Consider the following 72,089-nt stretch of genomic DNA (forward strand, 5'->3'; position numbering starts at 1 on the left):
GAAAACACAAACTTTGATGCCATTTGTTTTTTCAAGGCAGTAAGAAATATTGTTCATTATGAATGAATAAGCATAAGAAAAAAATGCAGCTCAAAAATTTTGTAGGAGACCAAAATAATAATAGTGTTTGCAGGGGAAGGTGGTACATTTATTCCAACTTTTTGGTGTTTCCAGGAACTCTGAGTATAACAGCAGCTCAATAGGGCAAATAGTCCACTCATAAGCTTGGCTGTTACACATTATGAGTCTACAAAACCTACCCCTCCCAAAAGATTTACTCACTGCTCAAGCTGCTCTGCTCAAGGGTCCCCCACAAAAATTGCTTCCAAAGAAGAAAATCAATAGAGTTCTTCATCAGACAGAAATATGCTATAATCAGATTCAGAAAGTGATTAGCATTGAAAAGATTGCTGATTTAGGAACATTGGTGACAAGTCCTCTAGCACTTGATTTTGTTCATAATCTCCACCACAAAGGCTCCTACTCTTCCCAGATCCTCACTATTGAGTTAAAGCAAGGAAAGGACTAAAACCAGCTTATGATATTTGCCAATTCCCACTGCTGGTTTTGTCTTCTGTTTAAATGCTATTCATTTCTCCCTTATCACATTTTCAGCAGAGAACATTCAACTCTATGAAACTTAGATTTGGGACCAATTCTATATTTAGAAATATTTCAAAGCTGAGAGCTTTTAGATAAGGAATTTTCATTTAATGAAGGATTAGAAAGTAACAAAATGGTCATATACCTATATACCTATCCAGCAACGAACCAAGCTAAGCTGGAAGATGAATACCAAAATGCCTAACTTTAATTGGTGAATTAAAATGCTTAACAGTCAAAATCCAATTGCATGATATATAGCACTATGGAGCAAAGTTAATATCCTTGGGACGGATCTCATAATTATGTATTTTCATAGCCTAAAATATTTCATTTTAGTACTTAGTAAATTTCCTGTGTTACATACTTATATAAAGTAGGGTTAATTTCAATCATGTACAATATATGCTATGCTTATATTACTAGAACATACTGTCAATTTTAACTGAAATTTAACATTTTTTTTCTACTTCAGAGTACAAATCAGTCATTGCTTTCTCTCAGTCTCTCCAGTCAGCTGCATAATAAAACACCCTTAAGACCCCACATTTTGTTGCCTCATAAGGCAAGTGCTATAATATTTTGGCTTATATGTACTGATGACATACCTGAGTTTTCATATTTAAGAACTACATTAGCAATTAACTGAATTTTGGACAATTTATGTGCTGAACTGTCAGGGACTCTCTGGGGAGGCAAAGCTCAGCAACGATGCTGTGGCATGACACAAGATCCAAAGGATGTTTGTGAAACAGCTTTCATTGAGCCAGAGAGATTTTATGAGGCTCCAGCACAGGAAAGCATTATTGTGGCAGGACTATTAGGGCAGCTCACTGTTTACCCAGCACAGTCCTATTTCTGGTGTATGCAAAAGGAAGTGTGAAAATAAAGACTACTTAGGCTACAAATACAAATTCTATTATCCCCAGAAATGCAGGGACTTTTTACTGTTTCCTATAACAACCTTGTCACACTTTTTAAGAATTGTCATAATAAGGAAACAGTTACAGCACCGATTTACTTAAAACTTTGCTACTGAGAACAGTCCACTTTACAAATTGCCAATTAGTCATGTTCAAGTAGTTGCTACTACAAATTTGCTGGAACAAATAAGTAAAATAGCAACTGCTTTGATTTTTTCTTTTTTCTATTTTTTTCATTTTTAATCTACTGGAACTTGACCTTTGGGAAATTGAGATTTTAAAAATGCTCTACATGCTGATTTAAAATATGGAACCTGGAATTTGCCCAAAATGATGATATCCTCATAAAAAGCATGCTGGTCAAATTTGTTAGTATAAAGCATAGACATCCAGACTTTAAAGACCCATGTGCTGAGAGAGTCTCACATTGACATGGCTTTAAAGGTCACATACATACTCTGCCTCAATTGAACCCCAAGGGATGCTGTGGCTAAGCACACAAGATGTTCAGACACTACAATCAGGTTTAAATGGGCATATGGCAGAAGAAATGTGTTCCCACAGGAGGAAGAAAAGGAGAAGTAATATCACAAGTGAAATTAAGAAAAATCAGGATGACAGCATATTACTAAACTAATAGAAAGGGTGATACAAAAGGGAGGAGGTTGAGTAGCAGAGAGACACTAGAAATTAAGAAGGTAATTCTGGGAGCATGGCAATGCACTCAGTGTTCTTGCTGACCTTCAGCTGGAGAAAAATGTCATTCCTTTTGATTCACTTGGGTTTTGGTATATTTCATATTTATCTAATGTTTTCAGTACAAAGCAATCTAGTCTCAATTAAAAAATTAGCTTGGTTTGAAAGCTTAATAAATGAGGGAATTCACACAGAACAAAGAAATAAATGAGGGATTATGGTTTTTCCACCTGTTTAAAGAAAAACTGCTTTCATACACTGTCATCTAGACCTCAGAATCTTTCAGACACTACTGCCTCTGTCTGGCAGGCCTCACTTACAGAGCAGAGGTCAACCTTGGTGAAAAGTTTGGAACCAAATCTCTCTATGATACTTTCTCCTTGGGTTTCCTTTCCTTGGGCTAATAAGACAAAAATCAGCCTCAGAAAGTATGAACATTTTGTGAAGTAGTTTTTCGTCCTCCATGTCTGAGCTGAGTTCTAAACATGAAGCAGCAAATGCAGAAAGACTCCTTTGCCTTCCAAAATACATTTTTTGATAGCACTTAGCTGCAGTATCAATAAAAGTATAAGGGGCAGGTCTGTGAACACCTCTGTGCTATGGGGACAGGAGTGCAATGCATCACACTCATTTTTCACATAAGAAATTATACAGAGGAACACAGATTTTTAAATAAAAACTTGCATCATACCTTTACTATGCGTATTTATAAAAATCTATAAAGCATGAAGAAATCATAAGACCTTCAATTTAAAAAACTCCTCAGGTTTACAAAGTCCTTTCTCCACCTGCCTGGAACAACATTATTTTGGGGAAGACTTTTCCACATGGACATATGACAAATGATGCAAAAATCCTCTCCTGACACTTTTTCTATTGTATCCGAACAAGGCAGGGAGCCTTTGGTAGCTCCCATCAGTCTGGGAGCTGGCTGCTGCTGGAGCTGAATACAGAAAGGAAGGAAGGCAGTCCAAAAGAGGCACCACCAGGAGACTGAGCAAGAGAGGAAAATACCTCCTGGACCTGGCCCCCAGTTCAAGCTCTCACTCGGATGTGGACTCTTCCCCAACACAGTGCAGATGGCAAGTGCCTTTGCAGTGACTGGAAGGACTGGATAGGGTCCTTTTTTCCATGTTTCAATTTTTTGTGCCTCATTTGTTTCCTTTGTTTTCCTTAACAGTACATTCTAACAATATTTTAATTAAAGTCGTATCTATATACAACTTTGACTGCATCTTAATGAAGGTTTTTTTGTTGATAGTTTGGGGTTGGGTTTTGTTGTTTTGCTTTGGATTTTTTTGGTCTGGTATTTTTCATTTATAGTTAAAATATCTAATTACCAAGGAAACTATAATGAAATCCACTAAATGTAAAACAACAAACAGAAATTCCAATTAGCAGGGGAACTGATAAAAGAATTTACATTTCCAAAGCTGTAGCCAGATACTTTTTCTTATTACATTACCTGTTATTCATTTCATGCTATCAAAGCTCCTTTGCACAAGAGAAGCATTTATAAATTCCAGCCATGATTCTTTACCCAGATAAGCAGCATGTGAGGGATGGAAGGAGTCAGCGGCAACAAAAGAAACCTAGGAAGTTTCAGTGAGACTTTGTGGTGAGAAAATTACAAGATTTTTGTCCCTTTCTATTTTTCCCACCTGTCTAAACTGTTTCACCTACAGGAGGGCACTTAAATCCTTCAGATATTTTTGCAAATTTTGACTTTAGAGCCAGCAGAAAATAACAACAGGTCCTAAGACTATTGTAAAATACTTCACCGACACACAGGAAAAATTATGTCAGAAGACATCTGACTAACTGCTGATTGATTTTGCTCCCAAGAAGACTAATCATCTACAGCAATGTCACTACACATCACTCTGCTGAGAAACTGCGCCTCAGCTTTTGTTTATAGACTTTTTTCATTACCAAGCATGTCTCCCACAAATGAAGGAGCTATTATGCACAGAGTAACAGCACTGTCACCCTCACTGCATTCAGGCAGACTCTGGAAATTATTAGCCCAACATACTGTTTTACAAGAATGAATTGCAAGCTATCCATTAAAAACATGAACAAACAAAAAAAACCACCACTACACTAAACCTCTTCAACACAACATTTAACAAAATTTAGGAGGGAAACAGCAGTTGTAATGACAATATTTCAGTGTTATTAGTAGAAACCCCCTATCTCAAAACTCAGATGTATGGCAAATTGTAGCATTGTCAAACAAAATTTCAGCTGACAAAAAATCAGACAGATGTAGGAACTTTTCATGTTTCACCTCTCAGTGCTAATAGACTGAGGAAAAGAAAATTTATTCTTTTCTAAATTTTTACAAAAAATCCAAAACATTTTTTTAAAGAAATAGAAAAATATAGGATTCTGAAGGACTGTTAATTTTCATTGAGCTGTTTTTGTAGGAAGCTCACTTCTTTTTCTCTCTCCATCCTTTTTTTCAGTCCTTCCTCCTCTGGAGGGACTCTGGCTGGAGCAGTGGCAGCCAGGAGATTGCCCCTGCTTAAAGGCAGCAGTGAAGTTTGAGCCAGGCTCCAACCCCACGAGTCAATCCCATTGCTTGACACTGGGGTGGTTGGGAGTAGAGTAGGTGGCACAAGGAGCCAAACTCACCCCTTGTTTCAGGAAAACCGAGAACATTCTCTGAAATAATCACATCTGGCCACATTATAGATAGCCCAGCACTCTTGCACTAGGATGCCTCTTTGTGGAACCTCAGACACACAGGTAGAAGGGCTGCAGAGAGAAATGGTCTATGAGTCAGAAAAAAGAAGCAGTGCCCAGATACCCTTGATCAGGTCCTGGGAACCAGGATCTTGACAGATATTGTGAAAGTCAGCTATAGTTATCATTAACAATATGCATCACAAGCTCTGAAGAGAGCATCAAAGAAAAACATGGAGCTGATTTTATCCTTTTTCTCAGTCCTCTTTGAATTTTAATATCAATATCTCCTTCATCTTTTTTTTATTTTGTTGTTTTGTTGCCTTTGTGTTTTCTACTTACCACTACAAAATATTGAGTAATGCCTTTGTGTACTGGTAGGAAGATGTTCTGCTCCCCAGAGCTGCCTGTAATTCAGTGGTGTGGGAATTGATTCATGTGGCCACATGTAATTTGTAAGCACTTTGGGACCCTTTTGGAAGAAAGACACTATAGAACAGTCAGATAATTTGCATTATAAAGGTCCTGGTGCCTGTTTCTTGGATAAGACACTTTACGTTTGTATAATGTTTCTATATCAGAAGAAACAGGAGCCAAATTTTGGGAAAAAGCCTTTTCCCCAAAGTCAGATATACATTCCATATATTAAGTAGTTCTATATTCATTATTCATTAGTATTCTGATTTTCATTTTGACTGCCAAAACACACTTCTTTTCCAGATTCTCTTTCATTGTTTAAAAAAACCCCTTTGGAACATTCAAATTAAGGTGTTGCTGTTTGAGTTTAACATAAACATTGCTCTTTCCCAGCAGTAAACCCAACTGCAGAGGCAATTCCAAGCACCCAGCTTCCCAGACCATTAGATGAAAAAGCAAGGTCACTCTGATGGGAGAGTCCTCCTCTCACAGCAGGGAACATCAGTGCTTCCTACAAACCAGTATCCAGGAAGAGCCGATAAGATTGTTTTGAGGCAAAATCTTGTATTGCCTCCTCCTACAGAAAAAGCACCTGGAGAAAAAGGGGGCTCAGCTAAATGGGAATATCTGAATGAAGGAAACGTCATAAGTAAAAGAGGTGCTCATATAGAAATAACTGTAAAAAAAAAAAAAAAATCTGAATCCTCTGCCCTAGGTATATTACTGATAGAAAATAAGACTACCTTCATTAACTTCAAACCCCATCTTATGCCAGATAAGAGTCTGTCTGACTTCATTTTACCCCTTACCTTTTTAAACAAGGAAATAACAGTCTCTAGAGCCTTACCTTCAGCAACAGGTGAGCAGAACAGATTCTGTACCAAAATAAGAATCCATACTTTTTATATCATTTTTAGCTTCTATCAATACTTTTAAAATTCCCCACAGAGTGTTTTTTACCCATATTCTAACACCAACTACTTCCCTGTACAATAGGCTTACTCCAGACTTTGTTGGAATTACTCCAGATACATTCAAATGAATGTACAATCACTCAGTATCCCTCTGATCAAATTTATATATATTTGCCTTATGGTCCTGCGCCAGCACAACACTAAACTGTCACATTTTCATATCATTTAATATAAACAGGCCCTTTTCCTTTTTTTAACTAATATTTTATAGTGAAAAAGCTGTTCAACTTGATACTTCTGAGTGGGGGACACAGTCAGAGATTACACTTTAACATGTACATAAAGAGCATCCTATTTTAAGCTGTTCTGAAGAACTCCTGCATTTTATATAATTGCAGTGTTAGGACTGATTGGATCTATTTCTTTATTGCATGACAATCTAATTATTCTGCACTTTCTCCCACTTGGAGTTGGACCAAAAGTCCATTGCAGTTACCACAAGTCTAGCTTTGGGTCAGGACCTTATTTCATAAGAAATAGTCTGTCTGCAATAGAACTTACTGCTGGTGCAAGCAGCTATTCAGTGTGGGTATGAATGTCACAGTCTGGTCCTGAGAATTTCTTAAAGAATTCTTCCATAACTCATGGTACATGTTCTAAAAGTTTGAGCAAAACCTTTACAAAAGATGATGCAAACTACCCTAAGGAAGCTACCCCAGTAGCGAGTGTGACAATGTTATCAAATAAAACAAGATAGACATCTGTTTTTTAAGTTATTACAAAGCATTTGGTGTCATATTCAATAAATAATATTCCAGGAAGTTTAAATGTAATCCTGAAGGACATTTAGCAAAAATAATTTTAAAATGAATAGCATATGTGGAGCATATCTGATGGTTTTCCACTCTAAAAAACGAAAGCTATTTGTGCCAGAAATTGACACTCTTCCAGCTATCACTGTGCTCCAATACAGTACACTGTGTGCATAAAATATCCTCCAGTTTAATGTGCACCAGAAGTGTAGAGGGGGGAGTGAAAAGGAAGAAAAAAAAAACAGCCACCACTGTCATAGTTAGAAATTCCAGGCTGCTGGTTATTAAAGTGCCCTTCATTCACCTGCTACATCCAGATCAACAGCGTGGTGATTGGCGCTTGCTCTCGTAAGCGGGTATTGTGTGAGCAGTGGGCAGCTGGAACCCTCCGAGAATCTTCACTTGTCAGAGATGAATCAATCATCTCAAAAGATGTCAGCATCTGCCCAAACCATTTTATATTAGAATAAATGGCAGATGGTGGTGTTTTTATATTTAATCAGTTCCACCAAATGCAGTTTCATCTCTTATAAAACTAAACCATCTGCAGTGTGTAGGTGTACAAATCTAGCTAAATGCCCACTGCAGAGCCTTTCCTCTTAAAGGTAAACTGTACATATTTAATATTTGTGGATGCTAAGTTCGCTAAATTTCAAAAGCTTTAACGAACCACCCTGGTTTTCTAAACACTTTTATTTTATTTTTATATTTAAAATATTTAATAGGAATGGTGCATGCCTAACTCTTGCTTTCATATCTTATTATGTAAACTAATCATACTTGACAGTATTAAAATACTTTCTATGCAAGATCATTCCTTCCTTCTTTCTGTATAACTTCAGGCCCAGCTTCGTAAATCATGGCACAGAAAGAGGCTTAGTACCTTGTCCAGGACAGAAGACCTCAACCGTGGTATAAAAAAGGAAAAAAAAAAAAAGGTCTCGCCCAACAGAATCAGACCTGAAAATCTTGACCATAGTGAGGCTCTCTCTTGATTTTAGCCTGGCTTTTAATACCCTTGTAACAGCCTCACAAACAAACTAATCAAGCAACAGACTAGATTGGACAGTGAGGTGAACTGAGAACTGGCAGAACTGTTGAGATCAAAGGGCTCTGATCAGCAGCACAAAGTCCAGCTGGAGACCAGCCCTTAGTGGAATATTATGGCTTTGATATCTGGACCTGTACCGTTTAATTTCTTCACTAAGGACCTGGATAATGGGGTCACAGTGCACCCACAGGAAGTTTGCCAATGGGAGTGGTTGATGAATCAGATATTTGTTATGCCATCCAGAGGGATCTCAACAGGCTTGAGAAATGGGCCAACAAGAAAGTCATGATGTTCAAACAAAGGGAAATGTTGAGTCCTGCAGCTGAGGAAGAACAACCTCATGTGCCAAGATATGCTGGAGGCTGACCAGATTGAAGGTTGATTGGCAGAAAAACATCTTGCTGAGGACACAAAATTGAACACACACCTGCAATGCGCCTTTGCATCGAGGAAGGTGAACAACTTCTTGGGCTCCATCAGGAAGAATTTTGCCAGCAGATCAAGAGAGATGATCCTTCTCTGCTCAGCACTGGTGAAAAATATCTGATGTGCTGCATCTAGTTCTGGGCTCTCCCCGGTTCAAGAGAAACAGACATACTGGTGAACAGAGTCAGAAAGATGGTGAAATGACTGGGGTCCAGTTGTGCAGAAACTAGCGTTCTTAGACTTTTCTTTTTCTTTTTTTTTTTCTTTTTTTCTTTTTCTTTTTTTTTTTTGTTTTTTTTTTTTGTTTTTTTTTGTTTTTTTTTGTTTTTTTTTTTTGTTTTTTTTTTTTTTGGTCAGTTTTTCCCTTTGTGGCTTTTCTGACACTTAACATGGAAACACACAAATTTCAAACAATTTCTCCAACAGAACCTGGGTAAAGCCTGACCAACAAGAAGCTGGATAGATGATTTTAAGTACATTTAACGGGATTTGATGGGGCAAGAGGGGCAGCACTAAAGCAGTCACATATCATAGCACTCTCTTCAGTCTATGAGCTTTTTTCCATTTTACTCAGTCAGCACTGATGCTGGTGTGCAACAACCAGCACAAATGAGAACAACTGACATATACTGGACTCTGCTCAGACAAAAATCACAGTGAAATCACTTGGAGATCTAGAAGTTCCCCCACTTTCATGAGGAAAAAAAAGCTAAATTCTCAATCAGAAAAAATTACAATCCAACAATGGAAAATATTAAAGATATATCTAGTTGTCTAGTAACTTTACAACTTTGGAGAGTGATGTAAAAACCAAAACTTGCCATAAGTTTATAAAAAAGATTTTTTTTTGCTATGCTGTATACTTGCAGCACCAGATACAATTTTCCTCAGGACCATGGCAATAAACATGGTGTGATGTTTTTGCGCATTATTAAACTACCCTTACTTTGCAATCCAAGAGTAGCCATGTACTGAGGAACAGCTACAGAGTACGAGAAATCAGCTGATCTGGGAAGCACTCTGTAACTTTTCTAATTTTTCTAAAAAAATGAAGATGTGAAAAAATGAAATGAGACTGAAATATCCTTGAGAAGGTACTTCCCAGAGAGCCCCTAGAAATGTAGGCAAAGAAGATACAAGTGAGGTCAAGCCAATGGCTTGAATGGAAATTTGCTGCCCACACAGGATGCACAACCCAAATCACATCAGCAGGATGAGGACACCATATCCCAAGTATAACTTGCAGAGGAAAGAACGATCCCATCTCAGAACACTTTGTACTTCCCCTATCTTCCATCCCACAGGGGAGAGAAGCAAAATGTGGTTTGTGTTTGAAGGACAGTCCCTCCCCAGTGTTTTATCTGAGGCAGAGCCCTTTACTCAAGGTCATCTCCTATCCTGCTAGTCCACAGGGAGTAAGCAGACAGGTGCCCCAGCTGGGAAGTAGGGCACCCATCTAGGTCAACACAGTGGTTTCCACTTATAGCAATTCATGGAAAGCTCTTCTTCAGTTTCAGCCTAAGTGCATTCACAAACAGTCCACTCTGGTTTCAGTTTGAGTTATTCTGTCAAATACAGCTCATTTGAAACCAAGCGACTCCTGAAACTGCTGTTTACTGCATGAAAATGAAAACTATCCCTATGCTGTATTGTTTAAGACTTCGGGGATTTTAGTAACTTGAGAGCTCAATACTCAAAACTCAGAGGTTTTTTCTGAGTTATTAATTTAGTTTGGGCCTTTAGTCCCCCTAGGTCAGTCTTTTTTCCAAAAGCTTCATATCTGTCTCTAAGGAGTCATTCAGGACATGTCTACACACTGTACAAAAGCCTAGCTTCAGTGTAGGCATCACTTGTACTATTATGTCCATCTGTCTTCACCATACCTTGGTTCATTACAGTTTGTATTAATAAGCAGGGAAGTGAGGCCAAAAAAATCTATCATTGAAAAAGTCTCTTGTAAGGGTTATTGTCTGGGCACAAGGGCAGGGCACTGAGAAGTCTCAAATCTAGGAAAAGGCAGAATGTCTGTACTGGCTGCCAGAGCTAGAGCCTGGGAATTTTCCTACAGGCAGAAGAATGAAATAAAGCATTGATACAGTCCTACAGAAGCACATACTTTGCCTTGATAAAATCTCACAGATTAAGAAGCTGGGAAGGGCAAGCTGAGTAAGAAAGAAATCAAGACAAAAAAAATGGAGAGGGCAGTGGGCCAAGTAAGGAAGTAGGAACCAAATGACACCAAGTCCATGAAGAGCTGTGCACCATAGGAAAGCTTGGACATAGCTACTGAAAGCAATAGGGAAACAGAGGAAAGAAAAAGTAAGGAGCATATATATTCTTCATTTTAGGAATATACACATACACAGTTTTGTGCATAAATGCACATTTTTGTGTCCACAAACATGCATGTACACTTACATATCCTTACATCTACATGAGTGCATGTGTTACTCCTTCTGCTATTTCATAAAAAAAGTTACTGGTGTGCAGAGTGCAAAAAGTGTTTGTCTGTTTGCTATCAGCTGTCACATGCCCAAATAATAAATTGTAAGCTGACTTTTCCAGTAGGACCAACATTCTCATCAAAGATGAGCTGACACTAGTCAGGAGCTTGGTGGGGAGGCCAAAGGGGCTAATACAGCTGTGAAAGCATAACAGGCTGCCAGACTGTTTATTGGAAAACTGCCAGGGAAGCCAAAAGAAGAGCCCATGTTTCAAACCATCCAGTCAAAATGGAGCTTGGGAATGCATCCTAAGTCTGAAAGCTGAGTTAACACTAGCTCAGAGGTGCCCTACCAATGCTGTGACACATTTTAAGTAACAGTTTTGTGTTTGTATGAAATTCATACTTGATTCGTTCTAAGCCACTGAAAAATCATCATTCCAAAGGGAAAGTCTCTGCAACACTAATTTAATCAAAACTGTTATTCAAAATTTCCAAACAGATATTTCTCCCAGAATCACACAAATGTATAAACACTTTATCTACAATATCTACATGTTTAGCTGCAAAGGACTGCTGTAATTAGTCTAGCTACAGCTCATGCCCCAAAGTACTGGTCTCAGGCCCTGTCCTCACATCATTGATATTAAGATAAATTCAGAGGGGTTTTTTTATTATGGTCTACAGGTATCCTGTACACAGCTTTCAAAAGCACAATGCTACAAGAATAGTATTAATCTTAGCCCACCCAACATGTATAAATATATTGCACCCATAACAAACTAAAATAAATTATTTCATTACTCAAAGTCCTAATGATATAGATAAGGAAGGTACAAAATATATGGCAGATGAGCAAAGAATTACTGACACACAAGAGCAGGAGGGTTTTCTGGGGAAAAATTGTACCAGGGATAAAAGATGCATGGGAGAAAGCATAAAGATGTAGGTAGGGAACAGATATGAAGCTGCTAAACTAGTACAGGAAGGTGACCTGGCAGAGAAGACAACACCTGTAAGGCTCTAGAGAAGGGGCTGGGAATACTTCATGTGAGGCAGCTAAACAGGAAGACAATGAATCACATAGAAAGGAAACAAAACTACTACTGGATCACTTAATCTAATGTCATGTCAAGACTCAATGCAATTCACAGATTACAGATTTACCAGCGAACACACTCTTCACTGCAAAATCATAACTGAGCCAATGGTACAGAAGTTTTCAATTTGGTTGCACCAAGAATGCCGTTTTGTTCTCAGCACGGAGCAATGCACGAGGAGAGGGCACTCATCTTCTGTCGCTGTCATTCTACAATGCTGGGCACACTGATGGTGGCATCCTGAAATGCTCCTGCCTTGTGCAACCTCATGAGGCACCCAGATGGAGAAACAACGACATGGTCACGCTCTCCAGATAGCAGAGACCGATTGTGTTGTGGTCATCAACAGTTTGCCATTGGGGAGAGGAAAAGGGACTGTGCCAATTGCTTTCTTCCAACAACATTTCTTCCCAGCTTATTTATAATGCAATTTTAACAGCCATGGAGGACACATCATTTGACTGCCCAACTTGGGGAACACAATTAGCAATGGAGGAGGAGGAGGAGGAACTCCAGAAGAAACAGAAATCATAATATATATGCTGCATCATCTTAAGCAGTCTCTTGCAACTCAGAGTAGCAAATAGGTGTAGAAAGGGTGAATTTTGGGTCTCAGAGTATTAAACTGGAGTTAGTCTCACCCACAAAATGCAAATAAATTTCTCTTGAAGAAGTGGAGCTGTTCTGCATTTATACCAAAAATAAATGTGTGCAGAGCCTCATCCAACATGATAACTACTTCTTCTGCTGATTTCTTTTGGCTTGTTTCTTTCTCACCCCACAAAACAATGTGTAATGGGCAAATGGACATGGAGTTCTCCTGCAATAGATTAGATGAGTGAACAGAGGGAAATCAATTTTGTTATGATGGGTCCTAGTATGAGCAAAACCAGAATGCCTAATGAGTGCTAGGATGATGAAGTTTGAGGACAGTCTATTATTAAATTACGTTAAAATAAAACAGCTTTGTTGACTTCAATACATTTATTCCAAATTTTGCACAGATAGAAACTGTGACTGGAATATACAGAGTCTACAAAGTTGTGGAGCAGGCTCTGGAAATTAGAGGGATTTCTGCCTCCTCTGATAATTAGAACTAAACTAGATCAATCTCCAATTACACAATACATAAGGAAAAAGGTCTAGTATTACTAACATGGTGTATGACAGAGGAATTAGTAGGAAGTTTCTCTAATTTATGAGTTTTAAAAAAGAGATTACTACCAGGGTTGGAACTAAGGACAGAGAAATTAAATTTTACAAGGACTTTTTAAACAAATCATATAAAAATAGCAAAACATGCTCTTTCCCATAGTATGAGGGTGACCAGCAGAACAGATATGAGGAAGATATTCTCTAGCTGAGAGTTTAATTAGAAATTAAAATGTCACAATAATTATACAGGTGTTCTCGAACTTTTTCTAAACACTTCCCTTGGAAGCAATAGTTTGCTTACCTTGCCTTATACTCTTCACACCTATTAAACTAAAATGTATATATATAATTATGAACAAATTCAGAGTCCTACTCTGAAATCCTATTTCCAGGAACTTACAAGACTTGAGATGGGCTGTCCAGTGAGATTCTCCGCACCTCTTACAGTCCCCACCAGAGAGCCTACTTTAAACCTTATAAATCACTGGACTATGATAATAATTTATCAGTGGTACACTGAAGACAGAATTAGAAAGAATCACCCTGTTAGAATTAGAAAGAATCACACAGTGATGTTCTCTAGCAAATCTGAAGACACACACCAGGCCAGAAAGTGCTTTTACCTGGAGCACCAGTTACTACAATGCTGTAAAAGAGCATTGTTCAACTAATGAATTTCTTTTGTAAGAGAACCGCTTACATACCAATGGTAAAGAAAAGTGGACAAATACTTAAAAATTCAGGAGCCATCTGCAGATGTCAGGATGGAGCACTTGATTCACTTCAGCAAGTCACCAATTCTGTGACATTCTTCACAGTGCCCATTTTTGAGAGCAGATAAGGATGACCAGGTTCTACAGTTTGCTCCTGGCTAGGAGTTAGTGATGACTCTGGTCTGCAGGTGTCAGGGCTGGTAGCAAGATACTGCCTCTGCCAATGCACATTGAAGCAAAATGAGGACCTGTGTTCAGCCCGCAAACAATTTTCTGGAGCAGACTTTGCAGAACTCCACCAGCAGCAGAGCTGAGGATGGCATTTCTAACTTGCATTAGGGTCCAATAACAGGGCACCCTTCGAAGCGCTGATTCAGGTCTATATTTCCAACAAGGAATAAAAGAAAGACTTTATCTCTGATACTTCTGATCCCTTTAGTCTGATTCCATGTCTTTATTGCATCCTACAGGGTAATATCAGAAAAAGAGAGAAGCATATGAAAACACGTGTGCCTTTAATTGTTCATTTATTTTATATTTTTACAAACCCAGGATCTTGGAAAAATTACTTTAAAAAAGGAGCGTCTGTCTGCAGGCATATGGACCCTGAGGGCTGCAAATGACAGCACACTTTCTGAATTACAAATTTTTCACTTATTTTTGAAACTGAATTGTCAGTCTTCAAAACAATTTTATTTTAATAACCAAATGTTAAGAAAAAACCTGTTTCTGCTTAATTTATACCTACTCACATGTTTAGCCTTTATTTCAAAAGGGATGTTTAAACATCCTGCTAACTGTTCACTGGTAGCCGCAACACCTCTTATGCCAGTTCCCTCATGAGTAAGAAAGGAGAAATCTCACACTATGAAGCAAACTTTCATGACTAATTTTCCCATTCAGAGGCTCAAAGTCGAAACCTAGTTTTGCAATGCATGTAAACCCATATTCAATTTTAAGCTTTGTTCCCACAGTATGTATTTAAAGTTTAATAAATTTTCCTGAATGGTGATTGCCATAAGTACATCTTTAGTGCTCTGTTGAATCAAGTCACAAATGCTGATTGAGTTGGAAAATTAATTTGTAACACAAAGAACTTGAATACAATCTTTAAAGGTATCTACTTTTTAAGGTCAGATTGTAAGCTCTGATATACACTTTATATCTGCAATATCTCAGAAAATGTATAAACACATCTGCCAAACTGGGGTACAAATCTGTGGCCACTCCTGGTTACTAGACAGGCTATCAGATTCACATCGCAAATGCATGCACATTTCCTGGCTCCCTTCAGTACCTGACCTACTTGAGCTTCCTATGTGGAAGGCTATGGTTTAAGAAGCAAAGGTCATGAATTGCCCTCTTTATACCATACACCCTGCCCACAGACAGCAGGTGTATCTATGTAAGCTCCCCTGGAACATTTTGTGCTTGCAGCCATTGCAGCAGACATTTTGAAATAGGTTGTGCAAGCCAACAAGTACCAAAAATTATAACCACAATATTTTAATAAATTTTAAATGTCTAGGACATTCCCTTTGTCAGCTACAGAACAGAAAAAACTCTCCTGTGATTTTACCTCAGTGCCATACCCATCAGCTGATGGGTACAAGATTGTACAGCAAGCAAAACACATCAAGGCTGGACTCAAGGTTTATAGGAGGCATTCAACATGTCAGGTCCCACAGCAGGAAAAAGTATTCATCAGCTTTGCAGGAGACCTTTGTATGTATCACAATGCCTCCTACATTACTGAACAAGTCTCTCCTATCACCTACTGCATCTATGTAAAACACACACCGCCTCCCATCCTCTGAGAACAATTTGAAGAGCAAAATCATCTTGCCTTCTGCCAACCCCAACTGGGCAATGAAACCTCTTATTACCTCACACCTCCCTTGGCCTCCTCAGAAACCAGAGTTCAGATTTCTTTTCTCTGTGGAACTACATCAGTCCCCATTATCAGCCTTCAACCTTTGCTAGATTTATTACACATCATTCTATTAATACGTTCACAAAAATTACTTTCCATCCCTGGTCAGAATTCAATGCATATCAAGAAGTCCTATAAAAGGAATAGAGCCACAGACATCACGTCATTCTGAAACAACCCCAAGGAAACAAGTTGGCTTTTCGGAGGAGACAACAGGCTTTGAACTTGGTAGTTACTATCTATTCCTGACTATTCTACATAGGAGAAGCCACAACGTCCCCTGTTCATGGAGGCTGCAGATGTAAACCATTCATTATCAATTCTGCTATATAAATGTTCTTTTGCTTTTTCATGTATTTAACCTTTATAATGATAAAGAAAATCAATGTTTAAACCAGCTTTAATTATATGTTTTCCTGAGCGTTGCAACAAGATCCCTTGAGTCACTTACTTGTCTAAAAGGCAGAAAAGTTTGCACAAATGGGGTTTAAAGCACTAGTTCTTACCCACAGAACTATTTCTCTCACAGGGCACAGTAGACAAAGAAAGAAGACAGTGTGTGTCTCACAAAAAAAAAAAAAAAAAAAAAAAAAAAAAAAAAAAAAAAAAAAAAAAAAAAAAAAAAAAACAAACAAACAACCACCACCCAACCAAAGATAGAAAGAGTTTTCAGGAACCCAGTCACAAAACAATTTTCAATTTTTTGTAAAGATTACAGATGGCACTGCAACCTGAGAGGACTACAAAACTGGGCCAGGCCCCTTTCAAGGCTATGTATCCAAATTGGCTCTTGTGTCCAGGACAATGTAAGATTCATAAAACACAAAGCCACTTTTGCTCAACCCCCACATAATGTGCTTCTTGTGGTGCATTAGATTTTACATATAAAATGACTATATTTTTAAAGACACTTAAGCACTTTAATCTTCAGAAAACAGAAGGCAAAATACCTTTAAAAGTCTGGCCCATTATCAGCTGGAAAGAAATTGGCAAAAGCAATTTTAGTCACTTGTTTCTTTTCTCTATTCATCATCAATATATCTTTTTCATATATTGGCCTAATTTAGACTGCAAGGTCTACCGAGCAGGGAATGTTTTTACATTTATAGAGTGCCCCATAAATTTGTGACACTAGATGTGTTTTTATAATAATAATAAGGGGAAAAAAAATCAATTATTTCAGAGAAATGATACTTTTCTCTCTCAAGCAATTGATATTAATGCCTCCAGCAATAACTGATACTGCCTTTATCAGTACCAGAACCTCCAAAAAATCCTGAAAACTGTGCACATTTCCATAGTTTATGGAGTTTGGATTCTTGGAAAGTAATAAAGCATTTCCATGCAGGATCTCTCTTTACTCCTTGCTTGCATAAAGGCACTCTGCTTATCAGTGCAACTTCTTACATTTACATGGCTAAATCATTAGTGAATCTCACAATGTTTTACAAGACCGAGTGCAAGGTGCTGCATCTGGATGGGGGCAACCCCTGATATGAATCCAAGTTGGGGGATGAACAGATCCAGAGCACCCTGGCTGAGAAGGACTTGGGGATGTGGTGGGTGGGAGACTGGACATGACCCAGCCAGGTGCCCTCACAGCCCAGAAAGCCAAACGTGTCCTGGGCTGCATCAAAGGCAGTGTGGGCAGGAGGTGAGGGAGGGGATTCTGCCCCTCTGCTCTGCTCTGCTGTGGTGAGTCCCCACCTGCAGTGCTGCATCCAGCTCTGGGGTCCCCAGCATAGGAAGGACATGGACGTGTTGCAGTGAGTCCAGAGGAAGAGCACTGAGATGACTAGAGAGATAGGGCAACTTTGCTACGAGAAAAGGCTTTAAGAAATGGGCTTGTTCTGCCTGGAAAAAGCAAGGGTTAAGGATGACCTAATTTGTGACATTACAGTACCTAAAGAGAGACTACAAGAAAGAGGGAGAGGAGCTTTTTACAAGAACATATAGTGGCAGAACAAGTGGGAATGCCTTCAAACTGATTTTAAAAAGTAGGTTTAGATTAGATTGAGGTAGGGATTCTTTACAGTGAGGGTGGTTAAGGTACTGTGACAGGTCGCCTAGGGAAGTTGTGGATGCCTCATTCCTGGAAGTATTTCAAGTCAGGTTGGATGGCGCTCTGAGCAACCGGGTCTATTAAAATGTGTTCCTGCCCATGGCAAGAAGGTTGGAACTGGATCATTTTTAAGGTCCCTTCCAACCCAGGCTGTTCAACAATTCCATGATAAGGTGATCACATCAAATGGTTGGGATATGCACAAGTGAAGCATGTGCAGTTCTTGTTTCATTATAAATTTCTTTGGAAACTTATATAACCACTGTATCTACCTTTATGTAGGACTTTTGTTGTCTCAGCTTTTTAAAGTTCTTCTCTGGCCCACATTGCATGATACATAAAATGTGGTTTTATGCATATAGCACAGGCTCTAGTGGCATGCATGTAAAATGAATGCAAAATATGCAGCCAAGACAAACTCTGGCAGATCCAGAAAGCAGAACAGAAGAAATCACTTTGTTCATTACCTTTAAAATCTCTTCCATTTGTTAACTACATAACCCATAGAGGGAGAAAAGCACTTTTCCTTGCCAGACATGCATTTTCCTGTAATTGAGCAGAACTTCACAGGATGCCTACTCTCTATTTGAATCCTTAGGAATTAATTGCCTTATTCACCCATTTCCATAGGACAAGGCCATTAAATAATGAGACCCATCAACCTTTAGAATTAAGGAAAAATACGGATAACACAGAAAAAGGCATGGCTTTTGGCGGCATGAAAGGACACATCTAGCTAGTTAACAGGAGTAGCCAATGTATTCCTGATCCCAAGTGCAATGATTTTAACAGCTGGTCTCAAAAACAGATCCCATGATGAATACATTTAAAACAAACCTGAGTTGCTAGATTAGGGCACTCTGTTCAGCAGTGGGAGCATTCGTTAAATTGCGCATCAGATACCCATTGTCGGAGCGTGGTCCTGATAGTCACATTGTAACGCTGATTCTCTAACATTATTGGGATGCAATGTACTGCATTTTTTTCATCATTTCCTCTACATGTTAACTGATCTCCTGCGTTGAAGCAGTACTATTTAAAACAAAAGGGTTTGATTTATAGCCAGTCCCCAGCCTCATAAATCACACCTGCAGTGTGGTGCTCTGAGCTCCCTGTGTTCTGCCAGCATTTACGTTTTATAAATGATTTGGGTTTACCTCCCATTGTGATGGAGACTAATACAATTGCATTCTACTCTCCCAGCATTCACTCTTGCTGTTGCTCATTATTCCCACTGGGAATTCAGACCTAGTTTTTGCAAGCTTGTCAGGGGGGAAGGGAGTGAAGGTGGTGTGTGTTGTTTTGTTTTTTGTTGAATTAAAAATTTATGTTTGCATGCTGTAGCTTTTTCTATCACTGGATATACTATGCAGTAGATTTTTTTTCCTCCCTATTGACTTTGCTTATATTTAGGCTCCCATTTGCTAAGCTAATGATTTGGAACTTAAGCAGGACAGCAGATTGAAATGTTCAATATGCAGGGTATTTGACCTTCAGAGTAGCCCAGGTATACACATCAGCCTTTCTAAAAACTGCATAAGGGTCTTAAATAATCATTTAAAAATAATAAAGAATGAAAAAATTACTTGAGTTCCCCAAAAGATTAAGTGCAAAGATTTTATTTTTAACTCTCATAATCTACTGAAATGTCAAAAATATGCTTATATAATATTTTGCAATTATGTTTAAAGCTATCAACCATATAACATAAGCTTTAGTTGGTTAAGCACAGTTCAGACACTTGGAGATAACAAGACTTGCTTCTTAGAATTGACAGCCTTAAGTCTTGACACAAGGAATTATTCCTAAGTCATAGCACCATGTAAGTGAGATTAATGGGCTTTGTACACATGCCTTTATTTCCTCTGTATCAAAACAATCAGTGGTTCAATTAATGACTATCATCACTGCCTCTTTTTTGGTTAAATACTGCTACTGCCATACCTATAACCAACAGAGAACAAATCGTAGCTTGGGATCAGCAAAAACCACAAATCTAAGTTACACTTCTGTCACAAACACTCACTGTAACTTCAATTCTGTTTTGGAGCCCAGTCTGTCTTCTGAGCATTTAAATTGCAGCCTTTTATTTGACGAAATTTAGATTTGAGATTTGAAAGGCTGCAGTACATATCAATGCATGCTGAGATCAAACTTAGACCTAAATAGTTCCAAAAATATTTCTAAAATTAATAGTAGTTATTCAGAAAAGCTGCTCACTTTCTAACATAATTTAGAGGTGAACTGGTATATTGACCTCTTCTAGTTCAATAAAGGATTAAGCTAAACACTACTATTAAAAGTAGATTAAGTGAAACCAGAAGACATTTTGATTCCTGAATTAGAACTGTCCACACATGCACTTATGCAAGAAGAGCTTTTGTGCTTTAAATGCAAACCTTACTTTCATCCAAATTAACTTTCAAATGAAGACAGCAAGCTTTGAATTATTGTGCCCATTGTCTGAAAAAACATATAAAATATTTGTATGAAAAGTAGGATACTGAAGTTCATAGCGTGGGCATAAAGATAATCAGGTGTAACAATCCTTGCTAGATAAAAACTAGCCTGACTTTTAGAACCTGTTTTGCCTTTATGTAGCAACTGATTGTGTAAAAAACAGTGATTCTGACAAGTGCTTCTAGAACAGAAGTTAGTGAATTTACACATTCTGAATAACTGCTTTATTTCTCTAGCAGTTCAAAATTATACTTTATTATAGATCAATTACTGAGAAGTAAACACCAAGTTTTTAATGCCAAAACTTGTTACCTCAAGTTTAAATTTCTTAGGTTTATAATCAAAATATGATAGACCGATGAGAAGTGACAGTCACTCTGCAAATACTGCCCATTTGATATTTAACCTTATTACAGGACAAGGTAGCAAAAACACTGCATGAACTTCCCCCCTCATTGCAATTACTGTTTGCTCCACGGGTTAGTTTTACCATCAGATTTAACTGTGGTAAAAATTAATCATGCAAATCTTGGTACACCTGCAAAAGATTAAATTACATCTTGCTGTGTAGCCTTGTGCATGTAATTCTGTAAGAAGTCTTCTACTATGATTTGTTTTATGAAGCATCATTATACATTTATTCAGAAAAGAAGCCCAGGATCACAAGCTTTATTTTGAAGTAGCTTCACAAGCAATCGTGCCCACTGAAATATTAGAGAATTTTATTGCAGGTTTGGTCCATTCTTATTGCAAGTCCATTTGATCAAACTGCATGTGAGGCTGCATAGTCATGACATGTAACATATCCATATACATTTGTTTCAAACAGTCCTGAAATCCCGATGTTTCTTCCTGAAGGCAATGTCTTTATACAAGGTGCAATCAAAAATAAACCTGCCATAAAAAAAAGTTTATGTTAAAAAAAAAAGAAGGTTTGGTTGAATGCATAAAACCTGCTCCTCCATCAAAGTAATCATTTGAGTTAACTTTGAACCTTGATTTAAATACTAGCAAAAATGAAAAATTTATTACCTTCATTACACAAAGCAAAAAGGCATTAAATGTGCCCCAACATCTTCAATGAATAAAACTCATTCCAGTGAATGTAGCTATATTTTAGTTAATGGCTTTGTTTATAATGTGAAGTATCAGGTACAAGCTTTATCTAAAACACTCATAAATCCATCCAATCACCTCTCAGATATTGGCAAAATCAATTTAAAGCAAGTTACTAAACTTATGTTTCCTAAACTTCCATTCGCACACACAACAGCAGAACCTGAAAATGTGCAGTTTGATTTGCACCCACAGTTTTGACTTCTTCACAGACATTTCTGAAGACAGGTATCTAGAATTTTGCTGGAAACCTGCCCTCCTATGGTTCCCTACATGTTAGGACTCTTGACACAGTCCATCCATCTGTTTTTTAAGTTAATCCTTATATAATAATGAGTCTTGAAATCCACTACGTTGTTGGAATCCCAATGTCTGTTCCAAATGCACCTGTAATAGAGCTGATATTTTGAAAAAAAATTTAAATACCCAGATCTAGCAGAAGAGGACTGCCTCTTTCTGCAGCTGGTTTACCCCTGAGAGAAATCAATAAAGAAAATTTAACCAAGAAACTTGCCAAATAAATATCTGATAGATCCATTAATATACAATAATAATCAATAAAGAGGGCATTCCTGGCAATGAATGACTAGATGGAAGAACCATTAACTGTGAGAAATTTCCAGTGCAGAGTGCAATCTGATCCTGAAAATACTTATTCATATTATCAAACCTTATTCTTACTAAATAATCCTGATTTGGGTGAGCCAGATGTAGCATCCTGTTTAAGTACTATTACATACCTATTTTTCACTAGGTACATTAATAAAGTAGCATTTTTAGACCATTTGTTAAGGTCTGCAAATACTACTTGTAAAATTACCTTAAAAGAAAAAAAAAAAGTGTTTCTTTCTTAAGAGCTTCTTAAAGTTGAGTTCTACGTTCCCATGGATACTCTGCACTGGTCCTATAATGGTCTTGTTTCAGCACAATATGCAGCAGGGGAACAAGACTAACTCCCAACATTTCCATAGGATTAGAGGACCTTCATTATCTAAGTGCTGCTCCAGAGCTGCCCAATGGAATACACCTTTTTTTATGTTTTTCATTCTGAGAAAGAACCAATTCGTATGGGTCAAGGCCCCATAGTTGTTCTCAGCATAAAAAAAAATATACAATTGCATAATTTCTCCCTAATACACCCCAGGCACATTTCTCTGACTGGTTCACACAGTGCCAGGTGGTTGCAAATTACTATCCCAGATCACTTGTACAACACTAAATATCATCACTGACCTCCCCCCCAGAAATATGAAGTTCTCTGTTTATACACAGAATCCTGTTTTCTAGAAGAATTCCTAAAATTATGGAATGATTACCAGTGTAGATAACAATCAAATACCTCTGCTCTGAAAAAGTTAGTTATTCTGAGATGTTGCATGAATCCCATCTTATCCAACTGTACATGTGAGGAATAATTCTCTGATGCTACAGGTTGTTCTGCTTTCTTGTTCTTTGATGAAGATGATCATTATGGTCTCCCAGATAAATCTCAAAGACATTTGTAAGGGAAGTGATTGGCATAGAGAGAGCAATCTTGGAAGAAAAAGAAGCTATTAAAAAAAGTTAATTTTCTTTACATGCAAAGGAGGCAGAGAAGGGTTACTAGTGAAATACACAGGTTTTCATCTCTATATCAATGCTTCAGATATAGCTGAGGTAGTCAGTGATCAGAAGTGGTGAGTCTGCAAATGCTGCAAAACATTCAAGAGGCAGAGATTATTAACAACAGCATTAGAAATGCAAAAGAGGGAAAATAGGGTTAAATTAATATTAGCTTTCAAAATAACATTAAAACATCTCAAGAGAGAATACAGTTAAAACAAATCCTATCTTCAGGGTGAGGTGAACTAGTGACCTAACAGCTGTTTTCTACAAGATGTTTTCAGATGAGTAACAGGTCCATTGCTGCACTCAGGGCAAATTAAATTTTCACTAGAGTAACCTCTAAGATTGCTGCTGATCTTTCTAATATTCATCAAAACTCCCCTCTGATCTGTTTCATAAAAAATTCATCATCTATGTTTGCTAGGTTCAGAATGGCCAGCAAAGTTCATCATAAAGTTCTTTTTAATTAAAATATTATTGATAAGCTCAATATATTAAAAATCACTACTAAATTCATAATTTAGGTTATCCCAAGTGATGCTGTATCTAAATTACTGTAAAGATAGCCTGTGGACCCTGCACCACCAACACCTTTAGTTTTGCTGTTTACTGTCTTCTTTCAAGTTTCACATAGGCTCCTCAGCCTTGCAGCTATTGTCACCCAAACCAGTACGTTGGATTCTGATGCTGCCTGGGCTTTCAGGATGTCACGCAGAACAAATCACCATCATGGCCAATATCTGGAGAGCTGTGACATTGCTAGATGTGAACTTGGCTCAGTGACTCCATTACCCCCATCAATACACATCCAATGGCCATGTGAGCAGCAATGTGATGTAGCGGCAGTCATTTCAGAAGAATCATTGACTGACTTACTGCACAGACACAGAACCAACAATTAAATGAACTAACAGCTTCAGTTTGCTTGCCATGATCAATTTAAGCTACAATGCAGTCATGTGGGGAAAAGCTAGGAGCAGCATGACCAAGCCTAAACCACAGCTCCCATTTTGTGACACAATGTCTTCCAATAGAGAGTTTTTCTGTCAAGGGCAAATAAAGCATCTTAAAAATCATTTTCATTGGTTAATCTTAAAGGTGCACTTCCTGAAGCAGGGAAATATACTTTTTCCAAGAAAAGTATGGAACAATTAAGTGGAGCAGCTGCTTAGTGGGCTGGGGATCCTTTGCCCTGAGCAGGGAAACTCCCTACATCTGGAAGAGAGTCTACTGAGTATTTGCATATAACCCATACCTGGGTCTGAGTCTTTGCTGTCTCACAAAATGGGTATTTATATCCATGCAGAGACTGAAATATGGTCACTCTGAGCAGACTTTTACAGCCACTTTGCAGCCTACAGAACAGGACAGTGGAAAGCTGGTTGCCAAAGGCAGCACTGCAAATGTTACAAGCAGTAAAACCTATATTTACAGTATATTTTTCCATGTTCCTCTAACCCACTTTTTTTCCTTCATTCTGGATACAGGAATGGTTTGTTTACTTTTCATAGCCCTATCCTGTCTGAAAAAGGTACATCACTCTTTAAAACTGATAAAAAACTAAGTCACACTGAAGTGGTTTTGTGAAAGTCATCCAAGTTCTTCAGTGCAATTGACATGTTTTCCTTTTAACATAGATATGGCAGAGTTGAATAGACTCCCTGGAGACTCCACAGTTATTTTCAGTAGCAACAAGAGCCCATCCCAAACATAACTTCCAATCTGTCATCCCTCCTTGAATACTAAAAAGAGCCTCTTCCCCTTACATTGTACTGGAACCAACTCTGTATAACAAAAACACCTCCAACACTCCTGTACCACCTGAATTATTTTCTTAGATATGTATCCCAATGCCAAAATTGCTCCCATGTAGATCAAGTCAGAAAGATTGTGCCTTTTCTCAAAACCTACCAGCATGGGAAGTTCCACTGCGAGATACACATTTCTGCCAGGGACAACATATAGTACCTTGGAATTTAAATGAACCACTAAGGAGGAGAGGATGAACACAGAGGGAAACAGAGATTTAATGCGAGCTAGAAAGTTCAGGGAGTCCCCTCCAAAAAAACTATTTTTTAAAATGAAGCACCTACTCAATAGTAGTTCTATGTAATGGCAAAAGTCAAAAATTATAACAAAGAGAATTTATACTTTTTTGTTGTCCAGTGACTCATATTTTTACAGGCAAGTAATTAAGAGCATTTCCCACCATTAGTCTTTTAAACCATTAGTATAGATATAGGATCTCTACATTTTTTGCAAGGTTATGGTTGCTATGGAAGCAAGAGCTTTGATTTTATGACAGTAACTATCTGTACATATTCTCATTAAAGTCTTAAACTTCAACAATAAAGTTAGGAGACAGTTTTCATGGGGTTATTATTTCTTGTAGAACTGCAAGATTACTCAAAAGAAAAGAAAACAATTAAGATACATTCTTTGAATGTGATCACTCATTTGAGCAAATGCATCATTTACAGAACATATTCACATTTCTCATGATGCAAGTTTTTGTAACAGTGTGCTCCCTTTCCAAAAATTTGCATGCAAGGTCTGAAATTTTTTTCTCCTGCTAGGAGCAAAGTCCTACCCACATATATATTAGAACCTTTTAAATGTCTTTTCAAAAGGAGCTAGGTCTTGGGATGAAACACAAGACATGAAAGACATGAAGACTGCATGCAATTCTCTTGTGAAACACGAGGCATGATGCTCTGACAGCACAGCCAGCCCTTAAGCATTACTGCACATCTACAATCCAACCTGTGTTGAGTCCCAAAGGGTGCTCCCCTGAGCCCATAGCGCCAGGCTGCTACTGGCTCTGACAAAGCTGGCACTAGCCCTTACACTATTCCTCATGTCCCAGTGCCAGGGGCTGAGCAGCCACAGTACCCAGCACAGAGGCACCATGACAGCACCTTGAATGGAAAACAGGATCTGAAGCTTAACTCACCCTGACAGATAACAGAGACAATTAAAACCAGTGATATGTGTGCGCCTATACAGAAATCATGGCAAAGGAAGAGAAATGCAGTGCTATCCTGCTATCTCTGCCCAAAAGAGGACTTCTACCAACTTGGTTGGGACTGTATCAGTCAAAAAGTAACAAAGACATAGTATTTTGTTGTCTTAAGATATTTCTCAGATCCATGGCACATGCATACGAAAGATAACAACTTTGGTTTCCTATTACTATGAATGCATTAAGCACAGCATCAAAAGTATTCCTGAAACCATTTTGTTTATCTTCTGGCATTGAATTTGATATGACTAGAAACAATTCAAAATTTGTTAAAATAATTTTTAAGCCAAATATTATCATCACCGCAGCTCATGTAAGTGCTCATGCCCATGCACTGGAAAAATAGGAATATCATATTATATTTGTCATTATTATTGATAGTAAAACATTTTAGGACAGGTTGTAAGAATGTCATAGTTTTAATTTCAAACTGGGCGGAAACACCAATTAATGTAGTGGTTTCACGTTCACTAAATTTTGGTCTTGGTACTTACTCTTTCTGTGGGAGAGAGACTAGGAGAAAAACAAAGCAGGCTCAACCTAAAATTAACAAATAATTTTATTAACATACACTAAAAGAATAGAAATAAAGAAACTTGGGAAAAAAAACCCTAAAACGGAATGAAGCTTCAAAAACACTCTTCTCTCCCCTTACAAACTGTTCACTTTCTTACAAAACAACATAAAGAGACAAAACTTGTAAATTTCAGTCAGTTTTAATATCTGACAATAGTCTTTCATCAATTCATTAGGGGAAGAGTATCTTTTAGAGTCATGGATCCCACTGACAACCTAGAACAGTTCTCTTGTGGGTTTTAAACTGTCACAAAAACAGCTGCCCGGGGAAACCTGCCTTTGTGACCCTCCCAGGAGCAGTTTCCCAAGCTGCTTATGGGTCATGGGTCTTAGACTTTTGCATACTGGGGTGTCACCTTTTAAAGATATCTTCTCACTTCTTCACTGGCGCACGGGGCTTCTCATCTTTATCTCTGTTCAAGCATCTTATAGGATTAATATTACTTAGTCCATCACAAACACCTTTGCTCAAATCCACACACAAATAAAAACAATCATCTCCCCAAAGGCATATTTTTCCCATGATTTAAAGGAATTATCTAAATATAGAGTTCATTTCCATGGCTCAAGTAAGAATGGAACAACCAACTCTTCAACCCTCTGTCCCAATAGTCTTTTCACTCTTGCTCTACTGACTTCATGCTGTTGGTCTTTATGTTCACTCTGTCCTTTCTTGCTCTCTCAGAGAAGGGCTAAGCTCTGGAAGCTTCATGTTGCTAAGAAAGAGTTAAATCTGCTCAGAGTCTTTGTCTCTCTCTCTCTGTAGCTCCTGGTGTTAGATGTTCAAGGCCAAACTGGTGAGGGAAGAAGAACTCACACAGACACATCAGAGATCAGAGCACCCGGGCAGTCCGGAATCACAAAAAAAACCAGGCAGAATCATAAATGCCTTCTCAGCCCACTCCTCAGTGTAAATCGGGGTGGCTTTGGCCCAAATGGTGCCCATAGCTCTTATCAGGGGCCCAGCAGAGATCTCTCCTTGTTCCAGAGAAGTCTGAAGAAAGTAGCTGCTGCAAAACAGCAACCTCTCCTTCCCTCGATCTTACCTGGGAGCCGATGGAATCCGGCCAGGCCTCAGGCCAGCTCCCCCCAAAAGTGGGGAGCAGCAGGCCCAGCTCGATGTTACCTGTCTCTCTCTGACCAAAGGGAAGAAGAAAAAGAACCCACCTACGGGAAATTCATGGGGTTTTATATGGTACTTCCCAAAGTTGCAGCTAACAATTTCAGTGGTTAGAACAGATGCCAATATTCCAGCTAACTCTGTGATAGGTCCCTGTCTCTTCCAAAGCAATTCCCAGGTCCTGACCTGGAGAATTATTCTACATTCTTCTATAACTAAAAACCCAAACTGTACTAACCCATGACAAAGAACAATTGAGAGTAGTAAGGAATGGTTGTATTATTAAATATCATCATTGGCCCAGTGTACTTAAGACAGCAAGTACACAATCTCTTTCTGGTTTTTAAATTATTATTTATATGGACTTAGCTGTCCTCTATTAAATTATGTCATATAGCCACTGACTAAAAAAAGCAATCGATCAGTTGAACAACATAGGTTTATCATCTGTATGCAACATTGCAGACTTTTTGCAGTTTGAGTACCTAAAGTGCCATTCAGAAAAATGTGCCGCCAAAGGAAATTAATTTGGATTAATTTAGCTGTCTTATTCTAGGATTGCAGCCTAATAAAAAATTCTCCCTGGTGTCTTCTTATTCCTACTGCTCAGTGAGGTCAGACAGGAGGTTCAAGGAGACAGGTAATTTATTTTGCAATCAGTATTGACTTCTTGGTCTACAGTTTATCATCAGTTTCTTTCCGTGGGAGAAGTGACCAAACAGAAGACATGACTTGGTGTGTGACTAGCTCAAGAGACAGTTCATCCTCTGACTACTAAACAAAATATAGAATACTAAGAATCAACTTTTGCAAGAGCCAGCTGATAAAGTCTTTGTTACAAACTGCTGTGAGGTGTACATCCCCAGTGTTCATACTACCAGCCATTTACTAGTGTTCATCCTGCTTCCAGGAATCTTCACATTTCCTCCTGGAAGAGGAAGCCTGGATACAGCCCTTCCTCCTGCAAGCTCAAAACCTATGCCACCAAGAATCAAAGCATTTCTCTCACCTATTCTGTGCTGAAGGAACTGTTAGTTTCTTAAAAGTGGAATACAACCAGCTGCTAACACCAAAAGCAACATCCCCAAAATTAAGACTAAGTATCAGATTTTGTTCAATGCCTTTAGGCCTTTGAATAACAAGATGTCAGCAGCTCTGATCAAGTAGCCACAGAATCAGTCATAGAATGGTGGGCATTGGAAGGGACTTCTGGGGGTCATCTGACCCAACCACCTTGCTCAAGAAGGGATACCTGAAGCAAGTTTCCCAGGACCGGGTCAAGATGGCTTTGGAATCTCCAAGGATGGAGACTTCACAGCCTTCTTGGGCAATCTGTGAGGGACCACATTCACCATGAGTAAGGGTTTCCTGATGTTCTGGTAGCACCTGCTGTGCTCCTGTTTGAGCCCATAGCCTGCTAGAAAGATGGCAGAGAGAAACTACCTGGAATACGATGCAGAGTTGGAAGATAAGAAGGCTTTGCTAAATAAGAAGACTTACACACAATTATAGGCTTCATACATGTAAAGACCAGCTTTTCCACCCTTTTAGTGGTCCTGTTATGAGCTTTGTGATACATCTTCTGTGACAAGCTCAAATTGCAATGCTCATGCTCTTCTGCCTCTATCAAAAGATCAGCCTCACTCTCTGCAGTGATGGACACACATAAATAAATTATAGTGAAACTTCTTCAAACTGTCATCTGGAAAGGGACAAGAAGTCTGATTTTCTTCATAGCAGAAGCTTTGGATAGGAGTTTGAATCTTTCTTATGGGTTGTGGGATTTTTTCCTGGAAAAATATTAGTTTAATGTTTTTGAAAAGATTTTGACCTTTTTTGTGGGCATATCATCAAAGCATATTAGTTTAATACTTGCTGTCATTCATTTACTGGAGAAAAATCATTAAACACATGTCACTTCAAAACTGCATGACATAATATGAAATTGAAATGACCTTTATTTTGGCACACTAGTGCACTGAGTTAGAGTATTACGATGTCCCAAGTGCTGCCTGTTCACAAATGCTGGACAGACTACTACTATGGCTCTAATGTGCTCAGAGATTGTGCAGCCTGTGAGTGACTGTAACTAACTGAAAATAGTGAATTAGCTTTGGGGGAAGATTCACAGCTTACCAGTGGGAAAAGCCACTACTTAGAGAAAATGGTTTAATTTATGCTGGAAATTTGACCAAATAGAAGTGGAAATTTTGACCAAGTACTCACTTTGGTTAGATGCTGTTTCAGTGTTTCGCCTCCTGTCTTGCAATCCGTAAACTTGCATCTTGGGTCTAGGATACTTCTTCCCGTCCATATGGCTCACACCAAGTCTGTAAGAGTGACAGCTGAATGAGTCACAGTCATGCTTAACTTCAAGCACAAAGGTGTCTAATTCTAAGTCTTAAAAATTCACATGACTGCATCATAAAAAGCCACAGGCTGCTGCAACACAGATCTTCAAAGCAGTGTTAGGGAGTGCACAGATGTGCATGTCAACCCTCTGCACCCACTGCGCCATTCTCAGGACTCAGGATAGTCAAACAAGAGTCAGATTTCCACTCATTTCCTGAGGTTGTTCAACAGCATCTGATGGATGCTGTGGATCACTAAGATTCTGTCCCCTGGACCTTTTAACATACATTCACCCATCGCCTCTCACATCAGGGGACTTCTCCTGAAGAGGTGCGGAGCTCCAGGACAAAGATGTGACTGATTCTTGTATCTGTTCCAACAAGGAACACCACAGCTAAAGCAGTTGCAGTGTTTCGCTGTGTCCAACTGAGGTCCTTCTCCTGAGGCCTAACAACACAAAAGGCATTTTGTAATAGCTCCCTTTGAAATCAAATTAGCGATGTTTCAAGGCGTGACCCGTAAAGGGCTGCTGTCCAGAATGGACATGTGTTTGACAGATACAAGTTCCACCTAGCGCCCCTCTTCAAGAGTACAGATGGAATCAAGATGTGTGAACAGAGCTCCAAAAGGGGAGCCATAGGATATCAGGATATACAGCAAAGCACTCTGCCTCAACAGATAAAAAGGAAACAATATCAGATACAGTGTGAAATAGCTCACTCCAGCTGGTAGGACATATTCTGACAGAATTATATAGGTATGATTATTGCAGAAAAAGATGCTATTCCATATGTGCAAAAGCTAGCAAAATATAGCCCAAATTAAACCATATAACCTTGTGCCAACTCCTTATAAAAGCCATAAAAAGTCACAATCTCCTACTTCCATTTGTCCATACACTGCAAAATGCTAGAAGTTATTGTGGGCTGCAGCTCAGAATACCCATGAACACAATTTGGAGATTAGGAGTATCTAGAAAGCAGCCTATTTTTACCTGTCTAGCTATAAAATTAATAGAAAAGCTAGAAAAGATGATGAGCTTTCAAGTTTGCCACAACGTATTTGCTTATGTGACAGAAGACTAGCCACCCCTTTGTCCTGCAGGGTCCATTTCTCTGGAGCAGGAATGAAGGTGAGAACTCCTGTCCATAGTATATAAAACAGGAAAGCATTTGGTGGTTGCACTTTCCAAACATCCAAAGGTCCCATTTGACTGTAGAGAAAATTAATTTAAAGCACAGCAACTTACTAATGCAGTCCAGGCCTCAGCTCCATAACTCATTTTCACATGAATTCACAGACAAGAAAAAAAAAAAATCATGCTAGTATATTGAAAGCCCCTATAGCAGCCGAATTAAAAGAAACATCTGCTGTCAGGAACTCCATCAACTACTCCTTGTTGCCAGTGTCTTCTGTCTGAGAAGGGGACAGGACAGAGATTAACTATGTGTATTTTGCAAGGTGAAACAGAGTCCAGGGCAAGACATAGGCTGTGCATTCTTCACTATGTGTCAGGACCAACCACTTCTGAAAAAATACCAAGTACCTTAGGCCAGGACTAGGAGCCAAGGTTAAAATACCACAGTAAAAAATGCCTGTGCATGCCAACAGCAGACTTCACTGATGGTAGAACTTAACTTGCATCAGACTCCCAATGTCTCATTTCTTCAATGATTTTCAAGGTCTGCCTCTGCTAACAATAGGAATGGCAATGGTTTCAGGGAATGGAACCCATTTCTACCCTCTCAAAAAGGGTTAGTGGAGTATACCATACTCTACACAGTTCAGACATAAGGTTATGGCCAAGTTCTTGTATATCTACCTTTTCAGCTGCATTTAATTACTTTAAAATCACTGACTAACGCTTGTGATTTTCATATTATTTTTTTCAGGAAATTACTTTAGAGACCAGGGAACTGTCACAGTGATCACAGAATTATATGCAAGTGGCAACCTGATAAACTCACCATCCCTGAGACATACAGAACACAAGATTCAAATCCTGATACGAAATGCCAGCCCAGAAAAGGTGGGAACTCAGCTCACTCTCCATGTTCAAGCAGATCTCCTTCCTTGGACTGCAGAGACAGTTCTCAGATTGACTTTGCTCATTCCCTCAGGGTAGGAATGAGGACACCAAACTTCTGCCACTAGAATTTGATGGTGAATGACTTTGGATATGAATCCCAGTGTGGCCAAAGCTCTTTCTTTTGGATTATAAACCTAGTTACAGCTTGGATTAAGGAGTTAGTAGCTGAATGGTAATAGGATCATTCTCATCTGTGCCTCTTCTTCAGCAGCAGAGTAACATCCTCCTATTGTTTCTCAAGCAGTAACTATTCAAGTTCTCAATGTGGACTGTAAATTAACTTGACCCTGGAAACTGTGCTGTTGGAGTAGTACATTAAGAAAAGTATATAAAAAACTAATGCATTAAAACACTAAAGCCCACAGGCAATGATCAGTCTGCCCTGTCACCCAGGTTAGTGAAGAGCCGATACCTACACTTTGAATTCCCCCCTATAGTGGTACCTTTTCTCAGCATCTCTCAGCAGTCTCTACTGAGACTCCAGGGGTCTACACTGGCCCATCATGAATGTTATTTTTCTCGTGCTACTTCTGTTAAGAGCCCATAGAAGATATTTAGGAAGGAATTAAGGGTCTGTGTTAATGTGATTTCTGTCACCCCCAAGTATCTTGGATTAAGTTAAACATGCTCTTTCTCCGCTTCCACATTTCAACGTGGCTTCCCAATGCTATAGAAGTAAGCTTGTATTAGCTCTATCTGCACTACACAATTGAGAAAGCTGGGACAGTTCTTTGGGATTACAGCTACTGTCTGCAAATATTTCCCATTCATATTTTTTAACCCTCTTTACCTCCAAGACAAGATGGTCAGGTACCTATTCAGAATGGGTTCTGGGTTGGAGCTCATCCCTGAATGGTGCATATAAATTATTTGCAAAATCTAGTTGGTCCAGGTCTAAAGCATGCCAGGGACTCTTTTAACACTTAATTGTAGACTAAGTGGTGCTTGGGGATGCTTCCTCACATTTTTCTTTAATAGTATATGTATTGCTGTAGACAACAGGAAAGGAAACTCAAAATCATACAGAATACAGTGATCAACATTCTGATTTTACTGCTGTTTCCTTTTGTTTTCATTTAAACTCCTCATCAAAACAGCTTCTATGGACTAATATCATATTCTACTCATTTACAAAACTATTCAATGCTCCTATGAACACCTTGATTAGCTGTCAATATATTATGAAACTTAAAGCATTATATTAGACACTGGAAATATTATGGGTACATAAAATACACTCGGACTTTCAGACTAGAAGGGGTCTGTCTTTCAGACCTCCACAGAGAAAGAGACTGAATTTCTCTTCAGGGGGTACCCAATCTGCATCATACACCAAATTTAAAACAGAGTCACATTACAGAGCAAGCAAGCATTTACAGGTCTCTACTCTAGGACAGAGATCCCCATCTCTTGTCTGAGTGTGACAGCTCCCATGCGGAGGTCACTGTTTTCTGGGTTATTCAAGCATTCAGTGCTGCTGTTGAGTCGATCTGTCCCCACTCAGTTATGCAGTTAGGACACATCACCCCTCAGTTTCACCATACATTCTCAAACACACTGACAGACACAAGGACAGTAGTTTTAAATCCTTACAGAATGGAAAAGATCTTCCCTGCTCAGAGACAAAATTCCCTATCTCTCCCTGGCATCATTACTTGGTAGCAATAACTCCAAGGTGTTGAGACCACATTTAGCTTTACGGAATAAAACATAACAAGCTGTCAAAATGTGCATAAATAAATTAGAGTCATTATTCCAGCTTAAGGTTCTGGGGACATAAACAATCCTCTTGAAGTTCACTGTGACATTTTTTGCAGCAAGAGCCAAGCATTAAAATTACACCCTGTATACAGAGAGCTGTAAATGCATTCTGTCTTAGGGCCTGGCACTGCTGCACAGAAATCCACATGCTTGCCTTGGAATAGAAAATACAGCAGTTGAGGGCCAATTCCCTGCCCCTGAGCACAAGTTTTATGGCACAGCCCATGTCCATATGGCTAAACTCTGTCCTGCTCACTCCCCAAAGAGGAGTTCTCATCCATATCTGCCTGTTTGGAAAAGTCCCCAGCTCTCGCTGCTGCCCTGACCCATCTCTAGGCCCAGCTGCAGAGAGCACTGGCTGGCATGGGCAGAATCATGCCCCAGAGTGTGCTAACACCCAAACTCTACAGGTCACCAGCACACTGCTCCTGGCCATGCCCAGTGTACCAATACAGCCACAGTCTGGGACTTCTGCTAGGATACTAGCCTAAATGTTTACCCTTTTGTAAGTGACTTCCAGTTAGATAATAAGAAATGCAGAAAGTGAGATACAAAAAAGAGATGAGGAGTGAAGACATACACACATTTTTTGTGTATAGGGATATAAAGGAGCTGTACCAGGTAAGATCACATATCCATCACACCTGTATCACTAACCAATTACATAAACTTAGGAAACAGTGTGACATCAGGGTAAGCACACAGTGATACCTCCTCAGCAGTCTCCTGCAGCTCTCTGTGACCCAGAGACTTCCTGAACAAAAAGAGGTACCCTGGTATTTAAAAGCCTTCTGAGGATTCTTCACAAAGAAAATGAATTCTGGAATGAAATGCTGTATAATTAAAAATCCCATGAAAATAGGCTTCAGCAATTTGAATTATAAACAAGGACCAAACCCACTCATCCAGAAAACACACTTTACATCAAAAGAACATCAAAACAAGGATGAACAAGAGTAGTGTCATTACAAGAAATCATCAAGCTGAAAGCTACAATCTCTAAGAGCAAAATGGCACTGATATTATGACAGAAAGCTTTTCTTGAGCTCAGTGCACATAAAACACAACAGAATCAAATTTTGTAGCGTATTCAAGGCAGAACCTGCTATGGGAGAAATTAAAAATAGCTAGTAACTCAGAAAATGCAGGAGCCCTCCTATTTTGCAACCAACAATTTTTAAAGCAAATTTTTTTTCTAACTTTTTTTGTATACCTCTTTAAGGTTTTGAAAAACCACCATAGCAACTGTGTCTTTGGGTTCTGATGGGTATTTTCGAGCTACTTGCTAAATCCATATTAGGAGCTGAGGCAGCCGTGGCAGTATGAAGGATTGTTCCATTCCTGAGTGGAAAACATTCTTGCATTTTGTCCAGCTGAAATACTGTATTTCCACTGAAAATGCCATACTAATAAGCTCACTGGTGATGTTTATCTAGAAATTATTTAGACAGAAAAAGTTTTCATTTCTCTGTCTCCCCTTCTCTTTCTCTTCAATGTGGGATCAAGTGGGTCAAACCAAGTCTAAATGCATTTTCCCCCCTTAATAATAAAGAAATTGGTATTTTGCTACTTTTGCCTTGATGTATCAAAAACATACCAAGGTAGAATCATCCTGCTTTCCAAAACTTTTTGTTGACCATTGAAAGAAAAGACCCCCTAACAATTCATCCAGCACAGAAAAGTTCTTGCTTGCTCTGTGCTTACTCACAGTGTCACAACAATGCAGATGCAAGCTGGAAGATCCATGATCTGACTCCTCTGAGATTTCTCCTCTCCTCCATGTACTTTGTAAACATGACACAAATGCAATCCAATATTTTTATCTGGGAAATCATGGAAAGTTACAGAAATTAATTTGGAGCAGATGACAGAACAATTCTGACTAGGACAAAAATCAGGAAGAATACAAAGTCTTCTGCCAAACTTGGGAAGGAGGTAAAAAGACAACAGAAAATTTGTGCTTCTATAGATCACCATCTGATGTATATTAGAGGAATGCTGGTTACATCATTCAATTCTCTTTGGTCAAAAATTTCCTCATCTGCAAAATGGTGACAGCAGTACTGCCAACCTCACAGGGATCCTGTGAGAACAATGACCTGCTTTTCCAGTGTTCTTACACTGGGCAGGTATTAGATGCAGGACAGAGGAGCCCACCACCACCCCATGGCCTCCTCAAATGCTCGAGAAGCATTATAGGGCTCCTGGAGTGCAGAGCAGACCTATTCATGTATGATCATTTTACCTAAACCAGCATTGGGCTGGATTCCTCAGATCACTAATAACCTTCAGCTCAGAACACAACCACTACACCAATGCAAGATAAAAAATACAGCGCTTACAATTATATGTGTAAGATCAAATTAATAGAGAAACAGAATAAATGAATCTAACAATATCAGATCAGAGTACATTTGGGTTGCAAAGAATTTAAGAAAAAAAACAAAAGGGGGAATACCCCAAAACTGTGCAAAATGATCCTTCAGACTAACCAGCAATTCTAGCAAGCCAGCCATACAGCAAGGGCTTAGGGATCAGCTTACTAGGCAAAATAAGCATTCTCATGATGTGTAAGCTGTTATGAGAGCAGCGGGGGTGATGTAAGCCCCTCAAAAATATTCCATTGTCAGTGCAGCAACATCCTCTCAGAAGGAACAGTTTCATATGACATAGTTTAGTGTCCTAAAGTCTCTCACCCCATTAGTGATCTTCATGTGTTGGAACACATTACGGAAAAAAAACGGAGGCATCACTACAAGATATGCCTGCAAACAGGTTAATACACAGGAGAGGCAGCTTTACAGAAAGACACCATGAGGTTCTCCATTTATTTTCCTCTCAGCCTATATCGTGGCAGGATAAAGGACAGACATAATAAATAAGGGAATCACAAAAAAAAAAAAAAAAACAACAAAAAAAAAAAAAAAAAAAAACTTTTTCTAAAAATAGTGTGTGTACCAGATTATATCCTACTTCTTTCCAATCTGGTGGTTATAGTCCCGCTTATATAGGTATGCCTTATCACTAAAGACAGGCAATTAAATATGGGAATGGATATCAAGTCAATGGTCTGCATTCTTGTGAAACCATTCCACCATTCTTCCACAAACTGGAAAATATTTAGCAAGAAGTGTGCAAACTGAGCCTGGGTGCAAGAGTGTGCTTGAAAGGTGAGTATCATCTGCTGGAAGCAGATCTAGACGGAAGGATTAAGCACAAAAAATATTTACCTTTTTCTCCAGATATAAAATTTTGTTCCTCTGGCCTGAAAATATTTGTTACTTTCATTTTGAAACTTTGAGTTTTCTATTCATATTTTCAACAACAAATTGTCAACTGCTGATACAAAATTTACCGTGTTTCACAGAAAAACCTACTAACCTCAGCAAAATATTCTTCCGCTTGCTCACATAGACCAAAGCATTTGAGCCATTGGAAAACACAACATAGAATAAAACATTCAGCCATCAAAACTCACCTATCTGTTTAGTTTTTCTCTAACAGCCTTTCAGATCTTCAGTTCAGTGACATGAAAACCTCTCAAATCTGGAAAATGGTCAGTCTGCAGAGAAAGCACTTTCCGACAGCTTTGATGTCTCCTGGTGAGACTCTACATTACTCCAGAAGCCCCAGGGATATACACTGTAGCAATATAAGGGCTGAAATTTGTCCTTATATTTTTGTACCACTAAAATCCAGCATAATCCTCATTTTGAAGACTTAAGTGAGACTTAAGCAGTACATAGCCTCATACCAAGTCTTCTTTGTGTTGGCACAAATTTCACCCAGGCAAGACAATATTTGCTCAGGTGCAGTACCTTGGGTGAGAGTTAATCCCTTTCATTTCTGACACAATACTTATTATGTACAATAACTAATAAAAGCCACTCTTGAGATCGACAACCTACACATTTTCAATTTCCTCTCATGTACTGTCATCTTTCATAAGCTCCTTTGATCCTGTATAGGTGTCAATCTTTGCATGCATATAGGTCACAAGAAAGTTCATCTCATGTTAATAGCCCAGTCACCTTCAGATACATTGATTTTAAGCTATTTCCATTTCCAAATTTCAATTTATCATCTTACTTTAGTTATTGCATTCTTCCCAAAGATATGAAGCAACAGAAGCTGTGATTTTGTTTGGACCTGTATTAAAAAGGAAAAAGTCATGTCAATAAGTCAAATATCAAAGCCTCCTTCTTGTCAGTCAGAGACACATGCGCACACTGTGCTCTTCCTTGTCAGGGGAAAGGTGGCCCATCTGGGGCAGGGTTTTGGGGCCTACTGACCCTGGAGCAGTATTCCTGAGACAGCGATTGGTCTGAAATCACACAAAATGCAGAATCAAATCATGCGGCCTCATGAAATCTGAGCCAAGGACTCTGAATTTGGGGAAAGGCAGAGGGCTACCTGATTCAGGCACTCCTAGAAGAGCCCTAGGACTGCTCTTGTCTTCCTCCAGCCCCAGATGCTGCGCACTGCCCTCCACAAGCGCACAGGCTGGATCTTCCTGCAGCCTGAAATCCCTGCCCAAAGCAAAACATCTTCCATAGCTTTTTTCTTTTTATCCACAAACCACCAGCACTCAAAGTTCTGCCTTCTTTGGTGTTTCAAACAGGAGCGGAGGCTGCCAGTGACAGAGCGCAAGACAAGAAGGCCTGGACTTAATCTTTTCTGAGAAGGCAAACCTTACAGAAATGTTTGTTTTTGCTCTGCTGTTCAACATTCCAGCTAGTGGGAAGCTTCAGAAACTTGTTCTAATGGCTTGTTTCTCCTGCTCCCTCCCATGGCAAATTGAAATCAATATTTTTAGATTCTTGTCATTCCCTTGAAGACTCTCTCTCTCCCTCCCTTTCTGAGGTCACACAAACTTTGCTTTGGACTCCAAACTATTAATTTTTCACATTACTCATTTTAGGTGTCTGAAAAGCTTCTTACTCACCAGCCCATAGAAGGAAGTGTTCTTTTTTTCTTTCTTTCTTTCTTTTTTTCTTTTTAAGACAAATAAGAGATACATATCTCAGCAACAGAAATTAATTCTCTTCCATGCCATTGCAACAAGGTGTCTCCAAGCCTGACTTGAAGTCCCCCCTCCTTGGCACACACTTGCTGGCTTTGCTTCACCATCAGAGCACTTTGCTTCCATAGGCACAGGAAAAAAAAATCCGTGCCAATTGAGTAAATCGGGATTGCTTTTCTAAGCAGGCAAAGTAACTTCAGGGAATTGTAGTGAAGCTGAATTCATTTCCCACAGGTCACCAAAGACTGTGTCAAACATTACTGACTTTTGGTAGCCATGAGCTTAAGTTAGGCTTACACTCTAACTAGAGCTTAACAGCTGCACAGGCCAGTGTCAGCTTCAGGAGCTCAGCAAGGACTCCTGTCAGCTATGTGTGGAAAAGAGATGAGCATGCTACAGGAAGTGGCCTGTGAAGCAAGAAGCAGCCTTCCTTATTTACCAAAAGTTCCATTTTCTTCTCAGCTCCTCTTCCAGACTCATTTGGACTAGCAGAGGAATATATCAGTGCAGTCCTACCTGTCAGCAAGGAAGAATGTTTGTGCATCAGATTCCTCTATCTCTCTACCAGAGCTTTGCTCTTGGATCACCTGAGGCTCCTGATAACCTCCTATATTACTGCAGCTGTCTGTTTAACATAAACCCATAAAATTCTTGAGGTTGCCACATTGCCCTTTTCTCCTGTCCACACCCAGGATCTCCTCATCTTCTTACACACAGTAAACAATTCCCCACAGGGTCCACACTTGTGATAACTCACCAGCCCATTCAAACTTCAGCTCTGATGCACATAATGCAGCAAGCTTGCGCAGTGCTGTCAGGTAAGACTTTGCTGATGCACTCTGACTTTACCAATAAAATAATATTTGTGTTCTCAAAACCATCTGCTGAAGTCTCCCGGAATACCATAACAAGAGCTACAAAGTATTTTTAAGGGGGGGGGGAAAAAAAAGAGAGGGAGAGAAAATATTTTTCACCATAGAGACTTCAGCAAGTCAGCTTATGTAGACAGGTTGGAAAGCATTTTGCAAAGGCATAAAGACAGTTTTGTTCTGCTCATTATTTATACAGTTCCTTTGGTTGAGTTCAAATTGGATGCAAGTAGTACCATAATCAAGTATTTCTGGTTTGGTCCTTGAGTGGGCAGAATACAACTGAAATCCAGATGATCCACATTTTTTACACCAGGTAAGCCAGGATGACATACAGAGCAAAACAAACCAATTTGCGAATGTCCCTATCCAGATTTTCGGTCTGAAAAATCTGCTGAGCTGCTTTTGCTTGTTTGGAAAAAGTCTTAGGCCTAGATCAGCAAGGTCTTTCCTTGCTGCATTGCCTCATGCCTGCCTGAGACAAGGTCCTGTGCAACTATTTCTGTGCTCAGGATGTCTGAGGTGTGAGTCTTAAGTCCCCTCCCCTGCAGACTCCTGAAAATATACTCTGACAGACTGTACTATGCAATTTCTCCATTCAGCTGTCTCTTGAGAGTCCCTTTTTGATAAAGACAAAAGTCTAAATGTACGCAAATGCATAGCATACGTAGCCAAAAGAGAGAGAATGAAAGCATTAGTCAATCAGTATTAACAACCTTTGTTTAATACTACAAATATCTGGAAGCATTTCTTTGTCCATACCTTTCTGGAAGTCCACAGCCTATTTCCCAATCAAAGACAACATGCTGCCCATGCAGCAGCAATAAAGCTGTCACACCGCCTTCGGCTGTAACTAGCAATCTGTCCATATCCAATATTTCATTGAAAAAGAAAAAAGTGCAGGCCCTAAATCTGGATGAATTGACTGGCAAAGGGCTGTGTACCTAGAGTTCAGCTCACTTTTTTCCTGGCAAAAGCATTTAAATCCTCTAATGGAGATTTATGTCATTTTGTCTGGGTGCCTTTCCCACAGAGGCTTCAGAAATTAATCATGCTTCCTCCACAGTCATAGAAACATCCCCAAGTTAGCATGAAATTACCTTTCAAAAAATTTTACCTCATGTTTTCCACCTGTCTCTCTTCAGCAAAACACCTGGACTGGCTGAAAATATCACATATTTTATTTTACACTTATGGAGAATTGATCTGTGATATTTAACAAGATTCTGTAAATGATTAGGGTGCTAACATCTTCAACATTTTTTAAATTGTTTTACAGACTTGGCTGCTGTTTGATCAGACTCACAGACACCTGTAAATTCAATATCTTTAGAGATATTTTCTTATTTTGTAATTTCAAAAAGCTCCAGACTTGTAATTCATTTTAGAGACAAATGACCAGCAATAAACTACTCCCTTATTTATTATTTTTTGCTTATTTCATGTTTCATTAGAAGATGCAAAGCACCCTGACAAACAGGAACTGAAAAATGAAATATTGAAGCAGGAAGCTCTGTTTGTAAAGATGTCAGTTTAATGTATGCAAAATGAAAGATATTGTATAAAACCTATTAATAAAAATATTCCCAAGCTAAACCAAAGTTAACTGCAGTGTTTCTGGTCTGTTTTAAACAATATTGGTTTCATGACTAATTATCTCACAATTATTAATATTTTTCCTTGATTAACTTTGTGCTGCCTCATCCTAATGAAAGTGCTGCAAAGTAATACAGCAGTTACATGACAATGCAAATAGGACCCATTCAATTTGCACAAAAAAAGGTTGCAAGGAGCAATTAGCACTTCATTAATATGATATAAAATGCTAATTTGCTGTATTTCCCAAGTGACTCAAAACTCCTTTCCATCCATATGTGCAAATAATAGTTAATATGATGCAGTGTGTGTGAACCAGGTTCATGGTGCATTAGCTGGAGTCCCTGTGTCACTTTTCAGTATAATAGCTATTAGTTAATATGAACAGTAGCTCACATTTAACCTATGACAGCAGTGTTAAATGATAAAAGGATCTGTTGGCAGCAATATCTCATAATTCCACCCTGCTAAAGTTCTCCCTTCCTTGCTATCCAGGATGAAGTATTGGAAACTGACTTCTAATCTAATTTATAAAGCAGATTGAAATGAAGTGCTGGTAGCACTCAGCTCTGCTGTTCAGCATTTTGAGAAGCAAGATCATTCCTGGTGAATTGCACAGCTCAGGCATTCAAGCACTCACTGGCAGCTTCTAATGATCAAAGTATTTGACTTAAATAATTGATTTATTTATACCAGTAAAGAAGCTCCAGGGGGTTGTGAATATTATGAGATATAATCACACCACTAGGGAATTAAAGACCCTCAGATGTGCCTTGTGCTTGCTAATGCCCTACGGGTGTGATTAGGATATCACACATCAAAGGAATTTGCTCTAAATTTTTTCATATAATAAATTAATAAAAATAATTTATTTAAATAATTCCATTGATTTGACAGAACAGATCTGATGCAAGATACAGTATGCAGAGAACTACAATGAAGTGTGTTGATCTAGGACACTACAGAAGCCCTGACCATCTTCAGTTAACACCCAAGCACCAGCAGGCTAGCGTGTCCCTTACGAGGCATTATCATCACCTCAAAGCTTACTGTCTGCAGTGAGCGTTCCCAGATATGTCAGTCAGCCTGCATTGTCTGAGATGGTGTAAAATGGTGCTCTCTAACAAATCCTTTCAAGGAGGGAAGTGCTGATTAACAGTGACACACAAGGCGGTACAGCATTCTGGCACAGTTAGGCAAAGCATGGGCTGCAATACCCCATGGAGAACCCAGGATCTTCTGGCCAGATTGTGTTTTAACATCTGCCTTAATGGCTTATATGTTTTGACCATTGCAGATGACAAGGATTTTACAGTCTTTAATGCACTTCTTACCCCAGCACAAAAAAAAAAAAAAGAAACATTAGGAAATTGTTCCTGTGTCAGTTATAAGAAACTGAGTTACCCAAAGACCAAATAACCTGCTCAAGGGCACACTGACAGTCCAGGCAGACCACGGGATTAAACCTGTACTGACTTTCTGCAATACACTTCAGAGAATTTCAAAAATACATCAGTTTTTTACACAATGATATTACAGCAACAGGCAACTAACATGTTATCTTTAACTTAGTGTGCTGTAAGGAAAGTATTTAGATGTTCCACTTTCAGAAGTACAATTCTTTTCTTTATCCCAGGACCCACAGGGAAGCGCTTATGGCAGTGACAAGAAAAACAGGCATATTTTTAGAGAAGAGTTATGAAAAAACCCTGTAGATCCTTTCAGAGCCATAAAAAGACATGAAGACAGAAAGCAAAATTTGGGGGCAATCTGTGCCTTGGACAAACTAGTATTCCAGGTGCAAAATATGATTGCTGTTCTTGGATTGCAGAAAGAATGAGTGAATAAGACTCTTTGAACCTATGTCTTAACTTCCCTGGGGTCAGGCCTAGTTTGGTTTATATTGCTTTAGAGCCCTCCTAAGATGTTGCAAAAGAACTCCAGAACTGCAATGTTGTTTAAACAGGCCATGCAAGTTCTAAGTGAAGAAATCAACCACAATTACAAATTCCGGCAAAAGCGACATCTCTATCACTAAAATTAGAAAGGGAAAGGCATCAAGAGATTTGTTCATGTCTCTGAGAAGTCTGAGATTGTGTTTGACTTCCCCACACTAAAGCTTCATTCCCATCCTTGTATATGTGTTCTGATTTAGCAGCAACAAGCATCGTATGTGCTGGCTAGGCCCATTATCAACTTATGCCACAGAATGAGATACCCTTGGGAACATCACAAATCAGATGTCCATCAAGCGCTTTTATTGCAAGGATCACATCTGAAATCAACTTCAAATGCACGAAAAATTCAGTCACTCTCTCTTAGTGAGTTCAAAAGAAACTCTCCTGTCTTGGAATTTCAGGATTTGAACTGAGCCTGGAGTCATGCAGTCCACTGAAAGTGCTACATGTAGCATGCTGTGTTGAAAATAAATGTACGCATTTTTCTATGTTTATTCCCCTTTTGCTTTCTTTACCTCATTTTTCCAACATGCACATAATAAGTACAGCCTGTCCTACAGATGCGGTTTCACTGAAGTGCACAAGAGGACTTTTTGACTCCCCAGCACTGAGGATCCATCACTGTGCACTGGTTGGGCTGTGGCAAAACCTCAGCAAGGGTGCAGACCCCACATTTAGGTGGGGCTTAATCTACCCATAGGGTCTTGAAACGTGATGTGTATTTGCTTTGCTCTGCTTATGTTTCTCATCTGCCTGGGTTCTCCCATGCAAATTTACCCATGTAGAACTGAGTTTAATACAATTACCACCAAGAGCATGAAAACTCAGAAGTCTTTCTATCTAGTCCCACCTTTTAAAAAGTACAAAATATCTGTAAATCTCTGACACATCTATCATCATTAGAGACAGTCATGTCACCAACTTTGACCCCAATTTCAAATTCTTAGTATTTTTGTGACTGCCAACAAGCTTCAAGAGCTACTGATCTGAGAGAGTCTTGTGCTGACTGTGAAATTTCAGACATGATCCCAGTTTAGATTATAACAGAGTTTAATAATTCTGATCCTAGTGATACTCCAGGATGCATCCCATAGCACAACTGCCTGTTGGTTAAGACTGAAAGTACCAAGTCTACCCTTGAAGCAGACTGTCAAGATTACAAACAGCCAGTAGAGATCAAGGATTATTAACAACATTGGCTCTCAGAAATGAGGTTTTTTAAACAGTGTCTGTTTTGTTATCTATATCATCCATGACCCGTGTGTTATTCTCAAGGATAACAACAGCTACGCCACCTTGAGCAAACCAACTTCTTAGGAGACCAGAGAAGTGAATCACTGAGAGAGAGCTCACTACAGAAAGCAGCCCGAGCTGAGTGTCTCAGCAGTGAAAATACCTATTTGTGACTAGAGACAAAACTTGAAAGCCAATGAAATAAAACAGTATTAAAACAGTATTAAAAGCTGAATCTTATCAATATACTAGAATTTTCCATGTTTATTTATAACTGAAAATATTATTTATATCTATACAGGATTTAAAATCCTCTCTGCTTATGTACAACAATGTTCTTTGCTTTAGCTCCAGTTATGGGTGGACAGCATTTCTCAAAACTAAACCTCAGCAGAACAATACCCAACACAGAGGGGCCCAGCATCTACAATTGACATAACGAGAGCAGGCTGACTGGCAAGCCACTGCTGAAGTCAGAGGCAGGAAGGTAACTGCATACCCATATAGCTGTATGAACCACAGGACAAAAGGGATTCAACAGGAGTTTCCATAAGCAGGATCTGACCTTGAAGGCTCAGCTGTAGTAAATCAAGAATGGCATTAACTATCACATGGCTCTTTACACAAACTTGCCTCCATCCTCATCCTCCGTTGGAGGAATTCAGTCTGAAGGAAACAGAAACTTGAATTGCTCTGCCCAAAACACATCCAAGTGGAAGATACAAAGTAAAAAAATCAGTCAGGAAAGAAACACATTGGGGCATAAGAAACCAAGAATGGACTCAGCAATGGGAGCGGACTTTGTAACTCGAAAGCAGGGAGTAGTTCTCCTAGGAGCAGCTTTCCCTTCTGCAGAAAGCCACTCTTCCTTAGCCTCTCTCACTGCATGAATTCAGTTAGAAGACTCCCTCCTTCATCCCAGTGGTTGTGTCCCAGGCATTGTGAAATATTAGTGCTGTCAGCATTTACATCTGTAGGAAGTCAGATATAAGCCCTTAGCGCCACAGTATGCTGCTGGCAATGGAGCCTGGTAGCCCTATCACCAGCTAGGGCATTCAGCATACAAAAAAAAAAAAAAAAAAAAAAAAATAAACCACAGACTTGGTGATCAACAAATAACCTGCCTGGAAAGGAAATTCCCTCCTTTTGAGCTGGCTGTTAAAGTGCCACTCATCTCCGAAAAACACCTGAGGTAGCATGACATCCTCCACCCAAACCAGCAAAGCTCCTCAGCAAAAGTTTCAGATCTGGGAGTTGAGGTAGATGACTGAATCCACACTAGCTCCCCTGCAATAGAGAAAAGGATTTTTAGGGGCACTCAGCAACTCTGAGGACAAGCAATATGACAAATGTAAGGGCAAAAGTGAGGCACTGCAGCTCAAAATTATCTCTCTGGGTACTGGCTTCCTGGACACCCTCTATTCATAGAAGTCATCCTACCTTGCATGTCTGCCTGCTCTGTATTCCTCCTCACCATTTTGGGGCCAGTAGGGCCTTCATTCTGAGGCTTGCAAATTGAATAAACAAAATGTTTTTCATTGCGAGGCCACATTCAGTCCTTGGTGTATGTTTGTAATGATATAGCCAAAACTATCCCGGGAGGAGCCCAATGACATGTTTTCACATAAGGGAGAAAGAGCATTACTTATCTTTTCAGGCTTTTATACTGCTCCTGATAAAATCAGTAGGAAATTTGTCTTTGGTGTCAAAGAGAGTAGAAAGCTCCACTCTAAATTTAAAATTGAGTTTTCAAGGTGTTGAGGGGTTTTTTAACTCCTGCCTTTTTCAATGAACTTGCAAAATGAAGCAAGCTTCTTCGCCACCAATAGGGGGAAAAAAAAAAAAAGAAAAAAAAAAAAAAAAAACACCACACAGAACTCATTACTCCATAGCAGCCATTGTACATCACAGAAGCGCTGTTTCTTAAAGGGCATCCCCCTTCCCGTCTTCCCGTGAAGAATTGCAATGCTTTCTAGTAAAATGTCTAAATCTAACTCCTCATTACTTCAAATTCCCCACCGCATGGCCTGGGAGCCTTGGAGCCTATGAAAGGAGGAATGTAATGAGCATACATTAATGTTATACACTTTCCACAGTTCTTGTTCTGGTGTGACCAGATTTATGTATGGAGTAGTTTCAATGTAATTCATCACGATTATACATAGCATTGACTTCAACGTTTCTGCAGGTAGCACCGTCTCCAAACTCTCTTAGCCACGTCTGTATAAAGAACTGAGAAGTGGTGACACAATGTTCATTTGTTTTCACGGCACGACTCAATTAAAACAACATAACAGAGTCTAAAAAAATACTAATCTGTGAAAAAATGTGAAAGTGAGTTAAGTAAAACCTTCAAATATTCCCTTGTTCATGACAAGCTGTGTGGGCTGACAGCTTGTCCCAAAGGAGTGAGAGGTCTTAGAAAAAGCCCTGCTACAAAAGAACTGGCTGTTAAGGCAAATCCCCACCAGTCGGAGCCCTGAGGAGGGTGAAGTCCGTCTACTGAAGCCCAAACACAGAGAGAACATTGTGAAGGAAATATAGGAGATGAGAATGGCAGTGGAGGAAACAAAATAGGGACTGCCTCCCAGACAGGGGAACAACAAACCCATGAAAATAAGGAAGTGCTTTTTCACTAGACAGATTTTTAAGGAAGAAAGACATATCCCATGACTTTCAAAATGCTACCTGGGCCATTAGTGATCTCCATGCTACCACAGCTTGAGGCGTAGGGGGAGACAAGAATGCCAGTTATTAAAAGTGAAATGGAAATACAAGGAGGGCTCTTCTCAAGAGTCAATTCAATTGCTGCTATCTTCAGAGGGGACCAAAAGAAAAAAAAAAATAATAAGGTGACCTCAAGTATTGCTGAGTTCCCATTTCCCCCCCAAGTTCTGCAATAGTCAGTGTTGCTCTCCAAGCACCAGGGTCCTCAGGCCTTGTCACCAGAACTCTCATTTCTCAGAGAATTGCAGTGCAATGACACCATGTTCTAAAGCTGATCTTTTTTTTCCCCCACACACAAAATATAACCATGAATGTAATGAAAACTGTTAGAAATAGTCACTTTAGACAGTCTCAGTTGGGAGTAGGTGAGAGAGAGGAAGAAGAGCCATGTAAGAAAATTTGAGTCTCTAAAGCTGAGAGTAACTTCACAGAAGTTTTATCAAAGTTTTGTTGAAGGAAAGCAAAGCACTCTTGTTTACACTGTCCAGAGCCATAAATGAATATAACAGAATTATAATTGAAACCAATAATAATAATTTACGGTTAGAAAGTTCTTTTAATCAAAGAACTTAGAGGGGATTTTATATATTTGTATTTCTCATATGTCATTACACCTCTTTTTGTAGTTACTCCTATAGCAGTTTCATGGTATACTGTACAGGAGTCCTGAAAGCCAAAATGCTATGCCCCAGGACACAGTGAGAGCAGCTAACAGGACCACAGAATCCCTTCTCCCAAGCCCCAGGTCTCACCAAAATCCCTAAGATATCTATACAGGCAATGCTGGTAAGTGGTATGACTTTAACGACTAAAGACAAAAGAAAACATTGAAGAAAAATTCAACACTAAAGAAAGACACAGACTTTCCTTATTAAGTACTCTGATGTTGTATCTCTCAGTCAAGCTGTATCTTGTTCAACTCCTAAGTTCCAATACTTGAGCAGTAAGAGAACAAATTACAAGAGGCCTGCACATGAAAGAATATGACCTGTCTGTGAGGCTGGCTTTACTTCCCCAAAACTTTACTCCCCAAGAACCTTCTCACATGAAGAAAATCCACTAAGGGAGAGGAATCTATTTACAACATCCATTCTTCACAGTGAATTGCCTAACATGAAGGTTGTTCCCACAAAGTAAGCATAGTATTCAGCTGTGGAAGCATAATTAAAAGACATTTGTGCAGTTCTTGGAGTTCTCAAAGAGAAGATGTGGCCAGCAAGACCCAGGACAGCCCATTAGCAGCCTGGTTTTCTCATTACATGAACTTTCTTGCATACCCCATGGCAGTTTCCACTAAGAGCAGTGTTGCATTTGTTTAAATTTGCATTAGAAACAGAAATACTTTGTTTCTTAGAAGGCAAGATCCTCCCAGCAATTACTAGATGAGCATCTCTGCTTTCATTTTAAAAAATAAAAGGAGCTGTCTCTGGTGTTTGTCAAGAGCGGCAGGGACTACATGGAGCTTGCGACACTCAATCTACCAAAGAGGTTCAAGGCAGCTCACAGGCCTAAGACAATGCCAGCAGGGCACTCACAGGGAGGTGACAACAGAACAGCCACATGGCCCTGCAATATCTCAGACAGCTCTGCCCTGAGCCTCTGGTGGTCTCCAAAGAGTCTGTGAGAAGGGATGCAGTGCCAACAAGCATTATTCCTTACTTTTCCCATATTCTACAGCTCCTGTCTGGGCCTGGTAATACTGAATTTCATCTCTCTGGGCACAATTAAACAGAATAAAATATCAGGTTTAGTATCAATAATGGCTAAGACAGCTCACCTCCAAATCTCCCACCAAGTTGCACAGCCCTGAACACGACGATATCCCTCTCACTCACAGAACAGGCCTCTGTCTTGAGACACGGACACAAAGCCAGAAACGGTATGTACCATGTGTTGCTTCAACATATTCAGAGTTTCTTTTGGAAGGTCATCCTGTGTTGGCAATTCCGTGCTCAGGAACTGACAGCAACAAAAAACACAGCCCAGCTGAAGTGATGCTGGACAGGCCCTTGCATTGTGAAAATTACAAATTTGCAATGTGGTGCTGCTTAGGAGCTGCATCCACAGGCCCCACAGCACTGTGGGCACCCTGTGAACTCTAATAAATGCGGCAGAACAGACCATTAACTACCAGACTTATGACAGAGTATTTCTTGCAGAGGCATCATATACTTGTATCAAAAATGGGTGTGCTTCTTTTGAGCAAATCACACAGAGAAACAGCATTTTTTTGCAAAGGCTTCACACACCAAACTAACATTATTTCCACAGAACCACCTTAGCTGACTACACAGCAAGGACCTTTGTTGATGCTGATACAATGAAAATTACAATAACATAGAGAGAGTTTGGGAATCCCAGATTCTCTTTCCCCAGCTCTCATCACTACTTGATGTCTGTTTTCATCTGAAAATCCCAGAGATTTAAAACTTATTATCAATATTATAGCAACATTTGTGGAACATGGATGTAAGTAGAAAAGCGGTCACAGGGAAGACTTCAGAGGGATTACTTGAAACTTGGTCTGTGTGCACTGCTGGAATGCTTAAGGCTTCTCCAACAAAGTTCCAGTTTAGTCTTACAAGCATGGCAGCCTTTGTACATTAGCACGTTATGTGAAACATCACCCCACTTTCCCAAAATAGCAGCTCTAATGAGTTTCATGGTAGCTCTCCTGCTGATCAAACATGGGTTTATGAGCAATACAAGGAACTGATAGGGTGCCTGCGCCTGTGCATTGGCCCAAGTGCAGGCACACTGCAGAATGGCTCCTGCCCACACAGACACTGTGCGCTGGCTAATGAACAGGGAGACACAAATACAGTCATACCACAGTTCATTAATAAACTCAGATTAAGTAATAACAACCTTTTGAAAGCGTTCAACAAAATCTTTCAAAAATGCTGTATTCTGGATACACCTTTTTATTGAGAAACAGAAGCTAAGACTCATTGGTACACAGATGACAAAAGTTAAGCCTCTGTCCTCCAGCAGACATACAAGAAATGGAAGGAAAGAGAGAAAAAGATAGAATGCTTTCCATGCTCTCCCTTCTTCCACTAAATGCACACAAGTCCCTCCAGAAGCCAGCAGTAAGCCTGGGCTCCACCTGAGGGCATCATCTTGACACAAGGACACACATTAGGTTTCTATGCAGTACTCAATCCCTAAATGGGAATATTAATACATATCTTCTGTTCTTTAAGGCTCCTGTAACAGGGCACAGGAGCTGGACAAAGTAATATGGCTCATCAGGAGATACCAATCATTGGTACAACTGGAACTTTGAGAGCCTAGGGATAAATTTCTCTGGTAAGGTGGATCACATTGTTTCTGCGGAAGTATGAAAAGCAGTCAACATGCCGTAATCCCCACTCCTAACATGATCAGACACATACTAGTCTTCTATTCAAAACATCACTATTTTGCCACCTGACAAGAAACACACACAACCAGAGAGAGAAGTGGAATGACAAAAATGTCACCTTGGTCCATGACCAGGGTGAAGGCACATGGCCATAGCCTGTAACACGACTAAGAGAGATACTGATAATTGAGACTACAGCAGAAACATCCCAAGCACACAGCTGTAAATCCAAGAGCTTTTATACCACAGAGTCCAACATACTGTTGTCATAGAAAGAAGGAGTTTCTCATATATGACAATTATACAACAAGAGGTGCCCCATCAAAATAGCCAGGCAGTCTGCAAATCACCCACTGCCTACAGCTGCAGGGCCTTTGAAGCAGCATGTTGCTGGCCTTGAGCTGGATGGATTGATTAAACAGCCTAAGTTGGATATGACTGGCAAGACTTTAAATTGGACAAACCTACTCCAGAAGGACAAAGGCCTATATTATATAGTTTTTAAGCTCTCCCCACCGCCCAAAGAAGCTCATCAAGGTGAACTGCTGTGTTCCCATCAATTTCCCCCTACAGGATCTACTTCCCAGGATGCAGGAACCAGGCCTAGTTACTATAATCAGGTCCCCGCTCTTAAGAGCTTGCCCTCTTTTCTGCACTGGGAGCATATTTACCCTGGTATGCATTTGCTTAGCCTCTCACTATCACACATACAATTAAGTTCTGCTTCTAGAAGTTCTACCTGTAATTGGAACCAGCTGCAACCTTTCTGACACATACTAATTGCCAGTAATGATTTAAGTGCAGTCAATTCACATGCTGCAATTGTTTTAAATAAAGGAATCTCTTCTACCTTTTCCCTGAGAAAAATCTGTTAATCTTTGCTGCTGACTTATCAAATCCTCCAGTCACCTGTTTGCCATCATTTTCATGAGCTGATAACGTGTTTATTAGAGCCATAATATGCAGGTGGAAGCATAAAGGTCTCATTTGGTGGAGTATGAATTCTGTCTCATATATCTGTATGGGAAAGCTTGTTTTCACCCTTCAGCTATGCCTCAGAAAACAGTAAGTTCCAAAATAGTGTCTTTTATTCTTTTCAAATGAAATATTAGTTCTTTTAAGCTCAGTACATACCTCAACATATCATTTGGATGTGTATGACAGGTTGGTTTTTGTTAAGCTCCAGGTATCATCACTGCCTATGGTAAATCTATATAGCCTTAGTTAATTTCCATTTAATTGTATTCTCCTTTTAATTATTTTTCATCTATAAAAGCAAGTTCTGCAAAATAATAAAATGTCATGTGGATTCTATAAGGCTGGTTTAAGAGTGCTTCCCACAAACTATTTTCATTTCCTGCAGAAGACCTGACCTGAGATATTGCAGACAATGCACTTCTGGCAGAATGAACCCAGCATCTCTCTGGAAGTTTTGCTTTCCTTTCTAGAGTGTTTGGGAGTTATGGTTGGGGTTTGGGGTTTTTAGGGGGGTTAGATATTTCAGGGGTGGAAGTGTCTGATTGTTTTTCAAGGCATGCTACCAGATAGCAAATGGGTGTTCTGCTGCAACTGAGTTCACTGGCCCTTAGACTGGCTTGTGTGTGTGTTGTACTGAATGCACTCAGAGCCTGGGGTAGCATATATTAAAATCCAGCTTTAAAGGGCATCTAAGCCAGGTATCTGCCATCTCCAGGAAGACATTCATAACCCTTGCCTCACCTGTGAGATTCTGCAGGAGAAAAAAAATGTATGGACCAGAATTGAAGCAAGGATGCCATGCCAAATATTTTTAGCTGTCTAAAAGAGAAGAGAAATGAGTAAAAAATAAAAAACTGAGCAGCCACTCAAAGAATCAAGGCAGATTTTTCATGTGGAAAAATAAGCCCGAATCAAAAGAGAAAATGTTTAAGAAAGGAAAAAAGCTGCAAAGAAGCAAAACAAAAACCTAAATTATGTTTGGAACAAACTTCCCAAGTACAAGAGGAATTTAATCTGAGTTAGGATTCCTTGAATTGGCTCCTGAAAATATAAAATAGGGGTCTAATTCTAGGACTGTGTAGTTTACTATAAAACAAATCTAGCATATAATAATTTCCTTCCACAATTCCCATGACTTGTGGCACAGACCCAAACCCTCTTCCATAATTCATGTCCAAACCTCCCAGGAGAGATGTGATGGCCAGATTGTTAGTTTTAGTGTATGAGTAGTTTGGGTGAAATGACAAATGCTAGCACTCAGTCATACTGTGGAGAAGGGATGACCACAGTTATGAGCAAAGGGCAGAGCTCCACTGGCAGTTTATTATTAGCACCTTGAATATGTGTAAAAAAGCTGTGGGGTTTTTAAAGGTAAATGACATTTTCCTACCTAACTGGCCAGTCCTCAGGGACAATTTGTTAGTCATTCCATAGCATAAGCCAATTCCTTTTTTCCAGAGAGGAGAACAGAATGTCTCAGCAGATCCAGTAGTCTACCAGGCTGATGTTCCAAGGCGCCTTACAACTCCTGAAGTCTGCTTCTGTGCCCAGTAATCTCCTGAATCTGCATTTTACACAAACTCTGAGCCAGTGCTGACCATGCCCAGACTAACGCCTCCTGGAATAGCCTTCCCTACCGCTGAAAACCTTGCCAGAGTAAATAATGTACCAGTTTGCTGATGCAGCCTATTCCAGAGCTCCTCCTAGCTTTAACCTTTCCAAATAGTCCCTAAATGTAAAATACAGTTAATCTATGCCTCTGACTCATCAGATTATTCATTCCAAATTTTGTGTTTGCTGTTAATTTCCCCCTTTTTCTTCCTGTTTGCAGATTAATCACAGATCAATGCATCAAAACCTGTGAGAAACAAGTCCCAGACTCATGGTCCTTGCTCACAACTCATTGCTCCTGATACAAGAGTGATCATTTCTACCACATTTTGTTTCATCCTTGTCCCTGACTACTTGGCTGAAATTCTTGAATTGAGGAAAATACTGACAAGTATCAAATAATGTATGAACCTTTGACACAGCATTGCAGAAAAAAATGGCATTTCTACTAAGATTTGTGAACATTCCAGATTCACCAGTTTTTCTAAAAATACCTCTTAATACCCCAGTATTAACAAATGAAAAAGAACTGGAGAATATAAAGAAAAAACAATGAAGAAAGAAATGGAAAAAAAACCTTGCAATATTTGACTGCAAAAGCTATCGTTGGAGAGATCATATTATGCAGTTGGTTCTATCTAACCACCTCACCTAAAACTTGTGGCAGTTAGAGATAATCCAACAGTGGAAAGCAGAGAATCCAACAGAAAGGCAGAGGTCTGCCTCAAAGGGCCAGCAACATCCTTTTTTTGCTCTCAGAGCAGTTCCTACTTCATGTGTGGTGTCCCACAGGCCCATTGGACCACAAGCCCTAAGGAGGAGCACTAAGCCAGTTATTCCTGTTTTTGAAGGGGAAGTGAGGGGAGAGACAGGAGGAGGCAAAAATGGTGGTGGCTGCTGGAGAAGCAGAATTTGAAGATCAAGATTTCCCAACTGAGATTAGAAGAAAAATAAAATAAAAAAATAAAGAACTGTATCTCCTTGGGTATTTTCTGACACTTCCCAAAATGTATCTAAACAGTGCTGGTCTTATCAGATAGGGGCACTGAGAGATGGATGTGAGCCAGCTGACAGCCATGTGAGTAAAGGAGGGCAAGGGGCAGCCAACATGAAAGCTCAGGCTACTGCAGAGCAAGGGAAAGCATTTCCCAGGCTGTCCCTTAAGTATAGAGAAAGGAGAGGAACACCACAGAAAGAAAGCAGGCCATGCCCGAACCCCTGGGGGATAAACATTTAAGGACAAGGTAGAAAAGAATTGCTTAGAGCCATTGCAAACCCAGCAGTGCTGAGTTCAGCCTGGGCCAAGGCACTCCAGCCCAGCTCGCCAAACTTCGAAGTGGCTCCATACAAACCTAAGCAGCCTCTTACCTTCCTATCTGATGGGCTCTTAATGCAGCTCCTCCATCTCCTACGTGTGAACAGTTGTAATGTTTTGCTCTTACTTGCTATAGGATACAAGAGCTGTAATAGCAAGGGAAAGGCTGAAGAGAAAACAGGATAAGAACCTAGGATTAAAGAAAAAATTATTAATTGTCATTAATAAAAAAAAAACCTAAACAGAGTTGCAAGTTTCTGTATTTATCATACAAACTTCCCTTGAAAACAAACAAGCCCTAGTCCCCCCGAGGACTTTTCCTACAGTCACTGAAGATATCTAATGAGGCAATATTTAAGAGACCTAATTATAAGAAAAAAATAAACCTTGATAACAATCTTATCCCACGTACAGCTCAAATATGACTCAGAGTTTATTTTAATAATCCTCTCAGGTTAACACAACACAGTCCAAGCTATGCTGTAGCAATGCAACTACTGAGAGATCATGAAGAGGAGCTAGGAAGTCACCCACAACAGGATGCCTGACAAAACAAAGGTGAAAGACCAGAGATGTGCTATGGAGGGCTGCAAATAGCAGCCTTGAGAAAGCAGGGCTTTGCATTGCAAACTCATATCATTATATCAATTTTGGCCACTTTGCTCTGATCACCTGTGTCAACAAGGCATTTCCTCTGTTCTGTACCTTGAGCCACATTGCTGCACCTGCCCTTGAGGGAGGAGTTATTGAATTAACCCAGCTTCCTCTTATCTGTGTTTACTCACTAAAATTACTCTGCAGAGAAAACTCCCTGAAATCGGTCCCAGTCCCGGAGCTGCAGTTTCACTCATATGCAAAAACTCAGATGTAGCATTAAGCATGCAGAGCTTAAAAAAAAAAAAAAAAAAAGGGAAAAAAAAAGTTACCTCATTGTGAGTAACCACCACAAGCCAAGCTGGGTGAAGTCACCAGGGATTTTTCTTTCCAGCACACCCACACCGCTGGGACTCTTTCAGAGGGACAGACACCTGCAGTGCTGCTGGGCAAAGGCAAACCTTTTTTCCCCACTTTCCCTGAACTAGAGGAGAAGAAAGTGCGTAACCACCAGAATAGACAAGGAAACAGGTTCAGACATGTTACTTTTACTGTTTGTGTCAGGCCAATGGCAGAGGGGAAGGAAAAAAAAAAAAGGAAAAAAAAAAAAAAAAAAAAGTAGAGTCGTAAGGAATTCTGCTTGCTAACCCTGGTGTTGGCTTTGCTTCCTCAGAAACCCATGACCCCCAGAACACTTTGCTAAAGGATTGCTGGGCAAGCTGCTAGAGTCACTGAAGCAAGAGAGAGAAATCCCCAGATTTCCTACTGTGTGTAATTCTGCACAGCATGAACAAACCGTAGCCCCCTTGAGATACCCCTTGGTTTTAGTGTCAAAATGGCCCCAACAATATATACACATAAAAAAAAAAAAAAAAAATAGAACTACACATTTATCTTTAAAGCAAGATCATAAAATTCTGATAACCAAAGACAATAGACTTCAGTGACATTTCATTACTTAAAGCAGCCTTCCAATCCTGAACTGGGAATAAAATTTCAGAGCTGTAAGCCCAGTTGCTGAGATGGAGTGAGATACAGCTCCTAGTGAGTCTTCCCATCGAACAATCGGCTTCTTCAAGGTGAGCAGAGATTTCAACTGAAGGATAAACAGGAAACTGTTAATGACAACCTTAAAAGGTTAGATAAGGAAACAGGTTCCAAAGTACCTTATATTTATCTACTTGGCTTTCACCTGCAAATACTTGTCACCACTTACTGCCTCCTCTGCAGGCCATTAGCGACCCACCATATTGCAGAAGATTTCAAAGTAAGTCATTTGTGTGAAAGAACTGTAAACTCATATCTGCTTGGGAAAAATTGAAAATATTCCCCTTAAAGGCAAAGGAAAAAGACTACTTCTTATACCTGTAAATGGTAATTTGCCTCTGCTGAGACCATTCTCTAGTAATATAAGCCTGTACTTAGTCAAAGCCAGTGACTTGCATCTTAAACCCAGGAACCCCAAAGATACTCCTTCGACACATCTGCTGAACCTTCAACATACTGTTTTCTAAGGAACTGCACTTTTTTCACAGCATCCTGAAGCTCAGGAAGCTCTCATCGTGACATCAGGGCCAATTCAAAATTCGATGAAGACAAAACATACCAATGTAACTGATGCAAGTTAAAGCTGGATCTTGCATCTTGTGCCACTTTTGCAGACAGACAAGCAAATCCTGGTCAAAACCAGCCTATAACCACAACTATGCCAAGCTGCAGTTTCAAAGAAATATGCCACCATTTTGCAAAAGTAAGAAGGAGAGTAGGGTAGCAGCGCACTGAAATATTTTCTTAGCCTATCTTTCTAAGTACTTATAGCAGTGCTTCTGAAGTCCTCTTCTTCTGTCAAGTGGAAAATTTCTGAGATTCCAGAGGCCCACATGTGACTTGGCTAGAAAAATGCAAGGCCCAGCCTTTTAGCACACAGGCCACCCACATGAGCAGATCACTCACAGAACCTGGGATAAGAAGTCTGAACTCTCAAATAAATCAAGAGTTTGACCTTGGATGGGTTTAGCAGAGCTTAGAATCAAATCTGGGGAGTCAAACACACATGAATACTGTGGTCCTTTGCTGCTACAGCTTCCCAATAGAAGACAATCAATGTTGAAGAATAACTCAGTTAACAGGAATATAGAGTGTTGACAGAGGTATATTGGAATACTAGACATTTCAAGTCATAGGGGAAAAGAGATGGGAAAACACAGTCTCTCACCAGAGGAAGGAAAATTCGGATAGAAATTAAAAAGAGTATTTGACAAATAGCACTCTCAAATACAACCTGCTAAGCTGAGAGGACCTCCATACCTACAACATAGAATGTATCTAAGGTATTTTGATGACTTTGTATCACATCATTTTCTGGTTGTTTGTGAGTTTACATAGCTGCAAGACAACCATTTCCCCCAATAAAATCATTCAGCAAGCAGGTTTGTAGTGATTCACTCCACTTCTAAAATAAACACTATCGCAGCCGATTATAAGCACTTAGCCGTGCTGTAGCTGCTGTCATGTTCAGATACACAAGAGTATAACACTACCTTCAATAACAATACCAGAAAAATGACATTCATTTTCTAAGTCAAGCAAGGTCTTACTTTCAGCTTGAGGGCATTCAGCTGTCTGCCTGTAATATGAGAACTTTTCAATGTCATCTCCAGGCAAGCCCAGTGTTCAGGGAAAGTTCTGCAAATCAAAGCACAGACCATATGATTTTGATGACAACCCGCTCACCCAAAGAGAAAAGTGCAGGATGCATGCAATCTCTTGCCTCTCCCCAGTCAAACCAATACCTTTATTTCCCACTGCAATGGTTTATATACTGAAAAGAAAAATAACAATGGCTATTAACCATCTGCTTCTCACCCCATTACAGCTAAAATGTGGTCAACGGAATAATTTACTTCTTTTTGCTCTGCCTGGGAGATAAGACTGGTGGGAAGGAAAATTATGTTCCCAGCTCCTGGCACAGGAACAAATAAGGGACCTTCAGCAAATAAGAGAGAGATGAGAGAGAAAGATAAAGAGGCCCCAATTTTCTGATAGAGATGGAAGTGGGGATACGCCAAGCTCAAGAAGGCAAACCTGCAAGAAGCAGGAATGTTTGAAAAAGCAGTAGATGGGAGAGGAGCCTGGAGAGACTCCCCAGCGGGAAAACACGGTGCAGGGAGTCCTCAGTACCGTATTTAGGACTGCAGAATACATACCACATGGTGATTTTCAATATTATTACAGTTTTCTGAAACTAGTTAACAGGGTCCCCCTGAGAGCCTAAAAAGTTTTTATGAGACAGATTTGGTGAAGTGGGTCGAAATAAATTCACAAGAGATGCTGGACTTCCTCTGAGTCATGAAGAGCACTGGAGAGGCAGAAAGAGATGTTGTAGGCAAAGGTACAAGCTGACTGTCACACCTGGGAGCTTGGTGTTGTCCTGCACGTACACTGGGGGCTGGTGCCTGCTGATAAAGAGGCAGCATTTTTACCTCAGGGTAGCCAACATGCACGTTGAGGTAAAATAACAGTGACAATGAGGCACTGCAAGTTTTACACGAGGTGACTTGCCAAGATGAGTATTGTACCCTGCCTGGGGTTGACCTGAGGGAGTTTACCTCATGGTAAAACTAATGTGTGTTGCCTTCACTGAGATTTCTTATTCAGACTGTTGACATGTACCTTTGTTACCCTGAGGAAAAACCACTCAGGTTTTTCTGACAGTGAAAATATGATGATTCACATCTTGGTGCCCTGTTCAAGAAACTGAAACCATTTTGCATTTGCTCTGTGTGTCATTAGTAATTTTTCTTCACTTACTTTCACTTAAAAGCATATAATTTGACCAATACACAGATGCATATGCTCACCAGACAGGCTTCTGCAAATTTTGCAAAGAAATTTTTCATATACTGCAGATGTACTTTACTTTTCATTTCTGAACACAGCCATATTTCACAATGTCATTTTCTTGCAAATGGTTAAGAGGAAATTAACACAAAACAAATTAAATTTTTAACCAAAATCACTCTGGAGGAATGACCTATCTTCTTCTTTTAATTAAAATAAACCTTATTGTTCAGTTTTTAAAAGAGGAATTAAAAGTCAACATGCAGGTGAAAACCCTTTCATGCATATATAACTCATTATTCTGCTCGTGTGCCAGTATCACAACACACCAAATAAATATATATTAAACTTTTCATAAGTACTAATTATTGAGAAGAAAGCTAAATTCTTGCATGAATATTATTAAAATGTTATCAAAACTTTCCACACTAAACTCACTGGGGATCAGTTTCATACTCCTTGCATCCCTCAATACATATGCTGAGCAATAACTGTAAGTGAAGGTAGGGATGGCTCTTCCTTGTTTGAGGAATGGTCAGTACTGTATATAATTTCACTCCTACTTTACTGTAACAATGATCCATGACAATTAATAACAATCTTAATGGTTCATAGAAGTATTTTAGAGAGAGGCCTTTTAATTAATCTTGGCCTCTCTATAGAAATATAGCATAGGAATTGGGTTATTTTAAGGTGCCTCCTTTAATCAGGAAAGACAGAACAGGCTGGTCAAGTTTTCTCTGACCTTCTTCCACACTCTCCTACCCCAGTAAAATGACCTTTCCAACTCCATGGTACCATGAGCAGCCAGCAGATGGATACAACTGGTGGATGTTCTCCCATTACAAAGCTCTACAGGGTTGTGCATCTGCACACAGCAGTCAGAAACTCGTGTGCCTGCATTAAGCATTTTTTCTCCGCGGTAGATAAGGTCTCAGCTGCTACCCCTGGCATTTCCCACCAGGATAACAGAATACATCTGCAGGCACAGCCTGGCCAAGGACCGACGTCTCACGTCTGCCCTGCACCCCTGCCCTTTGCATGATCACATTGGGACTTCAAGAATGTGGGAGACCTATGCAGCTACATCAGTCTCCAGGAAGCTGCATCACATATCAGGTAGGATAAGCAGGCACACATGAACACCTAGATTTGGGATTAGATACTCCTCTCAACCCTCTCAAAAGTCTGAAGATTTCCTGACTTCCAGCTACACGAACACTGAATATCTTTGTAGAAACAGTTTTGCAGTCACAACTACTGCAACGATAGCAAACTCACAAGCGTAAAAAACACCTTCTTATCCATCTCCCAGAGTACTTCAAAGGTCAGAAGTGTTTTTCCACCTGATTAATTTGTTTTCCCTGTAGGACAAATTTATGGATTACGTAGTTGCTGTGAATTGAAATATGCAAAGATAGTATTAGCAACCAATGCATTATACAATGCAGTAAAAGATGGCCTGGGGTTTCTTCTATTTCAGAGGTTTGGATCATGCTTCCAAACTTTATTGTACTGATAGAAAGGTTAAAAAGTTAGTATCCTAGTGAAAGCCAAAATACTCATTGCCGTTACCTTCATTCAAGAACTAGAAAAATGTCAAATATTGCAAGAATCAAAATGCAAATCACAAGGGAAAACCACCAACAATCTGAAGGAAGACCAAATCTGCCATGCCACACCAGGCCAACCTCTCATGTCCAGCATCCCACTCCTAGCAGGAGTATTTAATCACTGCCTCAGATTTCAAGAAAAACAATAACCCCATAACGCACCTGACCAATTACAAAATGCTGTAGATGGATAAAGGAAAATCCTTCCTGATCCCTACAGAGACTAGTCAATGTGCTCAAATATGAGATTTAATTAAGCCTGTATTATTACTTCAAATGTTACAACTGTTCATAACGTTTTCTAGGCCCTTTTCAATCTAGGATGGCATTCACATTTACACCCTCCCATGGCTCAGAAGTCCACCAGCTCAGCCTCACACTATGAGGCAGCTTCTGTGGATGAATAAAATTCACTGGCCCTTTTGCCTCATTTTCTTAATACAACACCATGCCAGGCAGAAATCTATAGCTTTTTTGATGATGTTGCCCACCTCAGACACTCACCTCCAAGTCCACACGGATGTTGGCTGGGTGATAGAGAGGGAGGTTGAGAGGAGGAAAGGAAGTCATTGAAAAGGTACATCAGGGCTAGCAGCACAATGCCTTCTCAAGCTTGCCTAGACACCCTGAGTTTGTCTGCATGTGCAAAATTAGGATTATATCTATAATGGTGGAATAATTAATAAAAAACAATAATTAATTATATTGTTACTTCAACCTCCCTTCTAGAAAATCCTCTGTTTTCTGCCTCTGCAATCCCAAAAAAATTTACTTTTAACATGTTGAAAGCAGCAGATAAGAGAGAAACAAAACCTCAGGTCAAGCTATAAAGAGAAAAGGAAGGAAGGAAGAGGGAAGGCAACAAGTTAATAATTGTTCAGAATCTGAAGTCTACAGTAAAGAGGGAAATAGTTTTGTTCTGTTAAACAAACACCTTACTAATGACAGAGTCTCCTGCTCATTTCCTACAATCCCCTGGATAATAATAATTAAAAAAAAATAATAAAAAAAAATTTTAAAAAGTAGGTTCAGCCTGTGCCTTCCAAAAAGTCGATTCTGAAGAAAATTACTTGGAGGGGGAAGAAAAAAGGGGAACTGACAGGGAAGTCAATTCAGAGAAGAAAATGTGTTTTTGGAAATTCTCCTCCCTAAAATTACACAGTGGTTCATTTTGGAAACTCCAGAGCAATACTACAGCAATCCTGGAACAGTGAGACCCTTGGCAATGCCAGCTGACAAACTGCCCCCACTGGGGCTGCAGCGCTGCAGAGCTGGCAAGGCCAGGAGCCAGGACCCCAGGCTGACTGCTGGGGCCACATCTGGACTGGAAACAGTTTTCTACAGGGGAAACAGGAATTTCCAATGGTAACTTTTCCTTTTGAAGGAATTAGGTGTCTTCCTGTAAATCTGCATGACTGCAAAGCAGCTTATCAATAAAACAGAGTGAGTTCAGCTGAAGTCCACCAGCACTGGAGCACTTGCTCAATGTGCAGGGGCTGAGGGTCATGGGTTTGTCCAGCTTGAAGAGATGGCTTTAGAAAAACAGCGGCCCCCCAGAGCTTATGAGAATAACCAGCAAGGAGACAGCAGTATGTTCTTCACAGTGGTATATAGCAGGAGGGCAGCAAGCAAAAGTTGCAAGTAGGGCTCCAACTGGATTTGAGGAAAATATTTTTTCACAATAAAAACCTTTGAAATCAAGCAGGGGAACAGGATGTCCAAAGAGGTTATGAAATCTTCATTCCTGGGGGTTTTCAATACCTGACTGGACAAAGCCAGGAGCAATCTCGTCTGATCTTTTAGCTGACCCCATTTTGAGTAAAAGGTTTCACATGAGGCTTTCTAAGGTACCTTCTAACCTGAATGATCTTAGGCTCTTAAAACTCTCTGACAGCTCCACCATACACAGATTTAAGAATTGAACCATTCGGAGCAGATGAATTCATTTAGATGCAAACCACACCATCCCCTTGCATCTCCTTTAAATTGTGTTAGAAATCATTCAGCTTATCATCATCATCAGTGCCCATCTATCTGCAGTTTGTGTGACTAGAGAGCTCATCAAGTAATTCTGTTATCTGACACTTATTTATAAACCTTTCTACAGCATTTACAAATGCTGTGCAAACAGAGCACTAATGATAATGAATTAAGGCTCCTCTAACATCTAGACCACACCCTGCAGCCACCAACTCCCTGCAAAGCTGGGAAGGCTCTATCCCATCCCTTTAGCTGTTTTAGTTCTGTGTCTTTATGAATTGTATTGCCTGTGATACTGAAGGGCCTGTTTGCCCTCCAGAACGGCATCATTAGGCTTTACCGTCATTACCTACCTAAAAGTTTTGAGGAGCAAGCAGAGAAAATGTAGCACCCCCTTTTAGGTATACTAATGATTTTCTTCCTGTTAATGTCACACTGGTGAAACCTGTCAACATCAAACAAGCATACAGTATTTAATGAAAGACTTTGACAACCTCTCAGCAGTCTTGAGATCAGCCTCTGAAGTGTGAGGATGTTCAACACACAACAATAAGAGCACTGGTCCATATGGGTCCTAGGGTCATTAAAGTCCAACACAAAGTATATGAAGGCAGTGCAAAGATTCTAATAAAACTTTGCAGCTTTGAAACAAGCAAACAGAGCAGGAACAGCTGATTGCTATGATTTTGGAGAGCTTTGCGATTTTCCCATTTGGTGAAGCAAAATGTTAAGAATAGGAATCCAGGGAACAACAAAAAGTATAGGCTTCAAACAAAAAGTATAGGCTTCAAACTTTTCACTGTCCTGTAACACGGTAACATCAGAGTCTTCAAAGTACTCATCTCTGCAACGCCTCTGCAAGGTAAGTACAGCACCCCTGTTTTACAGATTCAGAAGTGAGGCACTAGAAAACTAAGTGGTATGTGGAAAACCATACAATGAACAGAGAACTGAATCCAGGTCTTCCAAATCCCAGGCCATTATCTAGGCCTGGTAGACATGGTCAACATATATTTTCTTACAAGGATTGAGGTGTTTTCATCCTCAGAACAAGTCTGCAAAGATTTTCTGAAACACTTTATCTTCTCTCAATTTACCAAGATTTTAAATTTTCAAAATTTAGACAAACATTTGACTGAAATATAACACTATAAGAGTTCAAACTAGATCACTTTTGAACACTGTGAAGTAGGATTACCTTGGAAATTTTTAATTGCATGTGCTTTCCCTACCTTTTTATTTCTATTTTTGTATAAGAATAAACCATTGCTGGTTGAAAAGATGCAAAGACTGGGGTCGTGGTGTCTGGAAACTACAAGATTAGACAAGTAAAATCTACCACAACACCTGCTGCTCTTCTAGATGCCCCACACACAGCACTTTTAGCAAGAATTACTGAGTCAAGAGATACCTAATTAGCACTTAGTCTGCATCTGACCTTCTGAATTTGACCCAGGTGCAGAAATGAATATCATAGCTGAAGTTTCAGTTTTCTAGCTTTCTGTTTTTAATGAAAAAACAGTTCTTCTGTCAAGAAAGAGTTTAATGGAAAGGGTTTTTTGAGCAGTCCCATTGCCAACTACTCTCAAAACCCATTAATTCACCCAGTTAAGGGCATTTAGTGTCTCTGAGTGCTCGATACTTTTGTACTTGACCCTCTGGGATCAACACAACATGATACTCAGAGGCAGAAATGTAGTTCCAAGTAGCAAAAAACCTAAATGTGTTGATGCACACTCACTGGCTGATTTAACTGGGGTGGCTGAAGCATTCACCGTTGCCAGCTGTAACCTCCGTCCCTCTTTTGGAAGCCAGCATCCCAGGGAGGCTTTAGCAGAACAAGTATCCCCTCTTGAGTCAGCAGGGTTTACAGCCTGAAGTCAGCAGGAGCTCCCAGGGGGACAGCAGGCTCTCGGCTCCCTGGCCAGGGTGCAGGCACACATCACATCCCATCCCGCCGGCCCATGGCAAGGCACAGGGTGGGGAGGGAAAGCAGCTGGGAGCCGTTTCTGCCTCAGCTGCCTCTGACTGAACTCTCACCAAGCGTGAGTCAACACCCAAAGCCAGTTAGCGGGCTGCCAGCATACAGCTCTGCTGGTTTATAAAAAGGAATGACCCTATAAAAATAGTGCTCAATCCTTTAGCATGCACATCTGCTCTTTGAGACAGACTCTAAGGTCACTTTGAATCAAGAAATGAAATACGTGGCTAGTGAAATCCAAGAAAAATGACTGCCTTTCCCCTTGAGTCTGAACTTTTATCTGCTCATCTGAACATTTTGCAAAAAACAACAGAAAACCTATTACAAAGATTGCTGGTGCATGAAATGATTGAGAAATATTTGCAGTTTGAAAGCAGTTTCACTTCCTGCCTGATACCACAATGAAGCTTTTTAATAAAGTTAACATAGCTGTTGTTTTACATCTATATATTTATTTTGTCTGTTTTATATTTGTTGAATACTTATGTTAAAAAAAAAAAATCTCCTAAAGCCTGAGTTCCTGAGTTTTCATTGTAAGTCACTCTGCTGATAATGTAATAATGTTTCTAATAATAATACCTTATGCTTACACTGTAGAGCAGCTTTCATCCAAATACTTCAATGCATCTTACCAATTTTAGCTAGGCTACCTAAATATAAGCATACCATTTAACAGCTGGGCAGCCTGAAAAATTTTGTGACCCTCTTTCCACAAGCATAGAGGCTGAAGAAGTATGTTATGGAGTCCTGAGTTAAAATACTCCAGGAACCATTAAACTATACCGCCTGTGCAACCCCTATTCACAGTAGTTAAGCTCCAGAGCTGATAGAATACTAATTAAATTAATTTTGCAAATGTTTGTGCGCTGCTATTTGTGAGGTTGTGTTCCAATATGCAGGCAAGATGTTAGATAGTCATAAAATGTATTTGTGAGTCGTGAAAGTAATGAATTTCAGCATGAATAACTATCTAAAGACTGTCCTACGGAATAGAAAACATAACAAAAAGCTATCATATGTCCCCTACTATTATTTTTGGTTACTTAAAATGTTTCAGCTGCCCACTCAAAAAGTCACGTGAGCACTATCATAATCTTGCAGGCTCTGTCTCTTTCTAGAAACTACTTGCACAGCGTCCAGAATAAAAAAGCTAAATTTGTTCATTATATTTTTAACCAATACAGTTAAATACAAACCCAAATACCATTCTGACCCACAAAGGAATTGCTACAGAGATGGCTTGCCAATTGTCTTGATTTTAATCCCAAAGGAGACTCTCCGGTTTCTTTGACAGCCTCTTTCAAGGTGGTGTAATTGGCAGTGGTAGCATGGCCATTACCCCATTAAAATATCACAGCCAAATTTTGGTAACACAGTGATAACCCAGCCCATGCTGCGCACTGCCTCAAAGGTCATGTTCCTTGCATCTTTTTCTGAAGCCATCTGAGGGCACCTGTTGGCTGTTGGACTTGCTGGACTCTGGGCTGGGCCAGCTCTTGCAGGATGATGGACATTGTTATATAACTAAATAATATGACATATATGTTAAAAGTCCTTTTTTTAAAACCATTTTCTTCTTATATGAAAGTTAGACATGCCTATTTAAACTAAAGGGCTAAATGAGTTGCAAGACCCACACCAAAATATGATTATGGTTAGTGACAAATGTGGGAAATACACAATAAGATAGGGTGTGAAGGACAGGAAGCGAAGATGGTATCTGGGTGATTCATGTGTGCCTCTGTCCTCCAAACAAAAAATTTATTGCCCAGGGACAATGCCAGAGTGAGCTGGTGTGAAACCATCATAATATGTATATTCCTTCTGCCTAAATAGACTTGTGCACTTCAGATCCTTCCAGTGCATCACACTGGAAGGTTTATGCACCAGGACCTGAAATAACCGGAAATAGCAGAAATCCTAGAGAAAAGCTTTTTCTGATGTGAAGAGTTTTCCTTCCCCTTCAGGGAGTCCTGACAGCAGTCTGAGGCTCTCACTGCTCTCTGTCTCAGCTGACACATTGCCCACTGCCCACCATGACACAGGGAAGGGCTGAACGGACAACGGACACAGGATTTGCCGCACGTTTCCAGGTGGGCAGTGTCACTATGGGACCTGCAGAATCCCCAGCACTTTGAAATTCTGCTTTTACCCTTCCTACTCTCTTTAAGCATACTATTTCTTTTTTGTTTCCTGATCTTGACTATGCACTCAAACACACAGAGATCATCAGGTCACCAGGGCAGTGCCCCTTTGCACACGCAGACTTGTGCACACACATGCCTGGCAGGATGACCATGTTTCAAGCATGACACCAACAGTGGACAACAATTTGAGTGCAATATATGAAAGGAAGCATGGAAAGTGGAGGACAACTTTTCCCTGTTTCAGCAGGAAAAACAGGGTCAATTTATAACAAAGGATAAGGTTTTATAATGATGGAATTATCACTGTATCCTTTTTTCTGGTAATTCTCGTACTTTTTACTGTCTGTGTGAGGATATCTTCTATACCCATACCCCTCATCCTTGTATTGCAACTCACTAATCTTACTATTTCCCAGTACCTTCATATCCACCACTCCAGTTTCTTATGGCTGTAATAACCCCATACAGCCCCAGCTACATACCTGGAACATACAGAACATGCAAAACTATTTCGTTTTCAGGCATTCAGGCAACACTCCAATTCCCTGAACCTCCTGTGTTCGTCATCCTCTTCTGTGCATTGCCCAAGATTTAGGACAAACCCTTGTATCTCCTTTTAAAAACAGATAAAGACACAAACTGCAATGTTAAGAGTGCTGGTAATTGAATCTCTCCATACCTATTTTCCACTAGACCTGAGCACTTGTCAGTCAGGGTACTAGCTTGGTTTTGCCCTGCTCCAGAGAGGTCAGGCTGTATTTCTTCATCCTGTTTGGCTAACATATAAAATATATATGCATCTATCATATGAAGAATGGATGTTACTATGTTGATGGGCACTGTAATAAATCACAGGTTACACAATAAAACAAAACAATGACCCATGTCACAGGAATAACAATTGGTAAACATACTGTCTCCCTTTTTATGGAGCATTTCAGATTTTGTCTTGGTTTTACTGCACTGCAAGCAACATTTGCTTTGTGTTAGGTTACTTTTCTCTTTTATTCTCCTTTAAAAATCAATGGAGATTTGTTCTACAGTTACTGAATTTTTGTTCTTATCTTATATACCGCTCCATTATCCACATAAATGCAGCAAGATCAACCAGCCAAGTGAGACTAAAGCAATCTTGGAAATAACAGGAATAAAGTGATATATTCCCCAACCCTTCCTTCAGCACACAAACAAAAAGTTGCTAAACAACACAAGCCAGCCAACATGAAAATCTCCAGCATTGTTCTCGTCTTGATCCTGATTTAAGGAAAAAAAAAAAAAAAAAAAGGAGACAGAAAAAAAGTCATGGACAAGTACAGTTATAAGGACAAGAGGAAATTCTCATGTAGGGCATTGTATCAAATTTCCAAAGCCTTTTCTGGTGTATGCCAAATACCTCCTCATTGATTCAGCTAACAGAGGATATAGCAGTCTATTGATCCAGTTAGCATAGCTGCAAGTTGTATGTGAGTACACAGACACATAGTAAACACATTTTGGAAACAAAAAGTAGTTTTTAGTACATCACCCCACTCAACATGGCTGTAGCAACGCTGCCAATTGTGCTGCAGTTTAATATAGATTTCCTATGGAAATTAATTCCACATGCTGAAGACTTACTGGTTAATGCCTCTGAGTCACTCATTTATCTGTTTTGCATTTGTCGACTGTCAATGTCACAGAATAACCCCCACCTTCTCTTGTTATGAGACAGTGAATAGTAGCTCCTCATGTTTCCTCTATTCAGTAGTTTCCAATAACTGCCTTATACTTCTCAAGGAAATTTTACAGTGTATTATATGTCTTTTTATACAGGCCTCCCAACTGGGATCCTTACACTCTTACTTAGTCTATTTTGTTTCTTACAAAGTTTGTGAGGCAACCAAATATTTATAGTGTAATTAGTAAAATTGTAGAGTATATTGTTAGTATTTTCCTTATCAATCTGTTTCTTTGCAGATAAAATGCAGTTGTTAGGTGAAGATGTAAACATAATTGCTAAAATGAGAGTGGGTGTTGTGTATTTGCTTTCTCCGTGTGATCTCATGTAATTCTGTAGGGCTGACTGAGCATTGTTAGGGTTGCAGTTCAGTTTAAGATGGAGTTTTGCAAGGAAAGCACTGTTAACCAAAGCTGGATCCTCTTATTCTGGTTTTTATTCTGCTTTAGTCTCTTTCAGCAAGATTTCACCTGGGAGATTTACAGCTCAGAAACAGTCTGAAGTCATTGTTTCACGTTAAGGAAGCATATCTAGGGAGACTCATTTCCCTTCTGTATTATCAGTGCTCTTCATGTAAGTGATAATTATAGGTCAGGGCCTGATTCTCGGCTTACCACAACAATTGTGAAACTATTAATGTCCACTGAGTTTCTCCCAATACAACAGAGATTTCTAAACCCTGCAATCAGTTAAGATAAATATTGCAGTTTTGTAAATGACCTTCTGAGGATCCTGGTGACCATATGTTTGAATCCTAACATGCATACTGGACATAAACATCAGCACATTATTTTCAAAAAAATTGTTAAATTGATTTTGTTAAAAGCAACATTTGGTAAAAAAATTCTTTAGTGAATGAATTTTTGCACTTCACAGAAAGCAAGAAAACAATTGTTTCCCATAATTGGACAGTTTGATTAGAGGCAGGTGGTGCAGAGCTGAGAAAACTGGAGCCATGAAGCCAATTTTAACATCAAGTACACTTCCTTTTCTTTAGGATCCAGAAGCATAACATGCAAATTGCTTCCAAAAAAAAAAAAAAAAAAAAAAAAAATTCTATTCATTATCCCTTCTGGTACTCTATCCATATTAGATGTTTGCAGCTTGGAAAGAGTTGCACACTTGATGCTCATCATACACAATGATAAAGGTATAAAAAGAACAGAGACTTAAGGAAAAAAAAATATAAAAGAAAAAGTGTTTAAGATTTCCTTGAAAGCGTAGGCAAGAGATGTGATGTTGTTGCAAGGACCTTTTCTTATAAACCACAATTCAAACAACACACCCCCACTAATTATCAACTGTAGCTTTATTACTTTTATTACCAGTACTCTGAGGAGCCCCAGTGATGAACCACTGTTTTGGGCAGCATACAAAGAATCACCTTGGACTGCAATAGAATTAAATTTAATTTGGCTCTTGCTAAAATTTCAGTGTGTATCAATCTCAATTACCACACAAGCAAATACAATAACCAGATTTAGCCCACATTAAGCTAGACACCGTGTCTGTCTACTCAAGAAGAAACTAAAGTCCTGCCATGGGATGGGAAAGAGGTTGGCCATTTTATATACAGCTGATTTAAAGTACACAGAATACTGAACATTGAACTGAGATCAAATTAGTTTTCTTCTTCATAGCCCACTTCACACTGATCATTCATAAGAGTACGGTTTAAACAACAGAAGGATAAAAGCCCCAGGGACAAATTTGCTGCTGGTGTAGACCAACATATGACTTTGATCCGTATTTGGTGTAAGAAATAAGTCTGAACCATCCTCGGAGGATGACAGCACACCAGGAACCGCCAGTGCCACCAACCTCTCTGGAAGCTGACTCCTCGTGTGTTGAGGTGGGAGATGCTCATCACTCCCATTCTGACATGGTACAGAGGACGTGACCTCATCCCACCCGCTCCGACCGAGAGCCCGCTGCACATCTTGACAGCAGGCGAGAACAGGAAAAAAGCCCTGCGCTGGGCCCGGTGCGTGGGAGGAGGAAGCCGCCTTGGTTAGCTGTCACCCAGCACGGCTGCGAGCAGCTGCACACTCCCACTCCCACCACCTGCATCCTACAAGCGAGCTACACCTCTGATCTGGACTGAGACGCTGTGTGAGCACAAATTTACCACCCCAGTGCTGCCGGGAAGGGGTAGGCCTGTGCAAATGGTGGCACTAAACCACTGAGCATGGTGAGCAATGGGGGGGCAGGAAGGAGCTTCTCAAGTGCAAGGCAAAACTTGCAAGGGCCACTCCCAGGCTCGTGAGCCTTCCCTGTCACACTGCTCACGGCTGGGCCCAATTCCCCCACCTAGCCGTGAGTGTGGGAGTGCCTTTGGGCAAAGCTTCACCCAGAAGCACCGTCTAGTGAGGTACATTAGCGAAACGCACACAGAGCAGGTCAGAAGCGTCAGCAGTGACCACAGGGAGGGCTGACACCTGTGCAGAATACAGGCGGATGATTTAAAACATGCGATGGGGTAGAACAAACCAGCCCAGCTGGCGCTGGAATGAGAAACAACTAGCGCACACATGGATATGTTGGTACTATTACAACACCAATATTTTCACAAGGAAGATAAGTACTGAACAATATCTTTACTGTACCAGGCACCAACTTAGCTTCAATCAACATCAACCATGCATGACCTCTTCTCCATCTATTCTTTCCCTCAACAAGATATTTATTACAGGCAACAGCAGGCACGATTGCAGGGCAAGTGGCTTTTCGCATCAGTACTTGCACCTTTTAAATGAGGGTAACACGCTCTATATTATATCCCAAATATTTATAAGTTAGGCTTAGTTACAACCTAAGAGTAAGGGATAGCAGAAATTCCAAGTGGTTGCTTAACGCCAGGAAAAATGCTCTTTATTAAAGAAAATCACTAATTCTGAGAGACAGAAATATGAAATCTAAGAGTGTCTACATGTCTCTAACACACTTCACTGGTCGGCACTAGTAACTTATTAGTTCCAGCTCAAAATATCATGCCTTTTTCTTAATTTCCCAAAACTGTCCTTACTTTGCCATTAACTCTTCCAGAGCAGTCCAGCCAGGATCCAGCAAGACGATTGTCAAGCCTGGCATTGGTTCAGTAGTGACCAGACAAAAGGATTTGATGTTTTAGGAAGAGTCATTACCTGAAAGATGGGAAATGGAGCACTTTCTGAGCAAGTCCCAGAGCTCATGCCTTCCTTGTCAAGTATCTAAGACACCCACTAAGATGAGAGGAAAAGGAACAGTTCTGAACATAACACTCTGGATGCTGGTCTGGAAGAGGCTCTCTAAAACTAGAAACATGCTCCTCAGCACTGAAAAAGCTTGATCATCCTGTGTTACATTTATAATATCCACTTATTCCATAGCATTCATAAATTTAATTTTAATCCCAATATCAATCCACCAGAATTCTTTCCACTTCCTCAGAGAAATCAAAACAAAAGAAAATCTCTTTGGCAGACACAGTTTTTCTCAGGCAATCATGCTGACTATGGATAATC

At 39.7% G+C, this 72,089-nt stretch overlaps 2 long non-coding RNA genes across 8 annotated transcripts; one reads left to right on the forward strand and one right to left on the reverse strand.

The window, feature by feature from the left end:
- Positions 1-20,276: 20,276 nt before the first annotated feature.
- LOC120751269 (uncharacterized) lies at positions 20,277-56,425 on the reverse strand. Of its 7 annotated transcripts, XR_005700346.2 has the most exons (7): positions 56,267-56,425; positions 55,641-55,792; positions 54,768-54,904; positions 30,475-30,634; positions 30,062-30,165; positions 23,090-23,203; positions 20,277-21,290 (listed from the first exon to the last, which is right to left on the reverse strand). It is a non-coding gene; the product is annotated as an uncharacterized LOC120751269 (long non-coding RNA). The 7 variants fall into 7 exon arrangements; XR_009207736.1 differs by lacking the exon at positions 23,090-23,203; XR_009207734.1 differs by lacking the exon at positions 20,277-21,290 and having other exon boundaries at positions 22,860-23,203.
- On the forward strand, positions 51,660-55,434 carry LOC120751271 (uncharacterized). Its single transcript, XR_005700353.2, has 3 exons — positions 51,660-51,875; positions 53,247-53,444; positions 53,620-55,434. It is a non-coding gene; the product is annotated as an uncharacterized LOC120751271 (long non-coding RNA).
- Positions 56,426-72,089: the final 15,664 nt, after the last annotated feature.

The sequence above is a fragment of the Hirundo rustica genome, chromosome 3 (genome assembly GCF_015227805.2).
Source record: "Hirundo rustica isolate bHirRus1 chromosome 3, bHirRus1.pri.v3, whole genome shotgun sequence".
In the NCBI taxonomy this organism is placed as follows: Eukaryota; Metazoa; Chordata; class Aves; order Passeriformes; family Hirundinidae; genus Hirundo; species Hirundo rustica.